General features: G+C 47.7%; 1 protein-coding gene across 1 annotated transcript; it reads left to right on the plus strand.

Annotated features, from left to right (window-relative positions):
• The first annotated feature begins 24,734 nt into the window (after positions 1–24,734).
• Positions 24,735–29,145, plus strand: LOC139054504 (uncharacterized). The gene is made up of 6 exons (XM_070531575.1): positions 24,735–24,915; positions 24,986–25,111; positions 25,632–25,791; positions 25,950–26,113; positions 26,445–26,653; positions 29,135–29,145. The coding sequence occupies exons 1-6, from the start codon at positions 24,758–24,760 to the stop codon at positions 29,143–29,145; spliced, it is 828 nt and encodes a 275-aa protein (XP_070387676.1). The 5' UTR covers positions 24,735–24,757.
• Positions 29,146–72,089: the final 42,944 nt, after the last annotated feature.

The following is a 72,089-nucleotide window of genomic DNA, read 5'->3' on the forward strand; positions in this document are numbered from 1 at the left end:
ATAGAATAACGCAAAGGAAAGCATGTTGGCTACAATCGAATGCCTACTTTGGGCACCTAGTGTGGCTGCCGAAGGAATATCGAAGAAAACGTGTGACGCTTGGTCCACAGAAAACCATACGCGTACTGCTCAGTATCCTACGCCGGCGAGACAAAATTTTCCGGAGAGGTTGCGCTCAAGCGAACGCATTGCAATCCATCGAGTCCTCGCAGTGCTGGCGGCGAGCGACTATGCATTGTTTCTTTTTCTCGTCTGCTAGCCAGAAAGCGTCCAAAACTCTGCCAGGCGAAAATGCAGTCGGCCAGAGAAGAACAAACGCGCATCCAAGTGGGCCGCGCGGTGTCAGGATTGGGGGCTCAATCCCATCGCCCGTGGTCCTTTGCCGAGATTGGAGTACAGCATGAATTCGATGGTAGCTGGCCCATGCCGTCGTCCAACTTATTTACGCTGAGGACGTTGATGAAGTGAAGAACTGCTTCTCATCGAGAACGAGGAATATGGGTTTATTTACAGAAATTAAATCAGTCTAACGTGACTGCTTGAGAAAAAGAGTGTCAGTCCAACATGACTGCACGAGAGAAGTGAATCAGTCTAACATGACTGCTCAAGAGAAGTGTGTCCAGCATTCGCACAACAACAGTTTTTATACACCCGGTCCGCCGGTCATACGAGGCGGCGACTGTTCGTTTACTCATCACCAACCTGCCGCCCATCCGCAGACCAGTTTACGTACACAAAGGCACACACATTCCGATGCCCGACGATGTCGTTGGAGGGGTGCCGTTCCGGGAAGTATCGGTGCCAATCGTGGGCAGCTCGTTGTCTTGCGTCTGGCCGAGGCATGGGAAGCACCAAAATACGGCTTTCCCGCGGCAGCTTGTTCATGCGTATCAGATCAGGTCCGCGCTGGAGAACTCCGGAACCATTGTTCGCATACCGAACTCGTTCCGTCACAATGTCGATGGGGCTGGTGGAAGGAGGCGGTTTTCAGTACAAAGGCCGCTTCTTGGAACGCCTCCTAGCTGCAGCGACGGTGAGTGGGGGATGCGCGTCTTGTCCCCCAGTCGTAACTGGGTGGCAATCTTGCCTTGCAGCTCGCCATTCTTAACAGCGGTTATCGATGCAGCACGAGAAAAATGCACGCGCTCTGGCTGGATCGGCAGACCGCGGGTTTAGAGAAAAAAAAGAAAAAGAAATGAGAAAGAGGCTCAATATATCCTCGCGAATAATAGTCTAGGTAGAAAAATAAATAAGAACTTATTTACAATGGTGGCTTTAGTGTCTTGACATGGATGTTTTGGCGCAGGTGAAAAAAAATGTTTATATTCTTTTCTGTGACCTGAGGGCACAAATGAACCACCACAACGCTTTGTCTCATCGGACCTCGCTGCGTGCTTTGTCAACTTGTCTGATAGTGTGTTGATTTGGCTTGTCTCGTTGTATGGCCCGATGTACGACTTTAGAAAAGTCGATGCACCTTTGGCGTCAAATGTTTACAACAGCATTAATCCCACAAAGTTCCGGAATTGAAAATCTAAAGCACGACTTTGAAAATGTCAATGTACCTTTCGCATCAAAATGTTATGAGAACTTTATACCCACAGCGTTTCAGAATTGAAATCCAAGCGCTCCGTAGATTCCGCGGCCTCCGCGAGATGCCCAGACGAGCCCGCTCGCCTTCAAAACGCCCTTGAAATTTTGTGCCCGGTGGGGCTCCTTGCGTTACGGTATGTGACTCCCGATGCATGGGCGTTGCCCCGAAATCCAGCCCGATTTAGCAATGTTCGAGCTAAAATGTCTTTTCGAGCGTGAATTAAGGACATTCTAGACAAAATCGAGCATGATTTCTGGCGCCGGGAGTTGTTTTGGTCGGCGGCACATGACAGCACGAAAAAATTTCGGGGGGGGGGGGCTGAAGCCCCATAAGCCCCCCCCCTGGCTACGCCCCTGCTACCCAGATAACGTTTCTTGCCGCCACAAGGTGCCGCTACTATACCTCGAACTCCACCGCAAGGCGCCCATACAGAGTAGCATGACACCGGTTGTATGCGCGCAGGCAAAGTTCTGTTTCTAATAAAGAGTCTCTGTCAGCATTGACATATTTTGTATATTGTCATTCTTTCGCAATGCATCGTAGTCTTACTGATTTGTTATTCATGCTCCAGGAGTTTGTCTTATATTCTGACGAGTTCTCGCTTCAATGAGTGACCAGCCCGGACTGGAAGTAGAAGTAGGAATTTATGTGCATCATCACAATGCGGGAATGCTCGGGCGAAATGGGCTCAGGAAAAATGGGCTAGAATGTACATAAATGAGGCATTTTAACTGTTTATCATTGCAGGTAAAGCTCTAGTGTTATACAATGTAGTATATAATACGAACAGCTTGACAGTAATTATAAATGCACAATAATAATAGCAGTGGAAAAAGAGTACTGGAATCATAGAATGACAAACTCGTATGTTACGTATGCTGCACATTTCCACATTAATGTCTTGGAAAATTAGTGTGTTCAACAGAACTGCATATGCATGACGTAATATTTGCCGCCCATGCTCAGTACGAGAAAGTGGCACGTGCCAATATTCTTTAGTGCGCAATGGATATACAATGGTATCCGTGTTCCGCGATGATATGCTGAGAAATGTATGCTCGCAGCTATATACAGATTTTGTGTATGTTATGCAGAGAAAATACTCGTATAGTTTGGTACGGGAACTTTAAACTGACGAAACAGTTCAGCAGTGTGTGCATTGTAATCAGCACTAGCGATATGATGTACGGCCTTCTCTTGTAGCACATGTAGTTTGCTAGTGTTAGACGATGTCGTATTTCCCCAAACCAGGAAACAATAGTTAAGATGTGATAAGAACAGTGTGTTATAAATTAACCTTACGGATACGGGAAGGTATGAGCGAAATTTTGCTAGAACCTCGCCTATTTAGCCGAGGCATAACTGAGCTTACGTGAGGATCCCAGGTCATCTCTTTATTGAAAAGTATTCCTAGCGTTTTTACAGTGTGAACTATTTCAGTGTTGGAGTTCTGGCTCAGGATCACTGGCTTTACCATAAGCGAATATGACGCGCACAGAACACAGCTTTTTTTTTTGGGGGGGGGGGGGGATTAACAGACGATTTGCAGCGCTGCGTGTCCTAAGCTTTTCCATAGTTGCGTTAATAACTAAGATGAGGGCTGCATGTCGCTGCTTTTAAATAGGAGTCTTGTGTCATCTGCACACAAAATATAACTTGGATCGTTGGTATTAGTCAATATATCATTAATATATAGCAAAAACAATAATGTGCCAGGGATAGTTCCCTGAGGGGCTCATGCGGTGATATTCTGCCAAGTAGACACGTGCTTTCCTGTCGCCACGCACTGGCATCAATATTGTAGGCAAGTTTTTAGGAGGAGCGCTGCGATTCCACGAATACCATAAAATTCCAGTTTTCCAAAAGTATTTCATTGTTGATCCGATCGAAAGCCTTCGAGTAGTCTACTAATACCCCGATGTACAGTTCTTTGTTTTGAATGGACGCAAAAATTAATTTTTTTTCCTTTAAGAGAGTTGTTTCTGTGGACCTGTAGGTAGGAAGCCATACTGCGATGAAGTGATCAAGCTCAACTTCACGCAAAACTTCGTTAGTCGTGTATAAATTATCTTCTCCAAGGCCTTGGAAAAGATGGGTAGAATCGAAATTGTCCAATAGTTAGCCATGTCATTTCTGTCACCACTTTTAAAAAGCATACTGACTTGAGCTACTTGCATCAGTTTTCGAAAGCAACCTGGAGATATTGATAAATTATATACGACATGGCCACCGCACATGACCGGGGTAGTTGGAGAAGTATTGGAGAGGCGTTTGCCCTGCAGTGGGCGTAGCCAGGCTGGTGATGATGGTGACATACATAAGCCAATATTCGGGGTATTATTTCAACCACGTGTTTAACTGGAGCTATCTCCTTACCATCAATATCACGTGCTTTGCTGTTTTTAAACGAGTTAAATATGGCACATATGTCAACCTCATTAGTTTGTTCGAGATACATGTTCGAAAGGTTGCTATTTATGACATATTTATACCTACTTGACCTTTGCGGACCTGACACAACATGTCTGAGAAACGTACTAAATTGTTGAGCAAGCTTGAATCCCTCAATACGACGTCCATGATGGTTTAGCTGCGTGACTTTTGTCGAGACTGGTGTGCGATTTAGCAGACTGTTGAGCTTATTCCACATCTGCGCACTGTCCCTAGATTGCTCTTTACTAAACTGATCGTGCAGAAGAGAGCGCTTTTCATTTTTTAGATAGGTGTTCAGCTCATTACGATATTTTTTGTAAATGTCGGGATCCTCTGGGTATCTGGCCCTAAGAAATTTTTGGAACAATCGCTTTCTTTTTATCTTCGCAGGCACTCGCGGTTGGTCGACGGTTTCCGGATTTTGTTACATTTTCGCAATATCTTTTCCTTATAATTTTCGTAATAAATTCATTTGAAAGCAGAAATAAAATCTGTATGCTGCGTCGGCTGTTAAAGAATAGTAAACGTCAGTGCAACTTTCCCTTTTAAGGCGCGCGTAGTAGTCGTTTAAAGTTGTAAGAACGATTTTTTGTAACGTCCTTACATCGTTCATTTGCGGATATGTAAGTTTGTCATCAGCCCTGATAAACATACATCGGTAAGTGGTCGCTGATGTCACAATTCAGGACACCACTTGTCAAACGTTCGATGGGTAGATTTTAATGAAGAGGTCGATGAGTGTGTCTGTGTGGGATGTAACGCGTATGTATGTAACGCGTATCTGTTGTGATAGCGTGACCAGATGACTCTACTGCTGAAAAGGTTGTTTCTTTACTGCGGCAAGATGTTAAGATATCAATATTTAGGTCTCCTATAAACATAATTCAGAAGCTTTTCAAGGTATTCAATGAAATGTTGGATTTGTGCCTTCGGTGGCCGATACAAGACAGTGAAAATATATTCGCAGGATAACAACGTCAAACATTCTATGTCCTCGGATATGATGGAAAACTCTGTATCTATTTTTTTAACGTTCTAGCTCACGTTTCACGAGAACTTCTATACCGCCACCTTGCTTATCTTGCCTAATAAGAAGCTTTGATAATCTCTGCGGTTGAAAATTTCCACATTTGCAGAACCCCATGTTTTTGTAAACATTATCGCGTCGAAATTGAAAAGAAATTCATCTAAGAAAACTGGCAGTTCATCCTCCTTGTTTCTCGGGGACCGCACATTCAAGTGAAAACACGGGAAAGGGTTTTCAGAAAGCTGAAATGCATTGTTAACGTATTCTGGGGACATCCATTGCAAAAGCACTGAACAAAAAATATCTGCAGTCGGCGCAATCCTTTCTATATCACGCCCACTGCGAATGTGCACAACGGTGACGTTTCCTCTTTCGTGGCCAAAATCTTGCCGCTGTTTCACCAAACAAATTGCCAGTTTTTCACCTTCTTTTGCGCAAGCGCCATGCCGAGATGTTTCAGCATTGGACAAAGGTGCTTGTTAACATACAGTGGGGAACCAGGGGAAAATCCCAGTTCCTAAGTTGACAGGAGTGACTTTTTTTGCTTTTTGTAGGATTGAATTGCGTTTGGTTCGGCTCTTAAACTGCACAATTATGTTTTGGGGTGGCATCAGCATTCCTTGTAGGCACACGAAGGCACTCTTCAATGTGTGTTTCCATGATAGGTTCACTCAAGATCGCATCGATTTTGTGCAAAACCTTAGGAAGGCTTTCACTTTCAGTCAAGGGCGCACCTTTTATTTCAAGACTGCAGTTTTTTTAGTACTGCTCAAACACAGTAACACGGTTATCGAGTTGAGCGACTTGCTTTGATAGCGTTGAGCAATCACTTGCATGTTTTGTGTTAATTGCCTTGGGCTCCTTGTTTTAGCGATTTCACCTTTTCATGCTTAACCTTTTCGAATTCGGCATGGCAGAAGTCAAGACTTCAGATCTCTAAGTTCTTTTCTGACTTCGCGTTCCGATTTAGATTTGCAACCTAACATTTCCTTCCTGAGCTCCTCACGAAATGTGACGGAATCAGCCATAACATGCATAATACAAGAGAACACACAAGCACTGGTATCGGCAACAGTTAAGGGAGAAATCGGATCGTTTTCTGTACTAATTGTGGAAAATAATTCTAACTTGTAGTATACAAACTAGCTTCACAAGGTTTTCGGGCTGCCCCAGTGCTGCCAAGTGGTTGCGGATCGAAGGTGCAGGCCTTTATGTAGTTTTTCTTCCACCTGGTGGGCGGGACGTCACTGGCAGTCACACGTAGTTCACACGTAGTGCAGTTCTATCTCTGACCAGCTCTAGTAGAACACCACTGACTCTCACTGTCATGCTGCTCGGATCTGCTTGTTTCTTCAGGGTCTCCTGGGCGCGTTGGAAGGTGCAATCCGCTTTCCTTTTTCTTGGATTGTCATACCTGAATCCTTCAAGGGCACCTACCTCTAGGGTAGAACAGGAAACTTGTAGTTGGTTGTTTGGGGCGTTGAATGCGTGGTCAAAAAGGAGCCATCTTGCTCCATGATCGAGCTTCTGCCACCTAAATACTCCGCGGTCAACTAAGAGTGATGGTCCCATTCCCATGGAAGATGGTCGCATACAGAGACATAAGTAGGCAGAGTGGCACCAGAAAATGTGTATAGGAATGCTATGAAGACATTAGAATGCGATTGAAGCTCTCTTGATGCGTCCTTCAGCATAGACTTGGCCACGGTGGAAAAAGCATTAGCTTCTTGGAGAGAGAGACACCGTAACAGTGGTCGTTAAAAGTCTGGAATCGGTGTTTGGTTATGTCATGGTAGAGGTCCCTTCTAGTGAGATGGTAGTTCAGTGTTCTTGGGAAACTTCTAGTGGGGCCAGTATTGTGACTATCACAGTTGACATTGAGTCCCACTCTGGTGAGAGGAAACTGGTTCTTGCAATCAGTTTCGCGTCTTCCCACGTGATGACAGCCGTAGGGTTTTGGCACACGCGGGTCCCATTATCTGTGCCATCAAACTGCATCTTTGATGGTTGTGGGTCAGCTGTTTGAAGGACAAACCTTATGATGCCGCCATGAATAGTGCCTTCGCACTCAACGGGGAGCACTAGATTGCTCAGGTCTAGAGTCCGGAAATGCTTAATGAAAGTGGACCACTTTACTGGGGTGACCCCAATCAATGATTCTGGCTTCTTTAGCAGAATTTCTTTACACCCGCGATGTGCTCTGTCTATACTCTTCTGACTAGAGAACCTCCAGCCCCATTTGCAGTTACACCCAATTGCTGCCACTAGCTCAGTGATTGTCTTGCTGCCAGCATAGGTGGTTACTATTTGTGAGACATGTGGATCATTGTCTCGGAAATAACCCTTAGCAGCTTCCATGCTGAAGTAAATCATCTCTGGCCCTGGATACTCTGTTTCACACCATCAAGACTGGTTACGTGTTCACCCGGAACAGAGGGATCCTGGATGATGAGGCGCATCCCCATGTACTCGAACTGGTTAGTGCACTCTATCTTTAGCAATGATTTGAGATATTGAACAGCAGTGGTGTCCTGCTGTCTTTCCAGAACGTCTGAGATTGAGATTCTCATCGCCATAATCTCGTTACATATATATTTTACGCAGTTTAGAGCGAAAATTTCTAAGGCCCCTTTAGAGCCACGTCCGATCAATTCATAGAACTCATAACTTCACTGCGGACTCATTACCACGGGAATGGCGCTCTTTGTCCATACCTGGCCCTCGCGCCAGTAAACACCACACATTCATTCATTCACTATAGACGACCTTGTTCGCATTGAGTCATATATTAGAGATGCTTTCATGAAGAGGCAGTTCTGCCTCCCATTATTTAGGGACCTAGAGAAAGCTTGTAATACCACATGGCGCAACAGATATCTCCGAGATCTTTCGGCGACAGGTGTCCGTGGCAACATGCTAAACATTATGCAAAGTTATTTCTCTAATCGTTCATTCCGCGTACGTGTGGGCAACGCTTCGTCTAGGCCCTTCATGAAAGAGAACGGCGTACCGCAAGGGGACACGCTAGTTGCTAGTGCAAAATTAATTGCATGTGTGCAGTCATCCCACGCACAATGTTTTATTCCGTTTATGTCGGCGATCTGCAAATAGGCTTAAGTTGTGCAATATTGCCACCTGCGAACGAGAATTACAGCTTGTAATAAACAAATAGCCCTAATGGCAGATGAAAGCTTCTAACTCGCACAAGAGCAGTGCGAACTCTTTAGAAACAAGGAAGGAGTAACGACAGCTCAAGTATTGAAATCAACGGACACTAACTCTCTATTAGTAGTGAGCACAAGTTTATAGCAATCACTTTAGGTTCTAAATTCACGCTTATTCCTCGTCTTAAGCATCTGAAGACGAACATCTTAAAACATGTATCGCGCGCAACATGGCGCAGTGATCAAAAGTGTGTTCTGAACGCCTTCACTAAGGAGCTATAATTCATCATTCTGTTGTGCTCGAATCATGCTGGATTCAACCATGTGGATTGAATACGTGTGAAGTACATGGCTGCAAAAATAGTGACTGGCATGTTAAGGAACGGAAACAATCTGTCTGGCCAAGATCGCGGATCGCTGCTGCAACTGTCCGCACATGTTACTGGCACTTTTGACATCTACGGTTTTCCTTGAGGATACAGAAATTTGCTGATCAGCAAGCGTTGTGTCGCTAGCCTTCGTAAAAAGAGCGTTAGCCCCGGAACGTCGGCAAGAGTGAGTACCACTTTTTAAACAATGACAAAGGGAGCAGCGCCGCTTCGTACCAGTAAGTCGCGCGCACAGTACGAACACACATCTACCCCAACTGGCACGGAAACTTGCGCGCACTCTATCACCAACGTGTTAATGAGTGAATGGGCGCTCACTATAGCATATGCGCACCATTATGCTATATTCCCACTACGTCCGTAAGGCGCCGATTTTTCATAACATACGTAAGCGGAAGCGCAACAATCGTATGCGCCTACTTCAGACTGCGAACGTAAAGGTACCAACGAGCGCAATTCACGCGCAAAGCTATGTACACACTACGGTCGTAACGTGCGTAACAGCTCTTTCGGCGTATCGAACGTAACGGCTGTAAAAAAAGTTACGGCAGTTAAACCGGCACCTTTGTTCACATTTACTGCTGCGTAAATTACGGCTTTTAAAACAGGCCAATCAGATTTGGAGCTGCAGAATCGACGTCACCAGCGGTCCAATATGGCTCCTGTCAACATGCGAGCGCTGGCCGAGATCGAAGAAATTCGCGCTCAAAACAGTCATGTATTCAATCGCACAAAGACGACGAAGGTGACGCAGAAGGGTTTGGGAGCGGCAAGTATTTTTCGCCAGGGCCGTGGACGGCGATTTTCACAACCTTTTCGCCAAGCTCCAAGCTGGTGACGCTGTGATGTTTCATAACTTCATGCACATGTCGCCCCAGCAGTTCCGTTTACTTGAAAACCTAGTGAGACGACCCATCGAAGTTCGTAGCACGCATCTGCGGCCATCGATTCCCTCGGCGGATAAACCAGATGAACTGAAAACAGTCTCGCAAGGCGCACTGCACAAATTTTCACAAACACGGCCAACCAAATCGTGCGCACGGAATGGCGGAATGGCACTACCCGCGCCCGGAGCTGTCTGCAGACTGGAGGACGGAAGTGTCGTCACCGGTTGTTGAAAACTGAAAGCTCATCGGTCATTGGCTGTGTCGCAGCGGTCGTAATATCACAGTCGTAAATGTTGCGGACCCTTTAACACTCTCATCCACGATTTTTGCGATTTTTGCGTGAATTGCTCACGTTGGTACCTTTACGTTGAGATTGGTACCTTTCTATTGAGATACAAGCGTATTTGTTAGGCACGCTAAAGTGGCAAAGCTGTTTTCAGCAGCCTAAACGTGTCCTTCGACAGTAACAGCTTAATGGCAAAATATAATCGCGTCCATTTGAACAGCAGTTTAAGTGCATACGTTTGAAGTTTGAAATCCTTCACATAAAAAAAATTTGCACATATTGCATAGCATGTTCCCCTTTCGAGTGGACACTTAATGCTGGCGGTCACAGAGGTTGCTCTCATGCCTTTTGACGCGGCACTGAGCCCAATATGGAAGGAAGACCCCACCCATGTGGCACGGAAGTACGAAGTCCGCGTACGTTTACTCCAAGCAGTGACTCGAGCATGTCGGCAGAGGCCGCGCTTCAGTCATCGTATAAGGGCAGCAGCTAAGGTACCAATCTAACTCAAGACGTTCCCTTTGCTTAAGGTGCTGACGTCACAGAAGTCGGCGCCACACTAGCTTCGTCAACCTCACTGTCCGGCGGTGACTTCGTTGACAGTAATCGTCAAGTACCTCCTGCAAGCGGGGTCGGTTCGAGCCCGAGTGCCACTGCATGCCCCACTAACAAAACGGACTCTCACAGAAGAGGAAGAAAAACGACATTTATGAGCTAATGGCCATGGCCGTAATAGAAAACAGAAAATAGGGAACGACTAAAAGAACAAAAATCGTCATCAAAGACCGATCAAGATGATCCTTTTTTGTTCAGCATGAACCCGCTTTTAGCCAGGCTACTCGACCGCAAGAGAAATGAAGCTCAGAGTTCACAAGTAGTAAATGTAAGCTGCTTTCCCATCTTGTGTGCCGGGAAGTGAGAATGAAAGTGTTTGAAAAAGACACAGGAACTGCTGCAAACCAAGAATTTCATTACCAGGGCAGTTTCTCGTGGAGATTGCGATATTGTTTAAGCTGGAGCTCAGGGGTGCTCTTCTTTACCTGATACACACTAAATATAAATACGCACTGCTTCTTCTGGTGTTATTCTGTTGTGTGCGAAATATTTAGTTGCTTGTCGAACGCATCAAAATAAATTACCTTGCGTAATTAATGGGTGCAATGTTCACGGTGAACGTAGACAGGATTTCTTCCTTCAGGTAAACTGCCATGCCACGGCGCCAGTTCCATGCAAGTAGCCGACAAAACTGTCGCGCAAGTCTGCTGCCCTACTAGAGTAGGTATTAGAACCTTGCCGGTACGCTTGTGCGAGTGGTGGTGTGGATTTCATCCAGTCACCTGAAATCAGCCGTCCTGAGCTTCCACTGGTGTCTGCGAACTGCAGAGGACAGTAGCCACCAGCCGGTTTTCCCTCCTTCATTAGGAAATTCTGCAGGCAACAGCAGGCAGCTACTACTAGGACGGCATTGTCTGGTAGAAGGCTCATCCGGTTCCTCAACACCCTCCAACGCGCACACATCAGCCGAAAGCATTCTTTATTTATTTATTTTATTTATTTATTGATACTGCGGTCCTGTTACCAGGACCTTAGCAGGGTGGATACAAAGTGAAAAACATCCAAGTAAATATACAGCGATACATAACATAGGTCACTCGCGATGTACAAATGCAAGCAGTTACTGAATAACACAGTAAATCACTCGCTACATAAACATAGGTGCGATTCAAATAATGGCAATGAGCATTGAGTTACAACGTCATTAGTAAGACTATTCCATTCAACAATAGTTCTGGGGAAAAAGGAAAATTTGAAGCAATTCTTTTTAGTAATTAACGGTGTTATTGTCTGTGAGTGTCGATGACGTGTAGCATAACCAGTAGAGAAAGTGATAAAGCGTGATGTATCAATGTTGTAGTGCCCCTTTATAAGCTGAAATAAAAACTTTAAACGGCATGTTTGGTTCCTTTGTGTTACAGGTGGCAATCCACTTCTCCTGAGAAGCTCCGTAACTGAAGTGCGACCATACGAATTATATATGAACCGTACTGCCCGTTTTTGAACTTTTTCTAGTTTAGTAATGTTTCTTTTAGTAAAGGGATCCCATATGACGATTGCGTATTCCAACATTGGTCGAATGATGGCATTGTAAGAAAGAAACCGCACAGGAGGCGTAGCGAATTTTAGAGAGCGTCTTCGGAAAAATAGTTTTCGAAGGCAGTTTGCCGTGACAATGTCAACATGTATGTTCCACGAGAGAGTGTTAGTAATCCAGAGGCCAAGGTATTTATATGCGGTTACCTCAGAAAGCATGATGTTCTCGGTATTGTAGTTGTACAATAAAGGCTTGTTTTTTAACGATATTCTCATAAAGACAGTTTTATCGAAGTTAATTTCCATTTGCCAATCATTTCACCATGTTACTATGCTTTTAAAGGCACCATTCAGTCTAATTTGATCGTCAACAGAGGAAATTTTTTCGTACAGAACACAGTCATCAGCGTACAACCTAATACCCACAGAAATCTGATCCACAATGTCATTTATGTGAAGTAAAAACAGAAGCGGGCCAAGAACTGATCCTTGGGGGACGCCGGAATCAACGGGCACCTTATCTGAACTGGCTGAATTTAGTGTTACAAACTGACGTCGGTTAGTCAAATAACTCTTTATCCAGGCGAGTAGTTTGTTATTTTGCAGAATGTAGCTTAGCTTATGCAACAATTTGTTATGCGAAACTTTATCAAACGCCTTACGGAAATCCATGAAGATTACGTCTGTTTGTTTACCCTCGTTTATGGCTGCTGCAAAGTCATGAATGATTTCTGCAAGTTGAGTATTAGTTGAAAATCCTCGCCTAAAGCCGTGCTGCATGCAGGTAAGTAGCTTATGTTCTTCAATAAAAGCAGTTATATGTTTGTGAATAATATGCTCTAATATTTTACAAGCTGTCGAGGTTAGCGAAATTGGACGGTAATTCTGAATGAGTGTTTTGTCACCAGATTTGTGCAAAGGCACGATTCTGGCATCCCGCCAATCATCAGGTACTGCAGCTTCGTTTAAAGACCTAGTGTACAGAACATGTAAGTATTTTGCACACCACTCAGCATAACGTTTCAAGAAAGCATTTGGAATATTGTCTGGTCCAGGAGATTTTTTTACCTCAAGGTTCAATAGCAGGTTTAAAATGCCATGTTCACTTATTACAACATCAGGAATAGGAGGTACGGACACTTCAAAAGGCGGAAGACGGCCGTCATCTTGCGTAAATATGTCTCTGAAATTTTTATTGAATGCCATCGAAGCCCCTGCGTCATCCTGCACGCAGCCACCATAAACTACACGTCCGTCGTTAGAGCGAGACTTCGGGCTCACCAATCTCCAAAATTTTTCAGGTGACCTTTTGATAATGGATGGCAGTGTTATATCGAAATAGTTTTTCTTATCATGCGCAATCTTGTTCTTCACCTCCTCCGATATCTGTTCGACCATTAGTTTCAAGTCAGACCTGTTTGTCGTTCTCGCCCTCTTCTTTAGGCGTTTGAATTTTCGCTGCAGCTGCAGCGTCACTCGACTTATCCATGGATTTCGAAAGTTATGCTTTTTAGCTATCCTTGGCACGAAACGCTGAATGCATTCGTGAATTACCCCCTTGAAGAAAAGCCACAAATCATTTACCGAACAAGTGCTGTTTCTGAAAGAGTCATAATTAAAACTGAGAGTATCAAGAATCGACTCGTCTTCTGCTTTAGAAAAATTAGGAAACAACTTGACATTGCCTCGCTGCTCCAATGCGACGCCCTCTAACGTCAAGACTACTGCTTTGTGATCTGAAATGCCGGAGGTAACGCTGCAGATCACTCTGTCTTTAATATTCCCACTTATAAGGAACAGATCAAGGACTGACTCAGAGCCGTTCTGAATTCTGGTTGCCTCATTTACAACTTGCAAGAGGTCGAAGTTGAACACAATGTTTAACATTTCATTCTCGACACTTTTGGCACTGGTTATCGAAAAGGTGTTCCAGAGCACATTGGGAAGGTTAAAATCACCTGCCAGAATCAGTTTGTCTTCAGGCTTTACGTGGCGATGCATATACTGGTTAAGCTGTTCAACTATTGTGGCAGGTGAATTCGGAGGCCTGTAAACTGCTCCTAAAAGGTAGCAGGCTTTATTTATGTAAAGTTCTCAATGCACCTACGAGCTCTTGAGAGTCTGTAGTTGTAGATCGGTTTTGTACTGTTGGCCGCTAGCGTCCCAGGGTACAGCTCCATCAAATTTGTCTTGAGGGGGAAGGCGTCATCGGCCACGAACACATAAGGGAGCACTGGGCCTCCGTTTCGAAGTGCACAAGGGGCGGGAAATTTTGGTGGCCATTATCCACAAACTTCCCCAGCTGTGACGCCGCGAATACACCGCCATCGTTTTCACGTCCGTTTCATCTTATGTAAACGGATGTGGATTCGAACAGGACGCCATAAAGTTAACTGCCTTGCTTATAATTGAAGTGCAATGTACCACAGTTCAGCGGCGCATCTAAGTGAGCACGATTACCGTCAATTGCTCCCGCGCAGTTTCGAAAGTTTCACTTGCAGCAAAATTATTCGGCAATAGCCTCTACGCTTTGCTCATTTAATGGTTAGCAATACTTAGGCTGAGGAACGGTCCATACCGCCTAGCACACCTTCGGAACAAGTGTCGAAACTGTCGACATTCCGACCCTGCAGCTGTCAGACAGAGCCTGGTAGCTTTTTCGAGTGGCCATGAACGTAAAAAGAGAAAATAAAGGCATGTTTGAAGGTGGCAAAGATGGTCAAAAAGGAAAATTTCACTATAAGTAGCAACACAGCCAGTCCGTTTAGCGAAACAGTGCTCTAGTGGCCACTGGAAACAGAAGATGCGTGGGCCAAATTGTTGCGAATATATGTACGCCGTGAGCTATACAAGCCGCTTAAAAATCTGAAAATTACTACAGCTGCTCGATCCTAGTGTCATAAGAATGCAATTATATTTGGCCCGTCTCATTATTAAAATAAGCCATAGGCTTGCAGTGCTTTTCATTTAATTGGCAGGCTTGAATCTTGTCTACGTATCCTCCCTGGACTTTTGCTGCTATTAGGCATCAACGTGCTTAAAGTTATTGCAAGACGTTGCGCGGAGGAAATCAGTGGCCGCACATGCGTGCGCCGAACCTCGATGAGTGGTCTCACTGGGTTCTCAAAGGAAGTCGACGTTCTGCGGCGACATGTGCATGAATTTATGAAACATCGCAGCGTCACCAATTCGGAGCTTGGCGAAAAGTTGCGAAAGCAGCCGTCCAGAACCCTGTAGAGAAATACTTGCTGCACCCAAACCCTACTGCATCGCCTTCTTCGTCTTCCGGCGATTGAATACATGACTAGACGCTCGTTTTGAGCATGAATGTCTTCAATCTGGGTCAGCGCTCGTATGTTGACAGGAGCCATTTTGGACAACAGGGGGGTTATTCTGGAAGACGCCAACTAGTGGGCTATGCATTCGGGCGCCGCTGATTGGCTGGGCCTACGAATGACGATGACGACGGGCGCATCTCCCTTCCGGTTCCCTTATGAAACGTCAATTTGACGTCAGTGGTGTTGTACTTACTCTTCACGCTTCGTGTGAAAACTGAACATGCTTTGTCGCATACACGTGATTCAAATTGAAACAGCCACAGCGCATCAACGGATCCTTCTGCGATTCTTTTGGTTTGCGTAGACCGCAGCACTACGACGGGTGCGAGCCTGCTTTTCTTGCTTTTCGAGAATGGAGGAGAGGGGCGACTTCGAAAACAACGGGACCCGTTCGCCATGTAAGGCTAGTCTTTTCGGAGGCACTTTCGCCTTTCGAAAACGACGGCGATGTGGCTGTGCGAGCAGTTATCCGACGGCCTGGCGCACGAAAGAAGGGCTCACCGTTCAAGATCAGGTGATCTGTGCCCTTCGGTTTTGTGCTACTGGTGGCTTCCGAACGGCTGTAGGTAGCGAAGCCACCGTATCACTTTCCCAGCGGTCAGCCGCTGCGTTCGCGCCGTATCGGAAGCAATCGTTCGTGTCGGCACAGAATAGCGCTGCGGGTCGTTTCCGCGTACAAGACCGGAGATAGCACTCGTCAAGCAAGGTTTCTTGCGGAGCGGCAAATCTCTGACGTCGTCGGATGCCTGGACGGCACCTACATCGCGATAACCGGCCCGGACTTGCCCCTAGCCGAGAAGCCGACCTACTGGTGCGGGAAAGGATACTAAGCGTTGAACACCACGGTGGTAAGCACGTTCTATCTATTATACTCATGATATATGTAAAATTCCATGTCGGGACAGCGACTCAATTTACTGATATACTACAATTCACAGGTCTGCGACTCTTAACATGCGAGTACTGGCCATCGACCCTCGCTTCGCTTGCTCGTGTCACGACGCGTACGTGTGGCGTGGCTCGGCCTTGCGGAGCATATTCGCCGACAACCACATCGTCCGCACAGGAGAGTTTCTCCTTGGTGAGTACAGAAATGCATATAAACGCGCTTATGAACGACAGCTAATGTCTGTAATGAATGCGGCGCAATTCCTGCGTTACATTTATTCTGCAGGCGACAGTGCATACCCACTGGAGCCTTAGCCCACCACGCCGGTTCCGGAGCGTCCGGCGCTACCGTCTCCGGAGGGTCGTTTCAACCAGGCTCACGCGTCGATGAGGTCTATGGTGGAGCGCTGCATCGGCCTTATGAAGAGTCAGTTCCGCTGCTTGCAGCGTTATCGTGCGCTACAATACTACCCGCTGTAGCCGAAAAGATTGTCGCGGCTTGTGCAGCGCTGCATAACCTGTCTCGATGCCAGCGAGCCGCTACTTGACGAAGACAGTAACATTACCGGTGAGAATGACGACGACGACCAGGATGGAAGACGCCTTGCCAAGTGATGACGGCAGGCTGACCCATGGCGGCGGAACGCTGTAGGGAAGGGGAAGGCCACACGGGACATGCGAATAGCACTTGATGGCATCAGTCGCAATGCACATTTACTACACATTTAGCGAGCTTGCCGTGGCGCGCAACGTCACGCACTGGACAACTAAAAAGTTATGCACAATGAGCTTACTTCCGGCACGGCGCGAAATGTGTGTCACTGTGTTCCATGTGGCGGGACTACAGTACTCCAAGTTTTGCTCGTTCGCTGTGTTTGGGCTGCAGCCAGCAGTTTGCTGCCTGTGAGACGCAACATTGTGTGGCTGTGTGTCGGGCAGTATGGGTATACGTAGTCGCATTTTTGCTAGTTTGCTGTGCTTTGGGCTGCAACTAGCAGTGTACCGCCTCTAAGACGCAACACCTGTGTGGCTGTGTGTCATGCAGTGTGGATATACGTACTCGCAGTTTTGCTAGTTTGCGGTGTTTTGGGCTGCAGCTAATTTTACTGCCTCTTAGACGCAACACCTGTGTGGCTGTGTCTCGTGCAGTGCGGGTATGCGTACTCGCAGTTTTGCTTGTGTGCTGTGTTTTGGGCTGCAGCTAGCAGTTTACTGCCTCTGAGACGCAACACCTGTGTGGCTGTGTGTCGTGCAGTGTGGGTATGTGTAGCTGTAGTGTTCTGGCTTTCTGTTGGCAGTAGATAAATGTAATGCACCGTGCCCCTTGCATGAATGGTGAGAAAAGAGCACTTGGAATGGTTTCATATCATTACAGCATTCCAGCATCATAGCGTAATGACATTATGGCCTGCCGTTGCGATGTAGTCATTATTTCATCCCCCTAATGCTGTTATGATTTCTTGTCATTTCATCGTCTTTGTGTCATTTTCAGTATCACTTTCACTGCCATGCCATTACATATTGGGCTGTTGTCGTCGTACCGTGAAATCAGCTGTCATTATACATCAGTCATTCCGTTGCACTCATTGTGCCATCATCTCGGAGTCAGAATTACACAATACCATCTCCATCATTGGCTTTGATCTCATGATGAAACCATTGTGATCCTGACTTTGTCAGCACACCAGGTTCATGATTCCATCATCATGTCATCTCGCTGTGTATGTTAGGCCATTGTCATCCTAATATTTCCTACATATCATCAACATCTCTTGGTTGGCGTGCAGTGGTCATAATGCCGTCATCACCACACCGTCCTGTACAACCCATGGTTTCTTTGCTGTCATTAATGCTTCAATGTCATTCATTCATTAACTGTCATTCAATGGTTGCTGTGCTGTCGGCATTGTGGCATTCTGGTAGTATCATAGCAGTGATGTTGTGGTAGTGGTTCCAGTGTCGCAATTCTCTTGACTGCGTCTTCTCAACTTCGTATCAACTTTGATGCACCACTGTAGAGCTAGGTGGTCTATTGCAAGTGTTCGTATGAGTCATTTAGTGCGCAATTGCTAATTTCCGAGGAGCGACAACTTTCTTCAAACACATAGACGAAAGGTTTACGTGAAGCAATTTTAACAATAAATGAGACTGCAAGAATCATTTTTGCTAAATGAAAGTGAGACTAGTACGTTCACCGTATGTGGAGGAGCAGTATTCTTTTATGGATTTATTGTCACATGATTGCTTCTTTCTAACACAAAAGCGTTACTTCAAGCTGAATAGGTAATATTTCCCTAACCTCCAATATTGCAGCACTTTCAAAACATGTGAAAGTGTTGCGTGCTTCCTTTTGTTTAAATAGTTGAAGCATTTTGTAGCCTCCACCACATATCTAAGTGGAAACTCCACCTCACGGCCAACTGCAAATTGTCACTGAAAGGGCAACTTCGGCAATTTTTTGATGTCCACTTACCTTGAAATTGAAATTTTGAGTATGCATTCTCTTTTGCACTCTGATTATTCATGCCAAACGATTTGATTAAGCATGAATTAGTTTCCGTTATCACGAACCTAAAATATTGGTTGCATGCTTCCTGGCCATGTCCACCGATGTATAATTTTACGCTGGGCGCCCCGTGTTTGTGACGCCATACACTACACGACCACTTTGGTCACAAACGACGAAGCTAGGTCCGTTTCGCACGAGTCGATGGCCAGCAATCATTTTGAGAGACGTCACGACTGGCGCTTCTCTTCGCCTACCTGGAGCACTGGAAGACATGTTATGTGGCCTGCGCTGTTACTGTATTTGCTCACTTGGTTTCATGCGACAAGTCATTTAATAGAATTTGTCCTCTTAAGCGATTGGCCATATTCCTCATGTTTTTGTTTGTTGTCGAATACTTCCATAGTGTTTCCTACATCCGTTACATTGTGACACAGATCACGATTTATTTGTGTTGGAAGTCGTTAATATGACATGAGATTTCTCCTCTGTCTGAGGCGGCCACACATTTGTGTCCTTCCATCGAGGTGCGGTTTACTTCTTCGACATGTTTTGCTCGCAGCATGTACTGCAAACAAGCATGAGTGCGCAACACCTCATCAGTATTTTCTTGCAGCATGAGCGTAGAAAACAATGATGACAGCATTTAGCTGCTCGGACGTAAACTTCTGATCCATGGAACTTATAGCTGTGGCATGCATGTGCTGATAGTGAGGGTGCAAGAATTAGTTTAAACATCGGCTTTTTTCTGTACACCAATGGCACAACAAAGTTGTGCAGTACCTCTCCACACTTGCAAAGCACTGGAAGTGTATGGTAGTTCAGAAAATTATTACAAGCGTGCGACTCCTTTGTCGATTGCGCCATCTTGACAGAACGGCAAATTCCGGCAAATACCATACTGCGCCACAAACAAAAATTTGCAGGACGTTGTGCCATGCGACACCACAATGACTGCACCACATGTGTGCTGCGGCAGTGGCCGTGAACAGGGTGCGAATTCTTTCTAAAAAAAAAGAGTACAGCCGTTCGCATGCTGCACACCAAGCCAACGCGCCTCCCGCATGAATTTTTGTACTCACAACAGTGGACGTTTCAGCCCATCCTGCAAGTGGCCGACGCATGCGCGGCCACTTGGGAGGTTGTAATTAGAATGTATTTGAATACATCTTGAGTTCGTCAAATGGCATCGCCGGCTTATCCTCGTACGCTTTGGCTCGCACATACTTTACAGCATACAGCGCACGGCGACGTCGTTATCACCCCTGTAATTTATCTGGAATATCACAGCAACACCGACGGAAGAAATGTGCCTACAGTGTCCATATAATTGCTATTGTGATAAAAACAGATTGGAATAGCTTTTAGTTTCACCAGCCCGGGGTTGATCGCGGCTCTCTGAGTCTGCAGTGAGTGACATGTGGTGAACCAGAAATTGTTACCGCGTTGATTGCACCACATGAGTTAATAACGTTGCCGTTATCAGCGTTGGCACGGAAATATATAGTTCGATCATTGTGCCACGAATGCTCTTGCCTTTATACAGAAAAACATGCGCGATGCTGCTTCTTGACATATTTTAAGGTTCTTTTCGTGTTGGTCTTTTATATTTCATTGTGGTTTGGAAGTGCCCTGTAAATTCCGTTATTCCACCAAAATGGACGTTGGCCTCCTCCAAACTGCTTCAAAATAATTTTTTTTCTACCCCAAATTGCTCCAGAATACAATTTTGTCTGTTCCAACACGCAATGTTCCTTGCTCCGAGAATTGCTGAAGAATAACTTGGGGCAGTTGCACCCGTGACATTGCCACACTACATTACTACTAAACATTGAAACGTATGTTGGTATTTTTAAGAAGTTTTAATTGTGACATACGGAAGGACAACACATTATTTATAAATAAACGCTAAACTTGTGGTCCATTATTCGTTATAAACGAGGCCATGAGTGGCGAACTCCGCAATGGGCCTCAGCTGCTGCTCCAAGGTGTCCGCTTGCCGTTCAATTGCATCAGCAAGTCTGCTGACCTAGTGGTTCAGCGTCTTTAGCTCAGCAGTTTGATGCAATAAAAATCTTTCATCAGCAATGCTTCTACACATGTTACTATGAAAGGCAGAGTTTTGCTGAACATGCAGTCGTCTTAGACGGCCATACACATGGTCATGCAATGCCACTAGCACCGATACTTTCATCCAAACTTGGGCGCTGTCGTACACATCCACCTAAAAAACCGCATTGTCACGTTCTCTCTTGCTGTCGTTAAAACATGCGAATATGTAATGGAAAGAGCGCGGCTACTACTTTCACTCTAATAGCATGCAGCAGCACATATTGAGCCTCACTTCGAATACAATGTACTGCGGCCATCACGACGAGAATATGTGAGGATAACTGGTAGTGTGAAGCAGCACTGGATGCAATTGCACTGGGAGCACAAGAGTGTGGTTGGGTCAAAGCCAGGCATCCGACACGTGTAGACAGTCTAATGAACCATTAGTGTGGTTGTCACTTGAACCATGTATTGTAGGTGAACATGGCTAGCCTTCACCGGCACAAAACGGTGCTTTTTGCACAGGCCGCAATTCACGTGCCATTATTTTGTCAATTGCGGCCCAGCCTGGACACGCTAACGTAGCGTCTGCATAGCGTCTCGGCGACTGATCATCTGGCGGGGTGCAGGTGTGACTCGAGAGGCATCCATGTCTAGTCTGTGCCTCTGGGTCAGCAGAATGACAGCTGGTTTCACATACTGCAGAAATGGACTGCATGCCTAGCGGCAGGTTGAGTGCAATCTTGCTCTTGTATAGATTTCATCCAGTGCTGTTTCGCCATGGTGACGTTGCCCCATGATGTTTGCACCCGCATTTGGGTGAAGTGTCGCAATGGCAGCTCATCATGTCAACTTGCTTGTGCTTGCCTAATGTTACTCCTACTTGCATGCGTGCACTCTCAATCTCGGTACTGTTTGCATCACTGCAAGGACGTATCAAAATATTCTTTTGTGAGGGGGAAATGTTGGGTAGGCACTCCAACATATCTCTGATTGTTAGATACATAGACAAGTGAACAATGCACTCTATGTAATGTGAACCTCACTACACAGGACATATGCAGGCCTGTTTTCTGAAACAAAGCTTCCGTAGCTTCGTTTGGCTGCTCTGTACTATCCACCTTTTAGCTGTAGTTTTTTGTGCTATTTGTAACTTACATATGAAAGCATACCGATTCGCTCAACTATTTCTGTTACTGCACTATAGCTCTCAATCCTCAATTGAAATGGAATGCATGTTCCTGTGCAAGCCAAGTTCTTTTCTGCGAAACCTGTGAGCATGTATTGCATTGATAGTCAGAAGTGTAATTTCCTCCCATGCCTACAGGTAACAATGATGCTTTGTAATGGACTTATTCATTTACAGTGCAGTCTGTATTGATTCACATATTTTACTGATTGCCCCATCACCGCTTTGCAACTGACATGTTTATATGTATTCATATTGATGGCGCTATTCATTTGCCTTACTAGCAACGTAAGCTGTGCACTGAATAGCATAGCACTACAAGTATGTAAAGTGATAAAAAAAGAAGGCACATTGCAAGGAGGGGTACAGGCAGTATAAAGAATGGCACTGCTATCACATTTTCGTTTGACATCTTGCCGCGTCGCGTCGCGTCGCCCTGCCACAAGTGCGCTTCGAGGCTATCTGCTACGCGCTCGTATGTCTCGTTTCATAAAAAGTGCGGCTGTACCTCGCATTGTCATATGTAATGTAGCATTGCAATTTTTTTTTCAGTTCTTGTCAACACTATGTTTGTAAAATTTTCTGATGCAATCATATGTCGCTACCTGCTGATTTCTTTTATCATAATCGGCATAAATATTTTAAATGTGCTGTATGCAGCTACGGACACATGTGCAATCACAAATAAAATAATGAAAAGATGAACTGCTACGAAGCAATCAACAACGCCTACTTGATGTTATAGGCTAACACACGAGATTCGGATATTGCCATATGTGTGGTTACAGTACAGTTATAGCAGCCGTTACAAATGAATGAAATCATGCTTGGGTACAGATGTTCAGCAATATGCGTGGCATGTTGACGCATTTGCGATCAGGGCAAAATTTTTTGAGAGCATTTGAAACGAGACACAGTATAACTACGTTGGTACATTTCTTAGGGGTGACCGACAACAGAATGCTTGACCCGGGAAAAGTTCGCAGAGTGCACGTACAAGCAGAACTGAATTGTCAAAGTGCAAGACCCAGGAAAACGCAGCAAACAGGCACACATCAATGACATGTCACATGTTCAATACATGTTACGTCACTTCCACAGAATAACAAATGTGCAGTGTAAAACAATGCAATGTTATCACACTTAAGGGTGTACCTATCTTGCGATGATAGGTAAGCAACGAATGCACTCGATTTCAAAGTCACATTGTGATGTGTAGGGTCGCTTATGCACACATTCCTGTGCAACTAACAGCTAGTTAAAACAGAGTTGCATTGTTCCACTTGCACATGTTGCATTTTTTGTCAAATGTGTCTATGTTTTCTAAACGAATGTACCAGTAATAAATGCTTGAATGTTAGGGAGCACAAACACTAGAAAGACTGCTGTTGTCACAGGCATGATGTGGCACCTGACATGAGAAAGTATCTTGCATTTCGGCCGTTGCAAGCGCAACATCGCTATTCATAACGAAAGGTTCTCAGCTATTTCAAAGAGGGTCGTGGGGAAGTTGGTGAAAATTATGAGGCGTCTCAAATTCACATAAACATCGCCCTGTTTCGAAACACTACATCTGTCCATATGTATGGCGAATGTCATGTAGCTGCATCAGGAAGTACGTTCGAACTGATTATATAAGCGTGTATAAAACTGGTACTGGAGCCTGTGAAGTCCTCATATGCTATCACCTGTACCCTTTCAGTGCCGTTGATGTACTGGTGTGTTTCTGCGTTTCGTTCCCACAAGGTTTGCTTTGACATTGCTTTTGTGTGACAGGAATGTGAGCACCACAGAAAGGAAGCATTTGCCATTAAAAGGGACATCGCATTTTTTTTTCTTTCTGCAGAACCGAAAGAAATCTGGCATTTTCTTTGCAATATCCGAGCAAAAAAAAAAAACGCTTGGGGTGTTTCATGCCCGAAGGGGAAACAACAACGAAAGGGTTCATCACTTTGTATTGCAGAAATCAGTATATTTTATGCTACCTAGGCGTACATGAATAACTATGTATTGAACAGCACTACATGTGACAAAAGGTATTGCAGCTGCCTAAGCTCTACAAGCTGTTTGTTGCAAGACTTCAATCCCACTTTTTAGCGCATAAGCTCGCGTATGATATGCAACTTTGTTTTGCGCATTATGTTGTTACGTTCATACCGTCGGGAAAAGTGCAACGCCTTCCAAAATCCCCACGAAAAGGGCCAATTACTACTCATGTCAAGCGTTACCTACATAACGAAGAGCACTGCATATTCCTTGTGTCTCTGCATTTGAGCAACTAGCGTGAATTGTGAGAATTACTATTTTGTTTAACACGCTAAATTGTAAGAACAGTTTTTGCTGATTTCTTTTCTGTTCACCAACTTACATTTGTCGCGTTTCAGTCACGGCAATTTCACTTCAAATTTGTTCAAGTTATTCGAAATGAGTTTTTCGTATGAAGCTCTGCTACTTAACAAAGGTGACATCGGCGCCCTAGAATACACTCCTAGCTTCATGCATAGGCAAGCTTTGTTAGCAAGTCACTAGGCAATAGCACATGCATGACTGAAAGTCTGTGCAATACTTTTTCAAATGCGCAATGAAAAATTGGAGGACGCCTAAGCTTCGCCTACAACAGTGGAACGCGACACCGTCGCCGTCGACCCGCCAAGGGGAGTAAGGGCTCATTCACACCGGCGACTTGAGGAGGTCGCGCGACCATTTGTGACTCGCGACCAAAAAGCGACCGAAGGCGACTGATGTTCACACCGGCAAGCCCGGCTGAGCGCGACCCGCAAGTCGCAATCCCGGAGATTATCGTTCTCAGCGAGAACTGTCGGAATCTACGCAGTTCGCGCGCTCTTCGCTCGTCTGCTGCCATCAGTCATGGATTTTGACACGAGCGAAGAGGAAGACGTCGTCAGTGTGCTGATGTGCTCAGCCGTGGTGTCAGCCCAGGCAGCGCGGAAGCCTCCGAAAAAAAAGCGACGCTGGTGGGTGCGCCCGTGCCTCCGTTCCCGAGAAGTGGCCGGTCACGCAAGCCGCCTCCTGCCCGAACTCCACGCGCATGACGAGGAGTATTATCGAGAGTAAGTTGTAGAGTTCGCGGTGTCTGGAAAACGGGGCATAATTTGCGTGCTTTCTTTTGCTGCTGTTTAGCTTCCTTCGAATGCCGCCCAGCACATTCGACGCGTTGCGGGAATTGCTGCGCCCCAGCTTCACGAAGGAAAACACCAACTACAGGCCTGCAGTCTCGGCTCATGATCGCCTAGCCATGAACGTCAGGTAAAATGCATGTCATCTCAAGAATAGTATAAATCACGTGTGCGTATGCTTCGCATGTAAAGAAGCCACAACACGAGCCATGAACATTTATGTGAGGTCAAAGCAAGTCCGACGCTTTTTTTATATACACTAACCGATTTAAGTACACTTTATACGTCGGATTTCTTTTTTTCATTTGGCTTGAGGAGATAATTATGGCACTCAAGGTTGTTGCTTACATGACGGAGCATGAATTGATTTCACGAGAAATAGCAAAGTTCTGTATTGGCGATTGGTGAGGTACATAATTAATAACCTCTGAATAGCCCCTCGCACAGCTGGATTTGGGCAGGAATGTGCTATTATATTTAAGAAAGATTACTTTGCACCGCTTTGAATATATGTCTCAACAAATAGTGCTAGAAAATACATTCGCAGTAGAGTTATTCCAAGTTCACAAAGCTTTCATGGAATTAGAGCGGAAAAGGTGACTGTAAATTCCTATGTCTTAATAAAAAAGTACATTTCATTGGCTTGACAGGTTCTTGGCTACAGGAGAGACACAGCGGGACAAGTCATACAACTTCCTGGTGGCCAGGTCCACTATATGCGGCATTGTGTCATCAGTGTACGACGCTCTGTGGACTGTGTTGAAGCCAATCTATCTTCAGCATCCGCAAGGCGCTGATGAATGGCTCAAGGTACGCGATACTTACTTCACTAGGTGTTTCGTAAGAATGATTTGTAACGTATTGCTTGTTTGTACTACTTGTTTGGCATATTTAATAAAAGAAACCACATCAAACATTATTTGCCGGATATGAAATGGCCATGGAATGGCTCTTATCTTATGCTGCAGGTATCCGCAGAGTTTGAGGAGCGGTGGAACATGCTACACTGCGTCGGGGCCATTGATCGGAAACACGTGAACGTCGAGTGCCCCGCGAATTCTGGAACCCTTGACCACAACTACAAGGGTTCCTTCATCAAATCGCTCCTTGCTGTTTGCGATGCACAATGCAGGTGAGACTGGGTCCTTGCATCCCAATATTTACTCAACATTAGTGGTAGTGGCATTTCAAGATGGTAAACATCCAGCTCCTTAAATTGTAATGACAGGTTTTTATGCTTATGAAGTATCACGTAGCAGTAAAAAAATATCCATCATAGATGGTGATATGCAGAAATGAATGTGCATGAGCACACACTGAATGTGTTGTGCACATTGCACATTTTAAGTGGCTATGTGATGCACTTCAGATAGAGTGTTTATCACAATTACCTCTGCATGTCACTTTCTATTTCGAACTTATCACATGTAACAGTTTTTTGCGATCGCGCTGGTTCTGTGCAGGTTCCTGTACGTGGAAATTGGCCACAGCGGCAGCGAGAGCGACGGCGGCATTTTTTCGAGGTCCACCCTGCAGAAAGAGATTGCCGGAGGGCCACTAGGGCTGCCACCGCCAAGACATGTTGGGAGTGAGGGGCTTCTCCCATACTTCCTTGTTGGCGATGAGGCCTTCCCGCTCAAGGAATACATGATGCGGCCATACCCAAGACGGAGTAGGTGCACAGCATATTACTGAATATATGTTTATGTCTGGTACAGGGGCGTAGCCAGGGGGGGGGGTGCTTATGGGGCTTCAGCACCCCCCCTCCGAAATTTTTTCGCGCTGTCCATGCACCGCCGACCAAAGCAACAGCCAGCGCAGAAAATTATTCTGGATTTTGTCTAGAACGTATTTTTCATGCTCGAAAAGCCATCTCACCGCAAAAATTGCGAATTCGGGCTGGATTTCGCGGCAACGCCCATGCACCGGGAGTCACATAACGCAAGCAGCCCCATCCGAGCACCAAGTTTCAAGGACGTTTTGATGGCGAACGGGCTCGCCGCAGCATCTCGCGGAAGCTGTGGAATCTACACTCTATCATGGAATCTACGGAGTACGTGGATGTCAATTCCGAAACTTTATGGGTATAAAGTTCTCATAAACTTTTCATCTGAAAGGTGCATTGACATTTCCAAACGTGTGCTTTAGATTTTCAATTGCGTAACTTTTAAGTTTAATGTTCCCATAAATATTTGACGCCAAAGATGCATTAACTTTTCCAAAGTCGCACATCGGGCCATACAACGAGACTAGCCAAATCAACGCACTATCATACAAGTTGACAAAGCCCGCAGCGAGGCCCGATGAGACGAAGCGTTGTGGTGGTTCATTCGTGCCGTCATGTTACATAAAAAATATCAATTTTTTTTTCACCTGCGCCAAAGCATCCAGTGAAGACACTAAAGCCAGCCAAGGTAACTACGTTCTTATTTATTTTTTCTACTATGACTTTTAATCGCGAAGACCACGTTGACCCTCTTCAATTTTGTTGTTCTCGCTCCCTTACCCGGGGGCTGCCAGAGCCAGCCAGAGCACATGCGTTTTTCTCGTGTTGCCCCGACCACCGCGCGGCGCACTTCTGTGCGCCTTCGGTTTTCTCTGGCCGAGTGCATTTTCACCTGGCAGAGTTTTTGGACGCTTTCTGGCTAGCAGATGAGAAAAAGAAACCATGGTCGCTCGCCGCCATCAATGTGGGGACTCGACGGATTGCACCGCGTTCGCTTGAGCGCAACCTCTCCAGAAAGTCTTGTCTCGCCAGTGTAGGATACCGAGCAGTATTCACATGGTTCTTGGTGAACCAAGCGTCTCGTGTTTTCTTCGATATTCCTTTAATAGCCACATTAGTTGCCCAAAGTAGGCATTCGATTGTCACCAACATACTTTCTTTGCGCATTTTTTTTTCGTTACGTTACCCCCGCCCCACAAAAGAAAAAAAAATGTTGCGGCGCAGTGAATTGTCGCATGGTGAAAGTTCTATTTTGTTACTTCTTTTGCGGAAAGTAATGGACCATGGGACGCTTCAGCTGCCGCATGCTCATTATATTATTGAGATATCAATTATATGGAGACTCCAGGCGCATTCCTGCTGTCGCCGTCGCCCTCATATTCCGCATAAAGTCCAAGGGCGATAACATCGTGACCGCGCGCCGCATGCTGTATGTGCGAGTGAAAGCGTGTGTGTGTGTGGGGGGGGGGGGGGGGGGCAGATGGGTGAGCCGATGATGGTGGCTCAGTCTTGTGTGCACAAAGAAGAAAAGCGGGGAGCAGGCGCGCCGCGCCTTCCGTCGCGCGTGATACATCGGGGGGAGTGGATGGAATTGGGGCGGGATCTAGGATTCTGTGAATCTGTGATTGCGCAACATGTTTATTTGCCTTGTTTGACCCATTATATACCACGACTTTTTCTTAGATACGTAGATTTATTGGAAAATTATACGTATGTTTAGATATCTTGTTGCGAGGTTTTGTGTATACGTGCCGTGAACTTTGTTTCCAGTGGCAATTTTTCGCCCTTTATCAAGCTGTATCTTAGCATTTGTATATTCCATTGTATCTTCGCATTTCTAATGTACGAGGGCGAGTCAAATGAAAGTGAGCCTACCCACCCCGCGCAATGATGGTTCTGTTCATTATCTGCAAGGCCTGCGCGTAGCACGCAGGCATCTCTCATTTACAAAAGTGGCACGCAGGTGTGAGCCAACAAGAAGTCCAATAGATTCCAAGAAGTCCAATAAGGATTCGTTTTGCACACTGTGAGGAGTGTTGGCTGAACTTTGCTGCTAGAATTAGCAGCTCCTAAAAATTTTTACAGAAATTTAGTGAACCTAAGCAAAGCATTTTGAGATTAGCATACAAGCACGCATACCTAATCATGTTCCATCATGCCAACTAAATTACAGTACAGTCTCATTCCAGTGTGACTTGTAGGTTAATTTTTCCTTTGAAAATTGCTAAGAGTTCAACTGCCGACTATACAGAGGTGCAACCTATAGTAATGAGTATATGGAAATAATGCTTTGTTTGCGATAACTAAGTTAATTTGAGGCTACAGAAATTTTTTTATTGTCCACTGCTTGCCAGTGCAAACACCATTTGAATGTATGCTGAGCATGTATGTCTCCTGGGAAACTTTCCTTTGCCTGTGCGTTTGCAGGCGTGAAATAAACTGTTTCATTGCGACAACAAAATAAACTTACACCACAGGTTCTGATGCCACCTCGGTTAATTCCAGCATGGCCTCGAAGTGGGGCCATTTGATGGTGGGGACATCAACCACTCCTGCACCACTACGCTGCTTGTCGCGCACCTCCTGCTGTTTCCTCTTGAAAATGTCTTCTAGGTTTTAAATTTTTTTTCTCTGCAAAGGTTCCTGCAAAATAAATAAGCAATTATACGTTGACAGCAACATGAGCCCACACGAAATAAAGTATGCTATAAAGAAGCCTCTTCTCTCCCTTTCTTCCTATTGTGTTAGCCGCAAGATTTATCTTTTTCGCAACGCTTACGTAAATCGCAAAATACGTTCAAATATGTCTAGCCGTGCAGACTCGCAAATTTTTTTTATAACGGCGTACGAAAGGCCAGTGCTAACCACACGTTGCCACCACACTGTCCTTCACTCGTGAACACACGCGCGAGGCTCCATCGTTCAAGCTATGTTCCTTAAAGACGTGCAAGTAACAGAGGATATAAGCATAAAGCTGGCAGGAAGTATGGCAGGGGTATGAGCCATGGTATGTGCTGACGTGTCTCACATGTGCTCCTCGATTTTTCGGCAAAAGGCCCCGTAATTCGCCCCAGCTCATGCAAGGTCTCACACAACGGCATCCGTGAAGTTACAAGGACCGTGTGGATACCGAAATCTGAGGTGCGACACCATTTCTCTCCGATTTAGGAGGATTTTTTCTACGAGAACAGTGTCGCTGCGAGCTAAGCCTGAAGAAAGCAGGACCTAGCGGCCGTGCATAGGCGTGGTCCGGCGGGGCCATCGACCTTGCCGGGGACCTAGAGGCGACGTGCTTCAAGAAAATGGCGTCCGCTATGCGTGTGGAAGTGGACGGTGAAGAAATAATGCCGGAGGAAGTTTCCCAGAAGTTTGGCTGGCGCGTCGCCGGTAAGAACAAGACCCAAGAGCAAGAGAGCAAGCTAAGTCTAACCCCGGTCAACGGGGGGCCGGCGGCTGCCGGGCATCGTCGCCCGCAGCGGAAAAATTTCAAGAGCAAGCTACTCAAGGCAGCGAGGATGCCTGTGTTGCCGAGGCAAGATATCAAGATCGTCATGCGTCCTAGGGGAGGTCTGGACATTGGGGAAGTATCTAGATTCGAGATCAGCCGAGCCATCGTCGCAGCTGCGAATGTGAGTGGCGAGGAGGTGACGCAAGATGTTGTTTGCCCGAACAAACAGCAAAACATAGTTGTTATCAGTACGCCTAAGCGAGAGAACGCGGACCGCTACTCGGCAGTCAGAAGCCTCACTATCAACGGCACGGCACACGAAGTCAGCGCCTACGAGACCGCCCCCCACGGCACCGTTAAGGGCGTCATCAGGGGTGTCCCGATGACGCACACTATTCAAGAAATTAACGACTACATCGTTCAAGAGTATAATCCCACTGCTATGCAAGCCAACCGCATCGGCAAGACGACAACGGTGGTCATCGCATTCGACGGCGACAAGGTCCCGAACTACATCAGATACGGCAACCTGTTGGTCGAGTGTTCGTTGTATCGCAAGCAGATCGATATGTGCTACCGTTGTGGTCGCCTCGGTCACCGGATGGACGTTTGTCCTAACCCTGAAGACAAGATATGCCGCGGTTGCGGCGTGAAGAATCCCGAAGAAAGTCATGTTTGCAGTAACCCCAAGTGCAGCCTCTGCGGGGGCAACCACTTCACCGCGGACAAGGAGTGTACAGCGAGGTTCAAGACGCCATACGTCGTTCGAAAACAGCGTTGGGAACGTCAGCAACGAGAACAGGTGCAGCAGCAGCGGCAGCAGCCGCGGGGGCCAGCGTGGCAACAGACAGCGTGGCAGCCACCGAGCGGGCGTCGCAGCCGCTCCCAGACCAGGCGAGGGAGAAGCACGAGCGATACCAGGTCACCATCGGCAGCTGGGGCTCGCAGGCGAGAATCTCGTTCGAGGTCCAAGTCGAAGACCCGGCGGAGCAACGGCGCCGAGAAACAGGTGGGCTGGGCAGCGGGGTCTCCCGTCGCTCTCGACAATAGCAATTTCCCTCCCCTCCCCTCCTCCCGCCCTTCCAAAGACAACGAGTGTAGACACTGTTTGGAACTCAAGGAGATGATAGAGAGGCAGAACAATCAAATCAAGGACCAAAACAATCAGATAAAAGCAATGATGGAGCGTATCGAGACGCTCAGTAGAACAAAGAACAGTGATAATGACGTCATTGCAGTTAAAAGGAAAGTACCCAAGAGAGACACCACCAGCGCTACTCCAGCGGTGACGAAGCTGATCACGTCATCGGCGCAGATCACATCACCGGCGTTGACGCAGTCAGTGACGCAAACTCCACAGACAGAAACGGCAGTGGTTGCCATGGAGGAAGAGAAGGCTGAGGCCGCCGTTGCTCCGACAATGGAGTCGGTCATGAGCATGCTTACGCGAATCTCCAGCCAAGTTTCCCAAATGTCTGCGCAAGTGAACAATCTAACAGTAAGAATGGATAATGTGGAGGCCAAATGCAGCCAACTCTCCGTTAGAGTCATGACGATGGATGCGAAAAATAAGCATCTCACCGTTGCCAAGATGAAGTCACCACGGCTTAATCTACGGGTCAGGCCGCGAAAAGTTGGTTCCGTGCGCAAATCTACCGCTCAAAAAGTAGAAAATGACGAAGACTAAAGGAAAGCAGAAAGAGACTGCGGTGTTATTTCAATGGAACTGTAGGGGTATTAGAAACAAGATAGGGGAGTTACAACTATTCGTTGATAAATTGGACCAAAAACCGGATATCATAGCGTTACAAGAGACCAACGGCCGGGCCAAGCTCGCGGGATACATTACGTATACGGACCCTAGCGAAAAGGGTACTGCGATCTTGGTCCGCAGCAACGTGGCGGCCACACAACACGTGACCGCTCAGCGAGGCTGCGAACATACGCTCATCGAAATTCACAGCAGAAGAGTGGGGGGGGGGGGGGACAAGAACTTTTTCGTCCTGAATGCTTATTGCCGACCGTCCAGCAGGGTCATTGACTTTGAAGGCACCATATTGGACTGCATTAAAGAAGCAAAAACAAGACTGATTTTAGTGCTAGGAGATTTTAACGCCGCCCACACGATGTGGGGTTATAAATATTCGTCCAAAAGAGGAAACCAATTGGTTAAAGCTATAGAGGACCACGACATGGAGGTGGTTAACGAACCGGGCGTACCAACCAGGACAGGCACTAGCACGGTCAGAGACACCACACCTGATCTGACGCTAGTTCGGGGGAACCTCGACGTAACTTGGCGTAACACGGGGGAAAATCTTGGCTCGGATCACGATATAATTTGTGTTACCCTCGGGGGGACTGACATCAAGGCGAAACTGGGTCAAGCCAACATTACAGACTGGGACCGGTTACGTAGAAGCGCAGACAGTGAAGGCGAGGACGAAAACCAAGACACCAAGACGTATGAGGCATGGGCCAAAAAGCAACGCGAATTTGTAAAGAAATTTACGCAGAAGATTACTACTACCACGCAAATTCCATTCGTAGACAGCAGGCTTAGTCACATGTGGGCGGCCAGGCACGGTCTTACTCGAAGGTGGAAGAGGCAAAGACATAACAAGAAGCTTCGCAGACGTATACACGCGCTCAACAAGCAAGTGACCGAGTATGCGGAACAACTATGCAGGGAAAACTGGATGAAGATGTGTGATGACCTGCAAGGCACACTGTCTACGAAGAAGACTTGGAAGCTGTTGCGACACCTCATAGATCCATTAAAAAGCAAGAGCGCATGCGTCCGAGACCTCACAAGAACGATCAACAGTTACGACGGGGACGGGGAGAAGCTCATTCGTGAACTCACAAGTAAATACCTCAAGACCGAGAAGAGCGGTAACCCGACTCACGAGTATGAAGGCGATAGCAACGTCGAGATGGACGAAGCCTTCACCGAACTGGAGCTGGTTGCGGCCATCGATGAAAGTAATCAAGGCAGCGCACCGGGAATTGACGGCGTTACATACAAGATGCTAAAAAATATGGGCGACAAAAGCCGAGCTGAACTGCTAAACCTCGTCAACGCGTCCTGGGAGAAGGGTTCGTTACCAAAAGAATGGAAAGAAGCGGAGGTGCATTTCATTCCCAAGCCGGGGAAACCACCCCACGTCGACAATCTACGCCCCATCTCCCTCACGTCATGTGTAGGGAAGGTGGTCGAGCGTATGGTGTTCAAGAGACTTCAGAGACATTTGGATGTCACTGATCAGATGCCACCGACCATGTACGGATTCCGGAGGCACCTGAGCACGCAAGACGTCTTGGTGCAAATACACGAGCTGGTTATCAAGCAAGCGAAGACCCCTACGCCAAGAGCTATCCTGGCGCTCGATCTCAAGGGGGCCTTCGATAACGTCACACACGAAAGTATTCTTCGTAACCTGCACCAAACGGGATGCGGAAAGCGGACATTCAAATATGTGCAGGATTTCTTAACCAATAGAACGGCAACCATCAAAATTGGAGAGGAGAAGTCGGAACCGATAGCCCTGGGAGACAGAGGCACTCCGCAAGGATCGGTTCTTTCGCCGCTTCTCTTCAACCTGGCACTCCTCCCTCTCCCGACTTTGCTTCAAGACATAGAGGGCATAGATCACGCTCTCTATGCAGACGATATCACTGTGTGGACGTCGAGGGCAGGGTCGGAGAGTTGGATGGAGGAGACCCTTCAGAGAGTGGCAAAGACCGTGCACGAGTTCGCTAAATCGTGCGGCCTCAGTTGCTCACCACAGAAGTCCGAGTTACTCGTCATCAAGCCAAGAAGAAAGAAAGGAGACCAAGAGAACGTACGCATCACCATCGACGGGACGACCATAACACCAACCACGCAAGCACGTATCCTGGGTGTCATCTTCCAGAACAATGGCAAGGCGGGAGCGTCGATCGACAAAATCAAAGTTTCAACGGAACAAATTTCGAACATGATCAGAAGAGTCACAAACAGACAAAGGGGATTGAAGGAGGACGATGTACTGACGCTCGTCCACGCCTTCTTGACGTCGCGCATCGTTTACGCGGCGCCGTACCTCAAGTTACTGAAAAAAGACAGGGACCAGTTGAACGTCATTATACGAAAGGCAACCAAGATGGCGCTGGGCATTCCGAAGCATTCTTCGACCGACAAGCTTCTCGGCATGGCCGAGCACAACGTCGTCGAAGAGCTAATAGAAGCTCATCTATCTAATCAAAGAGTTCGGCTCAGTCAGACGTCGGCGGGACGTCGCGTTCTTGCCAAGTTGGGCTGGCAAGAGGCAGAGCGGAAGGAAACGGGGCCGTTACCCAGGTTGTGGGTGCATAAAATCCACAGTAAGCCACTGCCTAGAAACATGAGGTCGGGTCGTAACGACGGCCGCAGAGCAGCTCGTATAGCGGCCTTGACGGAGACTTTGGGTCAAATAGTAGAAGAGGAAGAGGGGGTCACTCTCTTCACAGACGCTTCGTTACCCAAGTTTTCATCGAAAGCAACGCTGGCAGTTACGACGCGGGATGTGCTCGTAACCTGCGCCTCCATCAAGACGTCTTTTCCAGAGGTGGCAGAAGAGGCCGCTATAGCGCTAGCACTCGCGCAGCCCAAGGTGGGAAGAATTGTCACCGACTCGCAGAAGGCGTATAACAACTACAGGAAGTGGTGGGTGTCTCTTGCGGCACTAGATATTCTCCAAAGTAAACGCGACGTACCTAAAAGGAAAGTTGAGTTAATATGGACACCGGCTCACTCTGGGCTGGAGGGCAACGAACTTGCCCACCAGTTCGCCCGAGAGATGGAACACCGGGTTGAGGAAGATGAGCCACAGTCCATATTTACTTACAGAGACATTACGAACCATTATAAGACGGAGAGGCGCCGTTACCCCGATCCTCACAAATCGCTTAGCAGAGAACAGCAAGCTATCTACAGGCAAATACAGGCAGGATCCTTCCCGCACCCTTACCTTCAAAACAAGATGTACCCGGAAAGGTACGAGAAGGATTGTAACTTCTGCAAAACTCATTTAGGCACGCTCCAACACGTCATTGGAGTATGCAATTTCATCAAGGCGATCCCCCCACCTCTTAACTGCCCCACTACCCTACCCCATGCCTCATCCACCCTTACCGAGCGATGGGAGACCTTGCTAACCAGCACCGCCCTGGAAGACCAGCTCGTCCTGATCTCCAGGGGCCAGGCGGCTAGGGAAGCATATGGGTCCCGTGAAGAGGGAACCACTTCCATCGACGGCGTCTAAGAAGATGTCGAGCTCGGCTCAATAAAGTTGTTTCTCTCTCTCTCTCTGGCAGGAAGTGCGTGTGTACCCAAAATAAGCAGCAAGCGATCATACAAGCATTGGGCCGCGATTTTGTAGCGTTGCTTTTCCCGATTAGTAAGGCTCTGCGCCTGGGGAACAACGTCGATCTGACCACACACGGACGTTTCATAAGCGGAAATACATTAGCATTGAAAAATGCCCCGCAACGCGCCTCTTCCATATTTCACATGTTGCACACCCGAAACCAAATTGCACTTTCGCTTGAAGTACTTACGGGAGAAGACGAACATGTTTCCGATTTCGGTCCATTCGGCGTCCTTCTTGTTGCGGTCTTTGAATGATGGGTGCAGCTTGTTGTACAGGTACGGGTAGTGCTTAACGGCCTCTATCAGCAACTCCGGCGAATACGCAGCAGCTTCCATGGTGGCGTGGACTTTGTATTTGCCGCGACGCGAGAGTAGGCCGGATGTAGACACATGAAAGATCACTTCCGGTTCGCCGCTGATTGGTTTATCAGTTTTGCGACCACGGTCGCGCGTCTGAAAAATCGCGCAGAGAGCGACTAGCCCAAAATGGTCGCTTTTCAAGATAGGCGACCGTTTGCGACCATTTGCGACTGGTCGCTTCGCGACGAACTTTGTCGCGCGACCACTGTCAGTCGCCGGTGTGAACGAGCCCTAAGGGTCCCGTGTCAACACGTGCAAACTTATTTCGCGTCAATATTATACAAGTAAACCATGTTAAGATGAAACGGAATAGCAAATAATGATAAAAAGGAGGGAAAGAAAAGCAAGAGGCTTGATAACAATAGCACAGATATCACTAGGGGCAAGTAATAAAACAGAAGTAACTAAAATAAAACTACGAGTGTTTCAGAATCATTATGACAAATGAATAAACTGTCGAAAATGAAAGGTTTTATTAAAATTGCCTAACGAATGAAGCATTCTGTGCCGCTGTCCCTGCATGCATAGGTACTGTTATTCACACATAGTTTTTTTTTTCTGAGATAAATTCGTATAATGATTCAATGTTGATAGTAGGATCAAGTTGGTTTCATTATGCAATAGCGTGCGGGAAGAAATAATACCTAAACATGTCATTTTTAAATGCATTTTCTGTCAATGTGTGCGCATGCTTGTGACGTGTAGGTGGAGCCTCGGAGAATGAAATGTATTTGGAAGTATCTATCCTATATTTAATTGTAGTAGTTGAAACAAGAATTTTAAGCGAGCGTGTTTCGCTCTTGTGGTTAGCGTTCGCAAACCGGACTGGGTTATTATATTTGTTGGCGAGTCTGTACGTTTATATTTGTTATGGATGAACCTCACAGCTTTCCTTTGTATTGAGTCTAGTTTACTTATGTTAGTCAGCGTATGCGGAAACCAGACTGTGTTAGCGTATTCGAGAACAGGCCTTAAAAATGATGTGTAGGCTAGCAGCTTCGTTGACTTGGTTGCGAGCGCCAGGCTTCTTTTTAAGAAAACTAGTTTGCGCAGTGCCTTTGAGATTCTATTACTGACATGTTTGTCCCATTTGAGCTCCGAAGTTAATGTAATGCCTAGATATTTGTGTTCCTCAAGTTTGTTAAGTGGAGTGCCGTTAATTACGTATGTAAAGATTGATACCGTTTTCCTCGTTACAGTCATGATCGCGGACGTTTGTATGTTCATTTGCATCTGCCATTTTAGGCACCAATCAGCTATGCCAGCTAGAGAATCATTTAATTTGAGGGGAGATGTGGGTTCCAAAACCAATTTTGTAAATTTTAGTGTGAACTGGATGATATTTAACAGTGCTGTTCAGTTTTTCTGCTGATTGCAAATATCTAATCAGATTTTGTATATCTTCATTAGAACAAATGATGCAAAGTTTTTAAGACAGCCTTTTAATCAGTTTCTTACGGGACTTTTCATAAGCTTATCTTTGTCAAAAGCAAAAACAAAGCATACGGCCAGAATGCCAGAAAGTAGCTCTAGCCGTTGGTGCTATTTTTATTGTTCTGAGTGCACTTATAATGCAAAAAAACACATGTAAACATAATTTCAAAATTTTTGCTAATATTCATTTGTATTTAGTGGCAATTAAAATTTAGCCGGCAACTTTAGAAATAAATAAGTAGCATCACCGGCTAGATCCATTCGACACAAATATATTGATACCAAACATTTTGCTGGTACTTATAAAGAACATATGAAGATCCCCCGTAAGACAGTGTGCGGTGTCCAAAAATATGAAGCTGAGAAAAACAAGTTTGAACATCCAGTTCACTGTAACTTTGAATATTCTAACAATATGGCAATAAAAATTGCATCACCATGTAGCCCTGTCTTTCAGCAACGAGTTCATGGCATATATATGGCCATTGTGCAAAAATAACACTGAGATATTGGTTGCAAAATCAAGCATAGTCATTGAAAGCAATGCCAGAAAGCTAGCGCCACTAGCTTCACATTCCTATTTTAGTTCCTCGTTGAACAGAAGGCACAAAAATGCCATCCCCATGCAAATAAAGTTGCACGGCGTTCATGGCCACAACAAAGTATGTCCTTTCCACAAAGTTTATGACTACAACAAAAAATTTGGATCAAATCCCAGTAGTGGTCGCCACATTTCAATGGAGCCGAAATTCGAAAAAGTTCAGGTGCTTGTGTTCTAGCACTTCCCAAATTTTGGAACGTTTTGGAACGTAAAATCCCAGAATTCAAATTAAAAAAATTATATCTCTTGCACACTCACAATTGTGCATTCAGCACAGGTCACACCTATACCTATACAGCCCAGGACTGTAGGCAGAGTCTGTTGCTGGCTTGTGCCTCTTTGCAAGCTTGTTTGTAAAAGCATTTCAGTTTGTGTGATCCTTGTTGGACACGCGAAGCCTCCGACGATCCTTTCGCGCATGTACTCAGCTCAAGCTTGGCACAGAGGGCACAGAGGGCACAGAGCCCGTACTCCTTGGCGGGTCCTTCGAAAGCATCAGGGTTTTCTTGCCGCACATGGGACACGGCGTAAGTCCAAAAAAGTCTTGTACCGCGGATAAATCCACAATCGCAAGTTCCGTTCCGCTGTCGCTGACGTCCTCTTTCGTGTGAACACCCAGCAGCTCAAACTTCCGCTCCGCTGCAGAATGCGACGCCAGGCGCGTTTTCGCCTTATCGGCGATCGCTGCGCGTTTGCTTGTTTCTTCGGTCGTGAAGAAAACGGTGTCTACACGGTCTCCGCCAACACGCCAGGCGTGGGTGGACGAAGTGTTGATGCTAGACGTACCGCGTTGCAGCTCGGAACTCGATCCGGCAGGATCTTGAGGCAGACCAGCAGCCGGCAACTCCGGGTGCATGACAGGCTTATCCGTCTTCTGTCGCGCATTCCACGGCCGCCTTCGAGCCTTGTCGAACACTTGACGAGTAGTAGTCTTCAGACGACGATCTCCTCCAGCCATTCGGGCAGCGAAAAAGACACTTTATCGAACGTTGTCGAAAAGCGAGCGGCTGAACAAACGTTTATAGCGGCGCGATAAAACCAGAGACAAACGCGCCGCGCGCACGAGAGCGTCCAGCCTGTCGGGCACGCGGGAATCGGCACTTAAACGGCGCCGGACCAATAGGAGTGAGGCGCGCCGGGCGCGTGCGTGCTTTGGGCAATCAGCGGCACGGGCTCATCCTTCAGAACTGACGCAATAGCGTCGGGTCCTCCTCGCCTACGCCATTTTGAACCGGCGCAAAATACGCACAAAGAAAGCAGCTTCCAAACAAGCTCAAAATGGCGTCCGCCGGCCAACGCGTTCGCAAATCACGATGGCGTGAAGCTCGAACATTTTTGGCAATTTTTTGCTAATTCCGCGGCCACCCTGACCCGTATAAGTGTTTTTTATTGTTATTATTTTCCGATTAAATTTAGGTTCTAGATATCGCGGAGGGATTCTTGAATGTGTGAACGTAGCTGAAACGCACTTTTCCGAAAATCGACTTTTTTGCGATTTTTTGTCATTTGAAGACCCGCGTCTCCCCTTAATATAATCATTGTAATGGTTAATTTCTCTGTATATGACGCAGTCGTCCGCGAATAGTTTTATATTGCAATTGATGTCAGCTGTGATATCATTGTTGTAGAGTAAAAAAAAGCAATGGTCCGAGAACAGACGCTTGAGGGACTCCAGATGTTCCTGCGACTGTGTCAGAAAGCGTTTTTTCGTAAACCACAAATTGCGAGAGGTTAGTTAAGCAGAAAGTTCTCCTATACCAACAACATTTTCAACTTTAGCTGTTAATTCGCTGTGACATACAGGTCGAAAGCCTTGGACAAATCGAGTAGAATCAAGTCAATTTGTCCGCGGTTATTAACTTTCACAACAAGATCGTGGACTAGTTCTGTTATTTGGGTTACTGTTGATAAACCACTGCGAAAAGCGTGTGGGTTCGGAGATAAAAAAATTGGAGGCTTAGGTTACGCTAAGGTTAAGGTTAACGCTAAGGTTAAGGTTACGCTAAGGTTAATACGCTAAGGTTAAGCCCAGTGGATGCTTCGCATCCACTGGGCTTAACCTTAGCGTATCTTTAGCGTTTGGAGGCATCTTGACCGCATACACGCCCGGCGCAAAGACGCTGGCGCGGTTGCGGGCACAGAGGCTGACGCGACGGCGGGCGCACGCCGCTTCAGCCCTGGCGTGACGTCACATATCACGTGATGCAGCGATGGTGGCGCCGCCGCGTCGCGCGCGACGGCGCGAACCGAAGCGTGGAGGCCTCCGCCGGGCGACGTCTGATGGCGCGATATGAGGCCCCATCTGCAGCCGGTGTGACGTCATCACGTGACGTCACATCATGTGATCTCACTTCAGGGTCAATGGTGGCCACCGCCGGGCGTCGCGCGAAGGAACGAAACCTACGTTAATATGCTTCGCATAAAAACTGGCTGTGGCTTAGCTAACGTTAAGCCCAGGATGCAAAGCATACTAGCCTTTATTTTAACGCGACAGCGTTAAAGGGACACTAAAGGTTACTATTAAGTCAACGTGGACTGTTGAAATACCATCACAGAAACCTCGAAACGCTTGTTTCGTGCCAAGGAGAGACTTATTTTAAGAGAAAATGCGTTCTGAAGCGTCCGCGTACCTATAGCGCGGTTCAAATCGCCCGCCCTCCGATCGAGGAGTACTGACATCATGGTCTCATAGTGACGTAGCGCCATCGGTGAGTAGAACGGCATCCGCAGACGGCGCTACGGCTTTTCTGCGCAAAACGCAAACGCGCGGCCAGAAACAGAGCCAAGACAAAGCCGACAGCAGAGCGAAAGCGGGAGTATGGTGGCTAGCGGAAGGAGAAACGAATTACGTCCCACGGCACACGGAGAGTCCGTTTTCGTTAAACTATAGGCTGCGGCGAGCTCGCAGCGTGGTCGGCGTGGTCTGTGAGCCTTTTCGTACTCGCAACAGGGCATAAAAAAGTGCGAATCGACGCAAAACTCGGCCTAGAAACGTGCTTCGCCACAGCCAAGCTGGCATGACCCAGATGTCGTTTCCCGCACCGCCACCAGGCGCCGCTACTATACCTCAAACTCCAGCGCAAGACGCCCGTAAGCTGGTACTTCATTCTATGACGCAAACATCGACGCTCGTCGCAATGGACCCTGACACCGACAGATTGGCTCGCGATGGTGGGCTCAACTTCAGCGATTTGAGCACCGACGAGCGCGACCTGCTGCTGAGGGCTCGCACTGCCGGCGTCGTTGCGTACTACGACGGCGGCCTCGACACCGGCTCTCCGGAGCGGGAAAGCAACGAGGGCTTCCCACGAAATCACATGGACGTGGCATTCTCGCTGCTTGTTCCAAATGAAAGTTTCGCGAGCCAGCAGAACCCTCACAGCACTACGCGATAACGAAAGTACTGAAACTCCAAAGCGTGCGCGGCGCAGAGTCGAGCGCGCAGAGTCGAGCGAAAACGAAACCTTTCGAACACCCATATTACTGAAGGGCAACGTCAAAATGTTTTTTCTTAGAATCGAATAGACGTAGACAAATCGCATTTTTTCCGTCTTATAATCGAATGAAATGATATTTCCAATACGAGTAGTTGAGTATTAGTAACACAAATTATGAGGAGTCCTTTCGTCGTCGGGCTAGTACTGGAATGTTGCTGGGGGGTCTCAAATCGTGTCCTGCATTTACCTCAATTTCTCGGTTACTAAAGCTCTGTTCGCGATTAAATTGACGCCTTAGACGTTCTAGAACATTGCTCTACCACTTTAACTTGAGTTTCTGGTAACCTTTAGTGTCCCTTTAAGGAGCTCGTGTCGCAGAACAGCCGGTGTCGTCGGCGTCGGCTCAGGCGTGCGGCGCTTGCTCAGGCGCACATTTCGTTGTCGCGCCGAACGCTGCGTTGCTCGACGCTCACCGCGTCCGATGCGGGGCGCGTAGTCGCTGCGCCGTAGCAAAGCCACCTAGAAACAGTCTCTGTAGCACGCCGCAACCTTCGCTTCTCATTCCAACGAGCAGCTCTGTCTCCAGGAGGCATCTCACCTCGTGAGTGTCTAGCAGAGGCAAGCGCAGCTGCTTATATACCGCCGCGACGCCGCGAGCGACGGCGCGAGTTGGAGCTCCGTTTCTCCTCTGCCGTGACGTCACGGTGTCACGTGGTATTGAAGGGGACACCGCCGCGCCTGAGGAGCTGGGTTGAGCTCTAGTAATATGCTTCGCATAAAAATTAATGAGCTCCAGGAATACGGTCATGTGCTTTAGGATGATGTATTCTAGAAGTGTACATGACGTTCTAGTTAGTGAAATGGGTCTGAAATTTGAAGGTAAATATTGTGTCACCTCCCTTGTGGATCGGGATTACCTTTGCAATTTTCGAATCATGAGGTATTTGTGGTATTAGGTGATTCCCCGAAAACTAGGCCAACATATTTACTACACCGCTCTGCATATCTTTTGAGGAAAGTATTAGGTTTGTAGCCGGGCCACTACCTTTCTTGGGGTCAAGTTTAAGCAGCATATTGAAAATACCGGCATCCGTAATGTCTAGTAAATGCGGGAATATTATCATGTATAGTAAACACTGACCGAAAAAAACTTTTATATCCGTTAGCCTTAGCAATATTTTCTTCGGGAAGAGAATGTACAGTAGCATTTTTATTAGTACGAAAGTAATTGCAGAACCTCTGAGGGTCAACAAGAAAATTGGTAGTGTTACATCAAAGTAGTACTATTCAGCACGTTTTGCTTCAAGTTTGAATTTCGCGATGGCGTCCGGTAATTTCTGAATTCTTGATTGCCCCCCGCGTTTTCTTTTTATTGCCCTACGTAACCTTTTCAAACGTCGCTTTGCTTGAATAACTTCCCCGCAGGGGCGTCTGCGTCAGCAGGCGTTTGGTGTGTTGCGACACCACGTACCCGAGCACACGAGGGTTGGACCCTCCCGCGCGTAGCCGTGCGCGGCTTAGCCGTGTCCGGGTAAAAGGGGATCCTGGGGGTTGAGCCATGCCGGGTGCTTGGACCTTTACGCCCCCCGGCGGCGGCAACACCCCTTTGGCCTTGGCTTCACGTAGACGGCACCCCCGGAATGACCCACCTGGGAGAAATCGGTAGTTGCCTTTTCCTGTCCTCCTCTCCATTCTGTGTCTTTTTCTCTTCCTTTCAATCTTTCCTGTCTTCTCGTCTCTTATATTTACTTCCGACTTTCCTGGCAGCGAGGGTTAACCTTGTGTGGGTGGCGAACCTTGGGTACTCCAGATTGGGTTATAGTGGCACCGTACAACTGGCGAGGGCTTGTCTTACTCGTAAGACCTGCTCCGTCCTCATGTTGGGCTCAGTGGTGGGCGGTTGGCGCTGCTGCCGAACTCATGACCTCTATATGGCTTCTAGTAAACCACTTTGCCTTGATCGCCCTCTAAAAAGAGAGCGCAGCGATGCAACCTTTGAATTCTTTTCGAAAAACAGTGAAGAACATTTGCCAAAGTACCATGTTATTCATACTGAAAGCAACACGAGCGTACGTAAATTCTCCCCCTTCTTGGTGGCGAAATGCCTTGGCAACACGATAGGACCTAGCTACAAAGCCACAAAGATGTCCAATGGAGATCTGCTCCTTGAATTCAAAGATAATACCCAATATGCGAAAATGAATGACTTAAAATGCATAGGCGATGTAGCGGTCACTGTGTCCGCACATCAAACCAGGAACACGAGCCGTAGAGTAACCTCTGAAGACGACTTCGTGCACCTTAGCAATGAAGAGTTGCTTGAAGGTTTTCAGGACCAAAATGTCATCAAGGTAGGACGAATTCTAATCCGCAGGAATAACGAAGAACTTCGAACAAAGCACATTGTACTAACCTTTGGTACCAGTGTGTTGCCTAGTACAACGGATGCAGGCTATATCAAAGTACGTGTTAGGCGGTACATTCCAAATCCTCGACGGTGCTTTAAGTGCCAGAGGTATGGGCATGGATCCCAGACATGCCGAGAAAGGCAGACTTGCGCGAAATGCAGCTCGAACGATCATCCATCAGACACTTGCGACTCATCTCCACACTGTGTGAATTGTGAACGAAGCCATCCGGCCTACTCAAGGACATGCCCTAAATGGAAGAAAGAAAAAGAAATCATTGCACTAAAGCTCAAAGAAAATATTACATCTCACGAAGCAAGGAAACGTGTTTCGTACTTAATCACACAAGCTTTTCCGAGGTGGCGCGACGGGGGGCAGCGTCACAAATCCCTCGGGAGTCTACCGGGGTCACTGACAGTGCTCCGGTAATCACTGCGCCTGCCCCCCTGGTGGCAGCAGCTAGTGCTGCTCCATCAACATCGAAGGTGGGCCTGCAGACTTCCGTTCCGCAGGTCCCAAAGCTAATCCGAACTCCACGGCCTGGGACGCGAGTTTCAGCGCCTAGTTCACGATCCTCCAGCGCCTCCGAGAAGGTTATGGAGGTGGATCAGAAATCCCCGGCGTCATCGACGCCGAAAGATCAGCGCTCTCAAGAGCGCGCTAGAAGAGGTAAAATACCTGCAACTCCTCAAAGAAAGGGACCGGTAACCTAAACGCTTACCGTGCTTGTATACATATCTATCTATCTTCAACACATGCTCTTGAACAGAGACAACAAAAACTTTCCCCGATATGCCTACGGAAATAATTCAGTGGAATGCCAGGGGCCTATTTAATAATCTAGGTGATGTCAAAGATCTGCTAGAAGAATATCAGCCACGACTGTTCTGTCTTTAAGAAACGCATGTAAAGTCTACACACAAGAACTTCTTAAGACGGTACATAATTTCCCGTAAAGATGGAAATACTGGTAATTCTTCAGGTGGGGTGGCAATCATAGTGCAAAAGTCAGTAACATGCCAGCATGTATCACTCCAAAGTTCATTTCAAGCTGTGGCTGTTCGGGCTATACTGTTCAACCAACCTATAACTATTTGCTCTACATATATTTAGCGCCTGATGAACGGTTTGACATTGGAGAATTTGAAAAGCTGATTGACCAGCTTCCCGAACCCTATATAGTAATCGGAGACTTGAATGCTCACAGCACATTCCGGGGTGACTCAAGACGTGATCCGAAAGGACGGGAAATAGAGAACTTCCTTCTTTCTTCCGGAGCCTGTCTATTTAACAAGTTAGAGCCAACCTTTTACAGTTCCACACACAACACGTATTCATGTATAGATTTTGCCATAGGGTCAGTGTCACTTCTTCCATACCTGGAATAGAGATTTATCAGTAATCCATATGGAAAGGATCATTTCCCCACACTCATAGAAACAACAATGTGGCACGATGGACCAGCCTACCCCAAAAAGTGGAAACTTCATAGTGCAGACTGGTCGAAATTCAGAAACATATGTAAACTGTGCCTGGAAGATGTGGACCACCTAGGTGTAGAGGAACTGGCCAGTTACATAACTGAACATATCCTCTGTTCTGCTAAAAACTGCATACCTCAGTACTGTACAGATGAAGTCAATCCAAAGCCGTGGTGGAACAGAGACTGCGAAACTGCAAAGAAACGCCAGAACAAAGCACGGAGTATATTTTCACGCTATCGAACCACAGAAATCCTAATGGAATTTAAGCGGTGCAAAGCAAACGGCCGCCGCATCCGCCGAGTATCCAAAAGAGAAAGCTGATCACGCTACGTATCCTCCATAAACTCATACACGGATGTTAGTAAAGTAAATAACAGGGTACGTAAACTAAAAGGTCAACGTGTAAATCCTTTTACTCTCATGCCTGGCTCTGGTGATACAGTAGAACATCAAGAAAACACTCTTGGTGAGCACTTTCAGAGAGTATCAAGCTCTGAAAATTATTCTGAAAAGTATTTAAACCATAAAAGAACAGCAGAAAATATTCCTCTGCATCCAAACAAGTCACCAGAAGGGTACAATAGACCGTTAACGTTCCATGAACTCAAGCTTGCCCTAGGCTCTTGTGGCAGCTCGGCTCCAGGTTCTGAAACAATAACTTATGAAATAATCAACAATCTGCCCTATGAGACCCTAAACTGCATTTTAGGCCTTGGCAATAAGATATTTGCTACTGGTCATATACCCTCATCTTGGAAAGAAGCAATAATCCTACCAATACTCAAACACGGCAAAGACCGTTCCTTAGTTAACAGTTACAGAACAATTGCACTCACTAGCTGTTTACTCAAGCTATTTCAAAAAATGATTGACCGTCGCCTTGTGTTCTTTTTGGAATATAATGGTATATTGGACCCTCGCCAATCTGGCTTCCGAAGAGCGAAGTCTACAAACGATAATCTTGTGCTCCTTGAATCATGTATACGTGATGCATTTGTACACAGCCAATACTGTCTATCTGTATTCTTCGATCTTGAGAAGGCATATGATACTGCCTGGCGACACGGTATTCTGCAAGACCAGTCGTCCTATGGAATTTGTGGTAGTATGCCGAATATTTTGCAAAATTACTTATCTGAAAGAAAGTTCCGCGTAAGAATTCGTAATGTACTATCACACACTTTTATTCAGGAAAACGGTGTACCACAGGGAGGAATGCTAAGTTGCACACTTTTTATATTGAAAATGAACTCTCTCCGCTCGGTTATACCACCCATGGTGTCTTATTCTGTCTATGTGGACAATATCTAAATCAGCTTTAAACCTTGCAACTTATGAATATGTGTACGCCAGATACAGTGAGTGTTAATCAGCTCACGAAATGGGCCGACGAAAACGGGTTTAGATTCAGTGCAGAAAAGACTTCCTGTGTGCTGTTTTCTAGACGAAGAGGGTTATGTCCGGACCCTTGCATTACGATGCATGGGAGAAGCCTGATAAATAGAAAACAACAAAAATTTATGGGTGTAATCTTCGATACTAAGCTAACCTTCATGCAGCATACAAAACATTTGAAGCTGAAATGTCTTAAAACTATGAACCTTTTAAAGAGTTTATCTCAGCAGTCGTGGTGGACAGATAGACACTGCCTCCTCTTTTTAAAAGCCTTGTGTTGTCCCGCATAGACTATGGATGTATTGTATACCAGTCGGCTTCAAAGACAACACTTAAAGTACTCGATCCTGTATACCACTTAGGTATCCGCCTGGCGCCTAGTGCCTTTCGTACGAGCCCTGTCCAAAGTCTCTATGCAGAGTCGGATCATTGGCCTCTGGATGATCAGCGTACATATCTCGGAGTCACCTATGCAATGAGAACCATGTCCCTAAAACAACATCCATGCAAAGCACTCATAATTGATCAGTCCACATGTCAGTTGTATTCAAATAGGCCTTCACATGCCCCGCCGTTCCCGTTAGCAGTAAAATCTGTTGCAGAAAAACTCGGAGTAGATTTCATAGATCTGCATGAAAGTGACAATGCTGAACCCATCCCACCTTGGGAGCAATGTACAGTCTCTTGTGACTTATCCTTTACAGAACTTAACCAAAACAGTCGTCCAAATGCTCTCATCCAGCAACATTTCTTGGCCCTTGAAGACAAGTTTAAACCTATGGCATTTTTCACTGATGCTTCAAAGTCTGCATCTTCGGTATCATGTGCAGCCCATGGCCCAAACTTCTCCAACTCTAGAATCTTGCATAAACATACAGCATCTTTACAGCAGAAGTATACGGTATTCTGAAAACTGTTGAGCATACAGTACAGCACAAAATACAAAAGTCTATAATATACACGGATTCTTTAAGCGTTGTCAGAGCCCTGTCCTGTGGCAAAGCAAGCCGAAACCGTGTAATAAACTTCCTCCTTAAAAACATTCACTAAGCGTATAAAGAAAACCTAGCACTTGTTGTATGCTGGGTGCCAGGCCACTCTGGGATCGCAGGCATTGAAATGTCGGACAAAAATGCCAAAATGAGAAAAATGGTGGACAAGCGGCTCATCGGAATACCGTTGATGTAAGCTGGATACCTGGTGTGGACATGAAACCTGTGGTACGAAAGGCGCTCCGTAATCATTGGCAAGCTGAATGGGACGGGGAAATTGAAAATAAGCTCCACCTGCTTAAACCGCAGTTAACCAAATCTTTCCCACTGAAGCTTGATAGACAAACCGAACTCACACTGGCACGACTCAGAATAGGACACACTTACACGGCACAAACAAATACCTCTTGACTGCAACTGACCCACCGACGTGCACACGCTGCGGTGAGAACTTAACCGTCCTACAAGTCCTCATTCAATGTCCTCAATTTCACCGAGAGCGAGTGGCTCATTTTAGGGAACCTTACTCAAATCATATACCCCCCCCCCCATCCCTCAATGTGTACCCGCCGTGGTTGCTCAGTGGCTATGGTGTTAGGCTGCTGAGCACAAGGTCGCGGGATCGAATCCCGGCCACGGCGGCCGCATTTCGATGGGGGCGAAATGCGAAAACACCCGTGTACTTAGATTTAGGGGCACGTTAAAGAACCCCAGGTGGTCGAAATTTCCGGAGTCCTCCACTACGGCGTGCCTCATAATCAGAAAGTGGTTTTGGCACGTAAAACCCCATGATTTTTTATCGCTCAATGATTTTGTCAGAGGATGTATTTCTTAACTTTAAGAGAGTGCTTAATTATCTTGAAGAAGTTAACTTTCTAGACATCATCTCAGCTCATCCTAACCATAAGATTGTGCCTCACAGGTGAGGCACAATCTGATGCACAGAAATATGTCTGAGCTCTCTTGATGATGATGATGTATGGGGTTTTATGGCGCAAGGGCCAGGTATGGCCAAAGAGCGCCATGTCTGTGCTAATGAGTTTGCAGTGTAATTATGATTACTATGAAGTTGGTGTGACGTGGCTGTAAAGTGGCCTTAAAGTATACGCTCTAAACTGCATAAAATCGGTGTAATAAAATTATGGCGATGACGTATGACTTGTACTATGAACATTTAGATGCATTTAAAAAGAACGATACGATAGGTAAAATATCTCACATCATAAGAAATGCTAGAGCACTACTGCCTCCTTAGAACCCTCGAAACACAATGGCCTGGAGGCATGTGCTATGCAAGTTAATTATCGCTGTGGCATCCTCTGGAGAGAGTAGGCTCTACGAATGCATGGGACTAATAACATGTAAGACCACATCTCTGAGGAAACCTAGGACTGTGTCTTTATGAAAAAGCGGTTCTGGACCAAGAAGAATTGCAGGATGAAGAGGAATGTGCTGTCGGTATGCTAATGAAAAATGTCTCTCTCAGATTCGGCTTCCCGGTACTCCAGGAGGGCGTGGAGTACAGTCAGCCTCTCCCCGCATCTACCACAGGTTGGAGGCTCACTTCCGGTGAGTAGAAAATTGTGGGTGCCAAACGTGCGTCCCATTGTGAGACGACGAAATAGGACATCTGTTCGGCGCGATTTTGTAGTAGCGGGCCAGAATCCTAACTGTGGTTTTATCAGGTGGAGCTTATTATCCGTTTCCGCGTCCCACATGCGTTGCCAGTGGTCTCGCAATCTCCATCGCAAGAAAGGCCTCAGATCTGTGACAGGCACCGCAGCGGTAGGGTTAACAGCTTGCGATGCGGTTGACGTGGCCCTCTCGTCCGCCAGAACGTTACCCTCGATGCTCCTATGGCCAGGCACCCAACATATAATGATATGCTGGTTAGATCTGTACGCTTTACACAAGACGGAATATAGTTCGTTCGTATGTATAGAGTGACATCATGGCCTTCACGACACTTAGGGAGTGTGTACATATCGCTGACTTTTGAAGTTTTTATTTTCTTATATGCTTTACAGCAGACAGTAATGCGTAGGCCTCGGCCGTAAATATACTTGTTTCCGGATGTAGTACATCGTATTCTGAGAAGGATGGGCCGACGGCAGCATACGACACCCCAGCATTAGACTTCGAAGCGTCTGTGTTGAACTCTACGCAGGAGTGCTTGTGCTGGAGCTCTCGGAAATGAGTTCGTATTTCGATCTGTGGTGTGTATTTTGTTCCTTCTAAAAATGATGTGTCACATTCTATGACCTGCCACTCCCAAGGCGGTAACAACTTGGTTGGATGCATTAGGCGAAGCTCGAGGAGTGGGACATGTATCTCACCACTAAGCTCTCTCACTCGAAGCGAGAAAGGCTTTCTTACAGAGGGACTATTATGGAAAAGTTTAGTGCAGGTCATATCGTTAGCAGTGTTAAAACATGGATGTTGATGATTGGAATGTATATTTAGGAAATATGTAAGGCTGATGTAAGTTCTCTGTAGATGGAGGGACCATTCATTTGATTCCGCGTATAAGCTTTCAATCGGGCTTGTTCTGAAAGCGCCAGTGGTTAAACGGATACCTAGATGATGGACAGGATCTAGGATCTTTAGTGCGCTCGGAGCGGCAGAGTTATATACGACTGCCCCATAGTCAAATTGTGATCGAATTAGGCTCTTATAGACATTCATCAGGCACTTCCTGTCGCTACCCCATGTTTAGTGGGATAGAATTTTAAGCAAGTTCATAGTCCTTAGACATTTTTCTTTAAGATATTTAATGTACTGTATAAAAGTAAGGTTGGAGTAAAGTATAATACCTAAAAAATTGTGTTCTTTTTTGATAAGCATTTGATGTCCACACAGTTGAACACAAGGATCAGGAACCAGGCCTCTTTCAAGTAAAAAGAACACAAGTACTTTTGTGGGGGTTAATTTTAAACCCGTTTTCGTCTGCCCTCTTAGACATCTTGTTCGATCCCTGCTGTACTTCTCTTTTCGCACACTGCAAGGTTACAGGATTTAAAACCTATTTGTATGTCATCTACGTAGACGGAATAAAAAATAGCTGGTGGTATTGAAGCGCGCAGTGTGTTCATCTTAACTATAAAGAGGGTGCAGCTGGAACACCTCCTTGGGGTACACCAGTTTCCTGTATAAATGGACGTGAAAGCACGCTCCCGACTTTCACGCGGAATGTACGGTTGGATAAATAGCTTTCTATTAGGGCGAGCATATTGCCACGGATGCCCATTCCCGACAAATCTCTCAAGATTCCGTAGCTCCACGTTGTGTCGTATGCCTTCTCCATACCGAGGAATACGGATAGTAAATATTGTTTATGTAGGAAGGCGTCGCGAATGTTTCCCTCAATGCGCACAAGGTGACCGATTGTGGACCGCCTTTCTCTGAAGCCACACTGGAAGGGATCAAGCATTTGGTTTAATTCCAGTAAATGTATGAGTCGCCGATTAATCATTTGCTCAAACAGCTCACAAATGCAACTTGTGAGGGCTATCGGGCGGTAACTTGAGGCCAACAAAGGATCTTTACATTGCTTCAGAATGGGAATCACAATCGCTTCTCTCCAGGCAAGTGGAAAATACCGAGCAGCCCAAATAGTGTTGAAAAGTGCAAGTAAAGTCAGTTGTGCATTAGTGTGTACGTTCTTAATTATGTCGTACATAATTCTATCAGGACCTGGTGCAGAGCTCTTGCATGTGATCAAGGCAGCTCTCAGCTCGGCAATACTAAAGGGACGGTTGTAAGGCTCATTCTCTCGACTTTTTCGTGTTAATGGCTTATGTTCTTCTTTTTGTTTGTATTTGAGAAACGATTGTGAATAATTTGTTGGACTTGACACGCTGAATTCGGTATCCATATCTTCAATCCTTGAGCGTTATCCAAAAGATGATCGACCACCCGTACTCGTATGTGCATTCTGTCCCAGAACGTGAGTTTCGGCTCAGTGGCAATGAGTGGCATTGTCACGAGTAGGTTAACGCCTGGTACGCTTGCTTGAGCGAGCGGAAGGAACACACGAACGCAAGATGCAGCACACACGTAACATTCATTCAATAGGCTATTTTAGCAACAGGAACACACGGTAAGATTCAACACATTGCACACGGCATGCGTCCTCCCTTACTGAGCTTTCCGCTGACACTACCGCGTTTACAAACGTCTGTGCGGCGATTGTCTATTCGCTGTAGTAGGAGTGCTTACAGTACCGGTACTGTTCGACGCGAGTATCGGCGTCCCCCCGGTCTGTGGTCTGTCGATGCGATCTGGTCGTCGTCAGTCGTTGTTAGTGTCTGGCGTCACCGATGCCCCAGCCGACGTGACGACGGCACGGTCGCTGAGGGGCTGTCGCGCTCCGGCAGAGCGGGGCTCGTACCGGCTGGCGCTCCCGGTGCGCGCCGGCCCAGCTTGGTTCTCCGGACGGGATGGTGACTGGCTGTAGCCAGCCTCCGCGCGTCTACGTTCAGCGGCAGCAACGCTGACGTGTCCTAGCAGGTAGGTCCGTGCCAGCGGTGGTTCCAGGGACGTCGGACATCTGCTCGCCGAGCCTGGTACTCGGGCGGGACGTCGATGTGTCGCCTAAGATCTGGGGCAGGACCCAGACAGGCGATCTCCGGCCGTCTTGGAACGCTGCGCCCGGTCACCACGTCCTTCTCTGCGCGTGCCCCTTCTCCAAGATCGCGGCTCCACGCGCCCACTCCACTCCTTCTTCCTCCTCTTTCTTCGTTTACGCTTGTCACTCCTGACAATGGCCCCCCTGTTTTCCGAGTTTTTGCTCCGCGAAAACTTCAGTCACTGCTCGTCACCTCTTGGGTTTACACGGACACTACACTTCCACTTCACCACACCCCATATAACTTCACTTCGCCACTTCTTCGTTCACACGTCACTGCACTTCACTTCACTGCACTACATCACATATAACTTCTCTTCGCCGTTTCTTCCTTCACACCTCACTGCACTCCACCGCACTTCACTGCACCCACACCTACATCGCGTAAGCACGTCACTTTCTGCCGAGTCTTAACCGTACGTCAATCTCAACGACAGCACCATTCACAAGGGATTGTATTCCGCGAGTATTTGAGGAAGACTCCTCAAAAGCTCTAAACACTATATGTATGCGCAGCATGCTGTTCTCAAGTATGATTGTATACCTCTTTAATGTTATTAACAAAAACGAACGTGAGCAGCAAAGTCAGTAATCTCATTCGTGGCACGTTCACTCACGTAGTCCGCGAACTCCAGCCTACCGGTTCTTGTCTGACATGGATACAGCCAGGCAGGAAGCTGTGCACTGGTCCGGACTCTCACCACCAGCGCCTCATCAAGACATGACCTCGGGCAGAATGATTTAGATGACACCAGGAGTTGGGGCGGGACCCAGCCCTGCATGCCGAAAGCTTGTCAAAGTTGTCGGACACAGCGATGATGCGTCCATTGCTCTTCAATTCTTCGTCTTCTTCGTCCGTCTTTTCTCAAATACCTTCGGTTTAGACATCATGCTTGTTACCTTCGCCTTCTGAGGCGTAATTTCTGTTGCTGGGATGTCTGTTTGGTAGGTGCTTTCAGCAACCAACTCTGTGATGACCATTCCGGAGTCCTTTTGAAATGGTTGCTCACTAATAGGCGTAGTCCCTAGAGGTACCTTTGATACGAATCCTTTTGATGTGGTTCTCTGGCATATGTCGCAAGATCGCACAAACCGTTTAATGTCACTTTGCATGCACGGCCAAAAGAATTCTTCTGATACTCGGCTGGTCGTCTTTCTTACTCCTTGATGGCCAGCCATTATAGGGTCGTGCGCCAACTCGAGGACTGCTCTTCGTAAACTCACTGGCACTACTAGCTGTCGTGTTTCTCTTCCATTGTGAGTTCTGGCTATACGGTAAAGTAATTATCCGACCTTCTCAAACTTATGTACGACCCGGCTCTTCTTATTCCGAATCCATTTCCCTAAAATTTCAAAATAATGTCACAGCGTACTGTCCGCTTCTTGCCTTTTCTTCATTTCTGTCGCGGTTATATCGATGGCGGTGCCTGTAGTATTCTTTATACCGACATCTTTCCTATCGTGGTTCCTTGTGCTTCTCTCTACTGACAATACGTTAGCTTCTCCGGTATACGGATCCGAACTTCTTTCGTTGTCTCTGCCACCTGCTTCGGTGGATTCATGCTCCGTCCTACTTGTAATTTGGATACTGGGAAAACTCCAGAGGGGATCTGGATCATCCACTCTTCTAACTCCTGGCACATTCCCAAGAATGACGTCGTAAAGCGGTTCTTTGACGCACCGGGCTTCAATCCAACCGCAATAATAAGGCGTCAAAAGCAACACACGAGCCATAGGCATTCGCCTTACTGTACCATCCGCCAATCGAACTGGCGTTTCTGTCCCGGTGATATCTCTTTCCGGCACCATATGATTGTCTTACCAGAACAATGTTGGACCCAGTGTCTCTGAGTACAGACACTTTTCGTCCCTGCAGCATTCCCTCTACTACTCGCATCGAGGTCTCCGGGTCTTCCGACGACGGAACCGTCATGACAGCACTTGCTTTGTCGCTGGACTCCTGTTCCATTTGCGTCCTCTCACCATAAATGTGACTTTTGCTCGCAACAACACATGCAGTCTTATTTTCTGAATTAGCTCGACAGGTTTGTATTGTATGTCCCTGCCGTCCGCATCCCTCGCACTTCAACGTCGAACTGCGAGTGCGACCCAAGGGACAATTCATAGCCCGATGCCCTATCTTGTCACACATAAAACATTTGATTGTACTGCGAGTATTTTCTCTCTCATCTGGTATCTTCTTATCTTCTTTCCCCTTTCCCAAGTGCCTTTGGCCTTGGGCTTCTAAATACCGGTCGGCGTGTTCAGATAGTTCAGCCACCGTCCTCAAGTTGCGCTCTTTCAGGAATATTGCCACGCCCTGATGACATGATGCTAGGAACTGTTCTGCAATCATGTTGTCCCTCAAGTCTTCAAATGTCTTCTCTATGTTAGCCATCTCCAACCAACGATCAAAGTAGTTGGAGATTCGAGCGGCGAATTGCTGGCCTGTCTCGTTATCGTGTGGCTTGGAGCTTCGGAATTTATCCCGGAAACCTTCGGCCGTTAGTCTGAAGCGTTGTAGGAGAGCCTTCTTTACCTTGTCATAATCTAGTGCGTCAGTCGCTGACATCCGGCTGTACACGGCCAATGCTTCCCCCACGAGACACATACTCAATCCCGTCGCCCAGTCACTCTTCGGCCAGCCTTGTCCAGTTACTGTTCGCTCAAAACGCTGCATGTAGGCATCTAGGTCATCTCGCCTTTCGTCAAAAGGGGCGATAAGCTTTTGGGGACACACTGTCGCTATTCTCTGAGGTAGCACGTCTGAGCTATTTCCTGCCTCTCCTCCACTGTTACTCATGGGCAGCTGCAATTTCTTTTCTGTAAGCTCTTTTTCCAAAATCAAATTCCTATATGCACGCTCGTCCGCATCCTTCGCTCTCTCCTCAGCGGCCTTGGCTCTCTCCTCAGCTGCCTTGGCTCTCTCCTCAGCTGCCTTCGCTCTCTCCTCATCTGCCTTCGCAGCCTCTCGCGCCTCTGCGCGTTCTTCTCTTAATCGCTTCTGTTCCTCGTGATACAGTGCTATTATGGCCTCAGCCGACATGCCCGCGGCACTCCCAGCCGCCATCAAACGTTCAAGGTCCATTCTGCTGCTCAATACACCCCGAGGCACGTGACGAAGTTAAAGGGATCCTGGCAGGCTCGCCAATGTTGTCACGAGTAGGTTAACGCCTGGTACGCTTGCTTGAGCGAGCGGAAGGAACACACGAACGCAAGATGCAGCACACACGTAACATTCATTCAATAGGCTATTTTAGCAACAGGAACACACGGTAAGATTCAACACATTGCACACGGCATGCGTCCTCCCTTACTAAGCTTTCCGCTCACACTACCGCGTTTACAAACGTCTGTGCGGCGATTGTCTATTTGCTGTAGTAGGAGTGCTTACAGTACCGGTACTGTTCGACGCGAGTATCGGCGTCCCCCCGGTCTGTGGTCTGTCGATGCGATCTGGTCGTCGTCAGTCGTTGTTAGTGTCCGGCGTCACCGATGCCCCAGCCGACGTGACGACGGCACGGTCGCTGAGGGGCTGTCGCGCTCCGGCTGAGCGGGGCTCGTGCCGGCTGGCGCTCCCGGTGCGCGCCGGCCCAGCTTGGTCCTCCGGACGGGATGGTGACTGGCTGTAGCCAGCCTCCGCGCGTCTACGTTCAGCGGCAGCAACGCTGACGTGTCCTAGCAGGTAGGTCCGTGCCAGCGGTGGTTCCAGGGACGTCGGACATCTGCTCGCCGAGCCTGGTACTCGGGCGGGACGTCGATGTGTCGCCTAAGATCTGGGGCAGGACCCAGACAGGCGATCTCCGGCCGTCTTGGAACGCTGCGCCCGGTCACCACGTCCTTCTCTGCGCGTGCCCCTTCTCCAAGATCGCGGCTCCACGCGCCCGCTCCACTCCTTCTTCCTCCTCTTTCTTCGTTTACGCTTGTCACTCCTGACAGGCATGTATTGCAGATGGAACCAGCCGGTTGTCTGCATGCGCACGAAAGTTGGCGTGGGCTCTTAGGAGCGATCCACTGTTAAGCGGCGCTAAGCGAGTCATTCCGCTATTGACAGAAAGAAGGGTTTGCGAAGTTGGAAGACGAGCCTTTCATGCCGAACATTTAAAATAATATCTTGACGTCATCCCCGAGGCACAGTCTGAGAGGCCACTTTCTCGATAACTTCATTTACGGCTTGAAAGAGCGGGTCACAGGTTTCGCGTATCGGAAAGTAAGTCTCTTCATTTTGAGCTACAAGGAGTAGAGGGTGCAGATTCGGGTCCTGGAGCGCCGTTATGTTCTTGTGCACCCGCCGCCTTCAATTTTCACCTGAATATCTTCATTGATGAGATCCACCAGAGGTTTTCCTTCATACTTGCAGATGTCCAAAATTGTGAAGCATAGCTCGTTGGAAAACAAAAAAAACATATGCTCTTCGAGCAGCTCCGGGAGTATCTGAAGTATCTGAAGCCTTCTTTCAATAGACTCCTGGGTGTTCCTGATAAAGCCCCTTGTGGGTCAAGAAACGAGTGCTGCCATTTCCTTCCAGAATGCTTAGCTGACAAAGTGCCTGTCCAGAAGGACGGCAGTTTCCTTGACGCAGCACCCATCATCTTCATTTCACAGTTTAGTGACATCGGTCAATTTCTCAAGAAATGGCTTTTTGTTTAGGTAAACGTCCGCAGGGCCTGGCGTTCTGCACTCGATACCATTCCAACGGTCTTGCTCAACCTGCATGAGAGAAGGGCAGCATGCAGTGCGTGGCATGTTGCTACAAGTTCCACAGTGTCTTCTGCTCCTTGCACTAGGATTTTCGACTGCAGTTTGTAGATTTTTGACGTCCCTTCATCAACGGTCATTTCATGTCTATTCTTTCAAGGCCGCTTAGAGGTAGCAGCAACACCAAGGCCTTTAACTAAATTAGACTGAGGCTCCTCTCGAGTGCCTTCACTGTCAGATGGCAAATGTGCAGGTGGTTCAACGAATCGGATTCCTTGTTCAACCTGGTCAGTAAAGCCATCGAAGGTGTTTTGAAATGCTAACACCTGATAAATATCTGCAGCCCACTGGGAAGGTGGAAAGTTTGGACCCAGCTTCACCTCACAGTATACCTCAACCCTCGTGTGATCTTCCTGATCTTCTTCTAAGCAAGCCGGCTATGTTCTTACGTTCGCGTGATGCGCCAGGTACTTGCAGCGTCATAGGGAACGCACAGAGAAAAAAAAAGAATTCAGGGGGTTTCTTGCGGAAGAAAGATCTGGTATGCCGTGGGATGCTGTGTTGTTCTCCGGATCCAGCCTGCCTGCGGGAAGGCGCCTGTGTTCTTCCGTTGCTCAACGACTCCAAAACTGATGCAAGCACTGTCCTTAGCAAAAGCACGCCGTTTCGATTGGCAGAGTGCAGAAAGTCTTTCTTATTAGGAGCTCGCAGAGCACATTTTTCGACTCGTTCCCCTTGACAGTTGCGAACATTCGGCTTTTGTCCGGTGTTTCTTTGGAAACCTGCAACCGAACGCCACACTCTTTGAAAAGGTCAATGAACTCGTGCTGATTGGAGGTTGCAGTACCAGTGACAACACTTCATTCGGTATCAATATCCTCGAACCCTTGAGCGTTTTCGAAAAAATGGTCGAGCACCCGTACTCGCATATGCATTCTATCCGGTAACGTAAGCTTCGGCTCAGTGGAAATCAGTGGCATGTATTGCTGATGGAACGGGTTGTCTGTATGCGCACAAAGGTTAGTGTGGGTCCTTAGGAGCGATCCACTGTTAACCGCAGCTAAGCGAGTCATTCGACTATTGACAGCAAAATGGGTAGACGAAGTTAGAAGAGGAGCCTTTCATGCCGAACATTTAAAGCGAAAACTTGACGCCATCCCCGAGGCATAGTCTGAGACGGAAAAGTGCCTGTGTACATCCAGGTCACCTTTCTCGATAACTTCATTTACGTCTTGCAAGAGCGCGGCACAGGTTTCGCATTTTGGAGAACATTTATATATTACGCAGCAGTATTTTCGTAATAATCTACGAGCACTCGTTTTTTTGCCTATACTGGTGATACTGTAATAACAGAATATTTATTAACAATGCTAGCATACAAACTACTTAGCTTCCATCGTACGTGTTTAAGAAAATGCTTGCATTTCTCGACGCTAAATGTTCTATTAGCTTATTGCAAAATGCAGGCGCGTGTTCCATGAATCAGTCTTGCACACAAGTCTAAGCAAGAACTATCTATTCTTTCGACAGGCAATCCAGAGCGGAGATCATGAGAACGTCAGGCCGCCAATTATATGTTGTTGTGTAGGTTGTTGAGAACTTTTTCTCCGAAGTGCCAAACTACTCTTCATGGTTGTTCTGACTACAAAATAATATCTCTTATTATCAATAGGCGTCAGAACATTGTCATAATTTCTCGTCATCACAGCTTGCGGAAATAGTTTCCTGTGCAACAGTACTTCACGGAGAATTTGTGGCGTTTCCTTCTTTAGCCATGATTGCAGCATTATTCCCAGCGAGCAAGTGAACATTCTTGTGTACATGCTCCACAGGTGCGTTTCACACGTGACGGTCATTTAGAACAACGCGTTTGTGCTCTTTGAATCGTCGAGTAAAGGTTGCCGTCTCACCAATTCAACACAAATTGGTGTTTTTGCATGGAATCTCATAGATTAGTCCCCAGAATTCCTAAGCGACTATTTACATTAAGCTGGTTGCGGAGCTTATTCGGTGGCACATGCGCAACGCGAGACAGCGCATGCGCCAATATATATATATATATATATATATATATATATATATATATATATATATATATATATATATATATATATATATATATATATACACGAAAAAACAACGAAGACATATACTTCCTGGCATCTTAGGACGACATATATTTTTGTTTAATGCGTTCTGCCATACAGACAGACAAATGTCATATCACAATAGGAAGTTAATCGCTAAAAGATGCTTGTGAAGCAAGCGAGTTAACATGCGACCATGAAAGTTATATCTTTGCCATATGACACACAATTCAAGAATGAATTCTTACAAATATACAGAGGTATGAAACAGGAGCCTCATTAGGATTTAATCCTTGGCAAGGGCATATATATTTACACTTACGAGCATGTTCAATAGACAAATGTGTCGATTTCTGCGCGCTTGCATAACAAGCTCTTTTTGACAAGAAGGCGCTGCTCTATTGCAGAGTATGCTTCCAGAATTGTGCTCTTGCTCTGAAATATCAGCTGACGATTTTCCATTTATTAAGTGTATCTTCGAAATTCCGAATTTCTTAACCATTCTTTCATGAACGAAACAGAATTTTCTGTCTTGTTTTATACTATGAGTATGCAAGGAAATTACAGTAAATTCAAAAAGCAGTGCCTTCGTTTGACCACACAAAGAAGGTGCAGTATGTGAGCATATCTATACACGTGTTTAAGAACACATGTTGGCTAGCCGAAAAATGAAAGCTAAGGGTCGCATTGTCAGAAAGTGCTCTATGGCCAAAACTTATACCACCAGTTGAAACAAGTCGGAATACTGCGCATACAGGTTTCAGCAAAAACATTTCAGAACGTGGACCTTTAACAACTCGGTTCGGAAACTTAGTCACCACAGACTACGGTGTCGCCAGGTCAAGGGGCATAAATAATTGCTCAAGCACAACAAGGGCGTTAATTGCTTTCCGGTCATACTGCAGATTGAACAACCTGTATTTGCACATTATTGTCGCATGTCCCTCTTCTGCATTCATTACGGAAAAACGCTGCCCTCGGTGGACCATCAAGAGAAACTACGCATTATGAAGGGAATAACCAGTGAATGACACACAGGGTGTGGCTGGAATGTCATCCTGCATTACAAAAAATAAAAACAGCTTTTTGTGTATGAGACTTGACTGCATGCATGTGGTTAATGGATATGTTGCATACAGCAGAAAATGCACTCTTATAAACATGACTGGATCCAAAATGACTCACATAAAACTTAAATCACAAAAACTTACCTGACGATCACTCTGGAGCAAATGGGAGGTTGGATAGCCCAAGGTTGGATAGCCACACAGGGTTAACCCTTGACGCCAAGGAGAGGAATTATAAAAGAGAGAAGAAGACAGGAAAGGACTAAAAGTGAGAGGGAAAGACGAAGGTTTGAGGAGAGAGAGACAGGAAAAGGCGACTGCCGATTTCCCCCAGGTGGGTCAGTCCGGGGGTGCCGTCTATGTGAAGCAGAGGCCAAAGAGGTGTGTTGCCTCCGCCGGAGGCCTTAAACGTCCAAACACTCTGCATCTGCTCAACCTCGAGGATCCCCCTTTCCCCAGACAGGGCTAAGCCACGCACGGCTACACGCGGGAGGGTGCAACCCTCGTGTGCTCGGCTACGTGGTGTCGCAACACACCAAACGCCTGCTGGCGCAGACGCCCCTGCGGGGGCAATGCTGCTTCTACAGTTTCTAATGCTTTTGAAAAAACAGTACCAATTAAATAACAATCTATTTAGGATGACTGCATAGTTCATTGACATTTGCTAATTTAAAACTTATTAAAATATAGTGTTTTACTACGGAAAGGTACATTTGTTTATTACAGTGACCTATCATTTCATCAATGCAAACCGAAAATGTAAAGGGAAGAATTACTTTTTCACAAATGTCTATACCGAGACTAAAAGCTTCAAACATTTCAGTATGATATTCCAGAAAGCTATATAAATGACCAAACATTTGCTTTTCGTTATTACATGTTGATATTTGCTGATGCTCTTATTAAGGCTACCGCGGATAACTCGATGTGAAGGCAATCATAAAAACAGCAATGCTGAATTGAAATACTTCTAGCCTGAGAATCTTCATACTTTTGAAGAGTGTGAATATACTCCTTAATATTGCCACATGGTGTGGCACATCAAGGGGACTGAAGAGGAGAAAAACGAGGTTCGTCTCGGCATCGTGCGTCAACGGTTATGTTTCCTGAAGTACAAACGCCTGCATCCCCATTCAGCGTGTATACTTCGGCAGGTTATACGCGACAGTTTGGTGGAGGTGCGGGGTATCGATCCCCGTACCTCCACCACTGGAGACTACTCCAGCCCCGATCGCCGGGAAAAAGCGGAGCGAGCCCTTCAGTCACGCGTCCAAAAGCCCAACGAGAGCGTCACGATGTACGTGGGGACATGACGCGTCTCTTTCAGCGTGCCGATCCGAGCATGTCGGAAGAGAAAGTGCGTCATCTGATAAGAGGCGTAAAGGAACAGCTCTTTGGCGGTCTTGTTCGGAATACGCCCAAGACTGTCGCGGAGTTCCCCACCGAAGCCACCGCAATGGAGAAGACGCTGCAGCAACGGTCGAACCTGTACAACCGACAAGTAAATTCCGCCTGCACTCCGGATACGCCGGTAGGCTTTGAGTGGGACGTCGTCTTGCTTTGCGAGCTGATTCGCTCAGTGGTTCGCGACGAGCTGCATACGCACTACGGTACGTAGCCACCGCCAGTCAGCTCCCTCGCCAGCGTCGTACGCAACGAAGTACAGCAGGCACTGCAGGCATCTCTTTCCAGCAGTGAAGCGCCAGCTCTGCCAAGTGAGTCCCGGCGGAAGACTTACGCAGAAACATTACTGAGCCCCACCCAAGCTTTCGCACCTACTTATGTTGCGTCGCCAGTCACGTTGCAATCGGCGCAAGCTGCTCCGACAACTCCGCTACCGTACTTCGACAACCGCCGAACGCCCGCAAGGAAATCAGAGGTTTGGCGAGCACCCGACCGACGACCGCTGTGCTACCACTGCGACGAAGCTGGTCATATTTATCGGGAGTGCCCCTATCGACGACTCGGTTTGCGGGATTTTTCCATCGATTCGCCTCGACCTAGGTTTGGCCAGAGGCCTCCCGACATGGCAGAATTCATCGAGCAGCAGCGCAGTCCGAGCACATCGCAGCGGCAGTCACGCTCACCATCACCGCGGCGATATTTCCCTGCTCATGATACCACCTCGAGGACGACGCAAGGGAGATCACCAAGTCCACGCCGGGAAAACTGACGTCAGCGACCTTCCCAGGCGGGGCCGCTGATACTCGACGCGCTGAAGACCTCGTATCGTGCCGACCGCAGAACAACGAAAACACGATGACGCCAGAACCAGTTCCCGCCAACAAGATTTCGTTGGACATACCTGTGTTGATAGACGGCAGAAAAATGAGTGCACTTGGAGATACCGGCGCCGATTACTCCATTCTTAGTGGCAAACTGGCGAGGGTTCTGAAAAAAGTTACGTTGCCCCGGAACGAGGCAGCAGTTGGCTCTGCACGTGGCCACGTCATCACACCACTTGGCTTATGCGCGACGAGAGTAGAAATTCGCGGTGCTGCTTTTCTCGCCACTTGTCTGGTTCTACGCGAGTGCTCCCGCGATTTAATCCTTGGGATGGACTTTCTCCGGGAATATGGCGCCATTATTGACCTCCGCGAGCGCTGCATCACTTTCTCGACGCAAAGGGAACAACACAGACCGACGCCATCGGACACAGATCGGCACTTCGCGTTTCGGACGACAGCATCACGATACCGCCGCGTGCAAGTGTTATGGTTCCGGTCAAATCCGAGCTACAAGACGGCGATGCCATTGTAGAAGGCAACATTTCTATGTTGCTGACCCAAGGTATTTGTGTAGCGCGAAGCCTTGTGGAACTTCGTGATAGCCAAGCAGCGGTCCTCGTTACCAACTTTACCTTTCAGCATCGGCACATTTTTCGTGGCACTGCCGTCGCCTACGCCGAACCATCAACGGACATCGTCGAGTGCTTTGCTCCTGAAGTGGACACACGACGCTTCACTCAGATCGATATAGACTCTGAGCTTACGGACGACCAAAAGAGCGCAATGCAGGAAATTCTGAACGAATTCCGCGCGTGCTTCGCTCGGTCTACTAAGGTGGGCCAAACGCCGATCACGAAGCACCGAATAACGATATCCGCCGACGCACGCCCCATCAAACAACAGCCTTATTGTGTCTCGCCGAAAGAACGTGAGGCAATTCAAGCCCAAGTCAAGGAGGTGCTAGATGATGGTGTCATTCAGCCTTCGCACCGTCCGTGGTCGTCCCCGGTCGTTCTGGTCAAGAAAAAAGAGGGAACGCTTCGTTTCTGTGTTGATTATCGACGCCTCAACGATGTCACCAAGAAGGACGTGTACCCACTACCACGTATCGATGACTCTTTAGACAGGTTGCGGCGAGCTAAGTATTTTTCGTCTCTCGATCTAAAGAGCAGTTACTGGCAAATTGAGGTAGATGAACGAGACTGCGAAAAAACTGCTTTCGTCACTCCAGATGGCCTTTACGAATTCAGGGTACTTCCTTTCGGGCTCTGTTCGGCACCAGCAACCTTCCATCGAATGATGGACACCGTTCTCGCTGGTCTGAAGTGACAAATCTGCCTCGTCTACCTCGACGACGTGGTTGTTTTTTCGGCGACATTTGACGACCACCTGAAACGACTGCGGCAAGTTCTCGAAGCCATCCGATCGGCTAACCTCACCCTTAAGCCTCAGAAGTGTCACTTCGGCTTCAAGGAGCTTATGTTTCTGGGGCATGTGGTCAGCGCGGAAGGCGTTAGCCCCGATCCCGCGAAAACTGCCGCTGTAGCCATGTTTCCAACACCGACCGACAAGAAAGGTGTCCAACGCTTCCTGGGCTTTTGTGTATACTTCCGGCGTTTCATCGAAAATTTTTCGAAGATGGCGGAGCCGCTGACTCGACTCACGAGGGACGATGTATCGTTCGTCTGGTCCTCAGATCAAGAGACTGCTTTCACTGAGCTTCGACAGCGTCTGGTATTAGCACCAGTTCTGGCCCACTTTGACGAGGAGGCGGACACGGAAGTTCATACAGACGCCAGTAACGTCGGTCTTGGTGCCGTGCTTGTACAACGGCAGGAAGGTATTGAAAGAGTGATTGCCTACGCAAGTCGCACACTATCGCGTGCAGAGAACGACTACACCACTACGGAGAAAGAGTGTCTTGCCGTCGTATGGGCGCTGGCCAAATTTCGACCTTACCTCTACGGCCGCCCATTGAAAGTTGTAACCGATCATCACTCGTTATGTTGGCTTGCAAATTTGCGGGACCCTTCTGGACGACTGGCACGGTGGAGTCAACGTTTGCAGGAGTACGACGTGACCATCGCGTACAAGTCGGGCCGCATACACGAAGACGCTGACGCACTCTCGCGTGCCCCTATCGACACTGCCGACCAAGACATTGAGGACGACGGCGTTTTCCTTGGGGCCGTAAGCGTTACTGATTTGTCCACACAGCAGCGCGCAGACGACTCACTACGACCTATATTCGAACATATCGAAGGACGAAACCCATCAATACCCCGGCACATCGCTCGAGGATTGTCGTCTTTTTGTTTACGACATGGCGTCTTGTATAAGAATAACTCCGCTACCACGAACAAGACGCACCTTTTGGTCGTTCCAGCACACCTCCGTGCTGAAGTTTTATTCGCCTGTCATGACAAGCGTCCGTCTGGCCATTTGAGTTTTACGCGAACGCTTGATAGAGTGCGCAAATCATACTACTGGCTGAAACTTGCCGAGTGTGTTAAGCGGTACGTCCAAGCCTGCCGCGAATGCCAGCGCCGAAAGACGCCAGCTGTGAAGCCTGCGGGATTGCTGAATCCGATTGACCCACCTGGCAAACCTTTCGACCAGGTCGGCATGGATCTTCTGGACCCGTTTCCACTGTCATCTTCTGGCAACAGGTGGATAATCGTCGCCACATATTATTTAACGCGGTATGCTGAGACAAAGGCGTTGCCTCGAGGCACAGCTTCCGAGGTTGCGCAGTTTTTTATACAGAGCATCGTCCTACGACATGGCGCCCCATCGCACGTCATCACAGACCGAGGCAAAGCCTTTACAGCGCAGCTCATTGAAGACGTTTTTAAACTCGGCTGCACAACCCATCGAAGGACAACTGCCTATCATCCCCAGACAAATGGCTTGACCGAACGACTGAACAAAACGATGACTGACATGCTGTCTATGTACGTAGACGTACAGCACAAGACGTGGGACGAGATACTCCCATACGTAACGTTTGCCTATAATACTGCTACGCAAGAAACAAAACGCTTCACGCCGTTTTACCTTGTTTACGGCCGTGAAGTGCAGACTATGTTAGAAGCAATGTGCCATGCGACAACATCGGTCACCTCGATCTCGCCCAAGATGCCGAACTCTTCGTGCAGCACGCGGAAGAAGCCCGTCAGCTTGCCCGAGTGCACATAAAGAAACAACAGAGCATCGATACGCAACGTTACAATCTCCGCCATCGACAAGTCCAGTTCCAACCTGGCGATCAAGTTTTGGTCTGGACTCGCGTGCGCCGAAAAGGACTATCCGAGAAGCTTTTGAGTCGCTACTTCGGACCTTACAAAGTGTTGCAGCGAATTAATGACGTGAATTACGAAGTCCTTCCTGACTGAAGCCAGCCTCCCCAACGTCGACAACGCTATGTGAGATTGTGCATGTTGTGTGGTTGAAACCGTACCATAGCCCCTAAAATTCGACGTTTTCAACCGCTTAGGTTAGTTGTTGTTGTCGCTCGTCCCTCAGTGCCCTGTTACTACATCGCACACCACAGTGATTGAGACTATGGCCTATGTGTTCATCCTAGGCCATCTCGGCGCTCTCACGTCAAGCCTATTTATGTTTTAATTCTTTTGTTATTATTATTATTATTTTGAAGAGGGGGTAGTGCCACATGGTATGGCACAGCAAGGGGACTGAAGAGGAGGAGAACGAGGTTTGTCTCGGCATCGCGCGTCAACGGTTAGGTTTCGTGAAGTACAAACGCCTGCATCCCCATTCAGCGTGTATACTTCGGCAGGGTGTACGCGACAATATTACCCGAAACAATGAGCATCGGCCAGTTTGGAAAGTTGTGTTAAAAGACAATGTACTTTAAGCGGCTAAACGAAGGCACAATACCGTATAACGTACGTTAAAAAGCTGAAGTAAAATTAAGTTTATGAACCCAGATAATGTTATATGCGTTCGATATAAACGCGATTTGCATAGATGGAGTTTAACCGTACCTCCTTTGATAAAAATTATAACCTCCAAATTCTTCGGTGAAATTAAGCTCGCAGGTATGCAATATACGCAGTACAAACAAAATAACACTGGGCTATAACTGCACAATAAGGCATGAAATCTACTCACACATACCCTTCCAACATCTCGTAACTGTGGGTACTTGTCAAGGAGCAGAGACTTCACCTTGCTGTAGAATTGTCTTGTTGGGAACCTGTAAGATGGATGTGCATTAAATTTTCAGTGTTACGCATAAAGACATTACGCGAGAAGACATAAAACTTATACACGCCGATATGCACTTACAATGTTGTCTTTGCCGTTGCGTCGAACAAGATGTCAGGGATCTGCCTAAAAGAAGACGTGAGTGCCTCGCCACTGATAACTTTTTCGTGGGCATCATGAAGTTGATCCCATCATCATCTGAGCTGGACGACCTGCAAGAGATGGCGCTTGAAATTCCACACAAAAAGTTAATATGATGGCGAGAGATTATTTTATTTGTAATTACCTTCGTGGTCGTCTGTGTTTGCAAACCGAAATTCGCATTTAATAGAGTTTTTGAAATGAAATCGAAAGCCTCCTTTTAACACACATTTTATTAAACTGAAAGTGCAAGATAGCTGCAAGCTTTTATGCTTATCTCCTATTGTCAACGCCGCTGTATCTCCTATTGGCACGCTGTCGACAATATGTCAGCCTGGTTTGCTTGCTTATTGATTTATGGTATTTTTCAGGCTTCGACAGCTAAGAAACCGGGAATAGTATAGATATTAACAATGTCAGTCGAACACCATGAATATGCTGCTATACTGTAAAAAAGCTTCAAATTTATCTGCGATCGCAAGTGGTTTCTGGAACTGTGGAAGCTATAGCTGACAATTACTCTCTGTGGCTGCACATATCCTTCTGAATGAGTAAATATTGCTACGGCACAATATGTGCGATCACGAAAGGCCAGCAGTGTGAAGACGACGACGACGATTTAGAAGCAAGCGCGGGCTGTTGCCTCTTGGCCAAGCGCAGCGTATTTTCCTTGTAAATATATTTGTACATAGCTTGTCGTCTGCGTCTCCCTACGTAACATATTTGGTGGAGGTGGACGTTCCCTGTACCTCGTCACGGAGCTTCGCAGTGGACGGTACGTCGAGCCTAACTTCATGGCTCCCGGCGACGCCAACCCGACTCCACCGGCTCCGACACCTGCTGCCACTTCGACGACCTACATCACCCTCTCCGCTCCCCGTGATCCTGGCGTATTCTCGGCAAAAGATGGGGAAGACGTCGAGGACTGGATCAGCCTTTACGAACACGTCAGCCGCAATAACCGGTGGGACCCAACTATCATGCTCGCCAACCTCGTCTTTTACCTCGGTGGCACACCTCGAGTTTGGTATCGGACGCACGAAGATGAGCTGACCAGTTGGGATTCGCTTAAGCAAAAGCTTCGAGACTTGTTCGGCAACCCCTACGGTCACCAACTTGCCGCGCACAAGGCGCTTTCCGGTCGTGTCCAGACGTCAACGGAGCCCTACGTCACGTACATTCAGGACGTCTTGGCTCTGTGCCGCAAAGTTGACACCCACATGACTGAGTCAGACAAGGTTTCCCACATCCTCAAAGGCATTGCCGATGACGCCTTCAACTTGCTCGTTTGCAACAACGTAGCCACGGTGGATGCTGTTATAAAAGAGTGCCGCCGCCTGGAACTCGCCAAAAGCCGACGTATTGACCAGCAGTTTGCCTGTCTGCCCAACACCCCAGCGACATCTTCCTGTGCCGACGCTCCTCGTCCCAACAACACTGCCGATGTTACCAGGATCGTCCGGCGTGAGATCGAGGCCGCCTATCCGGCTGCCTTCGACTCCAGTCCCACCCCCACATCTGCAGTCACGGTCTCACTGATCCAGGCAGTTGTCCGCCAGGAGTTTGAAAACATGGGTCTTCACACCATCTGCTCGGCCCATCGCCCTGATACCCGCCCGGCTTCTTCGATTTCGCCCCATCCCGCATCTTCTTACCCACCACGTTTCCGCAACCCATCTGAATGGCGCACTGCTGACGACAGGCCTATTTGTTTCCACTGCCATCGCATCGGGCACATTTCTCGGCACTGTCGTAGTCGCTGGAGTTCCCCGATCCGGTCTACTTCTACTGCCTACTCTCGCCCCTCAGGTGGCCCTTCTCGTCCCTATGCCGCACGCTCCGATAATGCCGCCACTGATTCTCCTGCAACGAACCGCCCCTATTCTCGTTCGCCTTCGCCCCAACGACGACAATCTCGATCTCCCCAGCCCCGTCGCTCCTATTCGCCGACTCCCTTCGGACGCCGCTCCCAGCCGGAAAACTAGACGATGCAGCGCCTCGAGGTGACGCTGCATTGCCCCCTACGCCGCCAAATCCTCTACTGACTTTGCCCACTCATCTGAACCTTCTTGACGTGCAAGTCGACGGTGTTTCTGTGTCTGCTCTCATAGACACTGGGGCGCATTTGTCCGTAATGAGCGCTGACCTTCGTAACCGGCTCAGGAAAATTATCACGCTCGCCACGACGCCTGTTGTCCGTGTCGCCGATGGCGGAACAGCCCCCGTCATTGGTATGTGTACCGCCCGCGTCTCCTTCGCCGATCGCTCAACAATCGTGCTATTCACAGTCATCGCCCACTGTCCCCACGACATCATCCTCGGCTTAGACTTCCTCTCCGCACATTCTGCTCTCATCGATTGTTCCGCCAGTACTCTCCGCCTTGAGCTGCCTGTTCTGGATCCTGCTGAACCACACCCCAGTCGCCTCAGTTCCGCCGACTTCGTTCGCTTGCCACCTTCGGCACTGACCTACGTTGACCTAGTGTAATCCCCACCAGTCCCCGACGGTCACTACATCGCGGCTCCTATGCCAGACGTCCTCCTTGCACACGGGATCACAGTACCCCATACAGTTTTATCTATTACGGCGAATTGCGTCTGCCTGCCAGTGGTCAACTTTGGCTTGACGACACAAGTGCTGCCACGTGGGATGTCTTTGGCCCAGCTTTGTTCCTTCGAGGATCACTCAGTAGCATCCATTGCAGTAGACGACACTTCATCCGATACTCCTCTCCCATCGCAGTCGACAAATTGTACCATCGCTGACTTCCGGAAAATGATTGCCCCCGACTTGCCCTCCGAGCACGCTCGTGAACTCTACCGCGTTCTGTTTTCCTACCACGATATTTTTGACTTTAACGATCGTCCTTTAGCCCAAACTACAGCTGTCAAACATCGCATTAATACCGGCGATGCCCCTCCTATTCATCGCCGCCCGTATCGAGTGTCACCAGCTGAGCGTCAAGTTATTCACGCAGAAGTTCGCAAAATGCTTGCCAAGAACATTATTGAACCGTCATGTAGTCCTTGGGCGTCACCGGTTGTGCTGGTAAAAAAGAAGGATGGCTCATGGCGCTTTTGCGTGGATTATCGGCACCTTAACAGGGTTACCAAAAAGGACGTGTATCCCCTACCTCGGATTGATGACGCCCTTGACTGCCTCCACGGTGCTCGCTATTTCTCCTCTATTGACCTTCGCTCCGGCTATTGGCAGATTGCCGTGGACGATCTCGACCGCGAGAAGACTGCCTTTGTAACACCCGACGGTCTTTATCAATTCAAGGTGATGCCGTTCGGCCTATGTAACGCTCCTGCCACTTTTGAACGCATGATGGACTCCCTTCTTCACGGTTTCAAATGGTCCACGTGCTTGTGCTACTTGGACGACGTTATCGTATTCTCCCCAACGTTCGCTACGCACCTCGAGCGCCTCTCAGCAGTCCTGGACGTTTTTCGGCGAGGCGGTCTGCAACGCAACGCATCGAAGTGCCAATTCGGCCGTCGCCAGATTACCGTCCTTCATGGACATCTCATTGACGCGAACGGAGTGCAACCGGACCCAGGCAAGATCCATGCTGTTACGCACTTCCCTGTTCCGAAGTGTGTCAAGGATGTGCGCAGCTTCATCGGCCTTTGTTCGTACTTCCGCCGTTTCGTGAGGAATTTCGCCGCCATAGCACGACCACTAACCGACCTTTTGAAAAAAGACGCTCCTTTCCAGTGGGGCGATAACGAGGCCTCTGCATTCTTTCATCTAATTGACATTCTCACAACGCCTCCCGTTCTGGCCCATTTCGATCCTTCTGCGCCTACCGAAGTCCGTACTGATGCCAGCGGTCATGGAATTGGAGCAGTACTGGCACAACGCCAGCGTGGCCACGACCGTGTTATCGCTTACGCCAGCAGGCTCCTCTCACCCGCGGAGCGCAACTATTCTATCACTGAGCGTGAGTGTCTGGCCCTAGTTTGGGCGGTTGCGAAATTCCGCCCATACTTATATGGCCGATCCTTTGCCGTTGTCACAGACCATCACGCGCTTTGTTGGTTATGCTCATTGAAAGACCCTTCAGGAAGACTCGGTCGCTGGGCCTTACGCCTCCAAGAATATTCGTTCTCTGTCACCTACAAATCTGGCCGACTACACAAGGACGCTGACTGCCTGTCTCGCTACCCGGTTGACGAGCCTGACGACGCCGACAGTAGTACCGCCGACGGCATTTTCTCTGTGTCTGCCTTCGCTAACATCGCCGATGAGCAGTACCGAGACCTATCGCTGCGAGTACTCATCGAGCGTCTGCGCTCTACACCTACCGACGCATCCGTTCGCCGATATGTCCTCCAGGGCGGCATTCTGTACCGAAGGAGCTTCCTCCCTGATGGCCCTGATCTTCTTCTTGTCGTGCCAAAACATCTACGACAGACTGTGCTCTTTGAGATGCATGACGCACCCACTGCAGGACATCTTGGGGTAACCCGCACGTACGACCGCGTCCGCCGCCGCTTCTATTGGCCTGGTCTCGCTCGCTCCGTTCGACGCTATGTTGCTGCCTGTGATCCCTGCCAGCGTCGGAAGACACCTCAGGTGCTACCTGCCGGTCATCTCCAGCCGATCACCGTCCCTGTGGAACCGTTCTTTCGTGTTGGATTAGACCTGCTCGGTCCCTTTCCCACGTCATCCTCTGGGAACAAATGGGTAGCCGTCGCGACTGATTACGCCACCCGATACGCTATCACTCGGGCTCTCCCTACCAGCTGCGCCACTGACGTCGCGGACTTTCTCTTGCGTGACATTATCTTGCTTCATGGCGCCCCACGACAGCTGCTTACTGACCGTGGTCGAAACTTCCTCTCGAAAGTTATCGCTGACATTGTGCGTTCCTGCTCCATTCAACACAAACTGACTACTTCATACCATCCTCAAACCAATGGCCTGACAGAGCGGTTAAACCGTACTCTTACCGATATGCTGGCCAAGTACGTTTCCAAGGACCACCACGACTGGGACATTGCCCTTCCTTACGTAACATTTGCGTACAATTCTTCCCGGCACGACACCGCCGGATTTTCTCCCTTTTATCTACTGTACGGTCGCGAACCTACCTTGCCCCTAGACACGGCACTTCCTCCTGCTGCGGTCTCAACAAGCGAGTATGCGCGCGACGCCATCGCCCTCGCCGACCATGCACGACAGCTTGCCCGTGCTCGACTTACGGCCTCACAGACCACTCAGCAGTGTCAGTACAACGCCCGCCATCGTGACGTACAGTTTTCACCTGGTGCGCTCGTGCTCCTGTGGTCGCCCTCTCGTCACGTCGGACTTTCAGAGAAGCTTCTTTCGCGATACACAGGGCCC

The sequence above is a fragment of the Dermacentor albipictus genome, chromosome 1 (assembly GCF_038994185.2).
Source record: "Dermacentor albipictus isolate Rhodes 1998 colony chromosome 1, USDA_Dalb.pri_finalv2, whole genome shotgun sequence".
In the NCBI taxonomy this organism is placed as follows: domain Eukaryota; kingdom Metazoa; phylum Arthropoda; class Arachnida; order Ixodida; family Ixodidae; genus Dermacentor; species Dermacentor albipictus.

Coding starts and splice junctions, on each gene's coding strand:
- LOC139054504 (XM_070531575.1), top strand. CDS start 24,758: ATGTGCTCAGCCGTGGTGTCAGCCCAGGCAGCGCGGAAGCCTCCGAAA. Junction 24,916..24,985: donor GACGAGGAGTATTATCGAGA/GTAAGTTGTAGA, acceptor GCTGCTGTTTAG/CTTCCTTCGAATGCCGCCCA. Junction 25,112..25,631: donor CGCCTAGCCATGAACGTCAG/GTAAAATGCATG, acceptor TTGGCTTGACAG/GTTCTTGGCTACAGGAGAGA.